Genomic DNA, 68,122 nt, shown 5'->3' with positions numbered 1-68,122 from the left:
TATTTAAGGATGTGAGCGCCTAGAAAGAGGGAGGTAAGATAATAGTTGAGGTTGCAAATAGGTATGGACGGTATAATCCCTTATGGTGGGAAGATACCTATAGTAATAGATCACAGAGGGGCCCAGCCCTTGTAGCCTCATTTAACCTTAATGACTTCCTAAAAAGTCTATCTCCGGGTAGAGTCGCATTGAGGGGTAGACCTTCAAAATATGAATTTGGTGTGGTGGGGGTGGGGGAACACCATACGGTCCACAGCACTTATGCTCACCATGAAACCAAAAATGCTTGCTTCAGGAGACAGTAAATTCTGTTCAGTAGAAGAACCAGATCAGAGGTTCAGTGTTACAGGTCATCAGTGGGCATCAGATATCTGAGTTGACGCTCAACTGAAGATGTGATGTGCTCAGTACAGTGCGTGTTAACAAGTGCCTCCCGCGCCCTTTCCATCCAACCCCAAGCTTAGGTGCCCCCTCCCATTCAGTCGGAAAACACTTTCCAGAAGGCAAGACAGCCCAGCTTGAATTTCAGTTCTTTTTCAGCTTGAGTGGGTCACTTCAGACCCTGTGTTTGGCTTTCTTCACTCTGAGATAAGGGGCTTAGTCCACTGCTGAAGAGGTTTTCCTTCAACCGTTTTGTTTGGCGAAAAAGGGTACCCTTGTGTACTTTTCCTTCCTTAGAAGAAAAGAAGTCGAGAGCCGCCAGATAATGACTGTATTTATTATTTCATTACTACATTGGAAATAAAAACAAACTGTGAGAAGCTGCAGAAGCATGCAACTTCATGAAGATAATGAAGCAATGGAGGCACCCATTGCAGAAGGTTAAACCTGGCTTATCCTGCTGGGGGTGAAAGGGCTACACACACAAGGGTCAACACTGGTGAGATTATTCGCAACATCTGCCATCTGGAATTTACACACCAACGGCAAGTTTGAAAGCACACTTCAGGAAACTTTGGTTCCACCTGACCTTTTAGCCAGGGAATAGAAATGAGAGGACAGCAGAAGATGCCTAAAATCGCTACAAACACAACGGTTTGCAAAAAACAAGCATAAAACCAAGGCTCTCGGGCAATGTTGAAATTTCCTCTTGGGAGGAGATCCCGTTTTACGATGTCTGAGCACACTGTTTCTCCTGCTGGATCGCTGAGGGGAAAAAAAAAACAAAACAAAAAATATATATATCACTAAGAGTATTTTCCTAAGATTTAATTCAGTTTCTTACAAAACAGCTTTAGGTAAGTCATGGAAGGCTGCCATACATGCTTTTAATTGAGAATGCTAAGGCACTAACCACAAATGCTCACAGCGGGGTGCATGTGTGCACGTGTGTGCATGTTTACCACTCGAACATTCATTAGAATCTACTTCAATTGCAGTTTTTTTGGTTTTTGCTTTCATTCGAGAGGCAGATTTGTGTTGTTGACAGTTTTTCGATAGATTATTTGAGACCGAGGAGGAAGTGAAGCATTTTGCTCACGTTTATCTCTGACGATACCATTTGGAAGTTATACACTTTGAGATAATTTTCACTAATTTCGGAACTCTCAAATAACGCACACATGACAGAAAATGCCCCTCAGCTGTTGTGAATATGCTTGGAGTTTCTCCAGCTGTCTGTTACTCTGGAGGGCAAAACTGATCCCTTAAGTCTGGGAGCCTCAAGTGCACCCAAGATCGAAACTCGTTCTGCATCCCTATCTTGTCATCAGATTGGAGAAGGCCCAGACCGCAGAGCTGGCATGGTTCTTTAGGCATGAGATAATGGACTCAAATTTCTAGATGCAGAAAAATGCCAAATAACTAAAAGTAGACAGAAGTAAGGTTTTTCTAGTGCTAAGTCCAATGTTTAAGATTGGTTTCAATGTGTGTTTTAGTAATTTTCCAACAGGGAAGTGGTTTTTACTTCCCCATTACTACTAGGGCCTATCATGTGCGAACCATTTATATAATCCAAAGAAGGAGACAACTCTTTGATAGTTGTCATGGCTGCATAAAATAAAATGGTACTCTAATAATTACTTCCTCGATAGTAAAAATTACTAGAAGATAGGTTTATTCACTGAAGATACCAACTTTCACCATTGTCTGTCTCAGCTAGAAACCCTCCATGACTTACTTTCCTTTGAGGGAAGAGTATTTTTTTCCTCGGTATGAGTTTTCTTCAGTTTTGACTTGTCAAACTTCTCCACCTCCGACAAGTCTGGCTTATCACTCATCTTGACTAAAAGAAAGACCGAAAACAATTTCTTTTAAGAAACTTCCCTGGCAGAACTATCGTCAGACAAAGTAGTAACAGTCATAAATGTTCAAACGTAATAGTCATGTATATTTTACCTACTGATCTTCCACAGGAAAACACCAGCGCATCTTAGAAGAATTCTATTTTCATTACTTTGAAATTCACTTCAATACCCCTATTCTGATAAGCAGAAAATGCCCTTAGATCAGGATACACTAGAAACCAAGACGCTCTAGAAACCCGGAGCCAACATGTCCGACTCTTTTAAAATCACAGCAAAGGTACAATGGAGGTAAGAGAAGCACAGGAACAATTAGGGGTCGAAGAATATAATAAAAACTTGGTTCAACCAGTCAATGATTTTCTAATAGATGACAGCACTATCTAAGAATCTTCGCTGTCTGTTCAATTACCGGGGGGTGGGGGTGGGGTGGCGACGGCATTTTTCTTGGAGGATGGGGAGCAGCACACAAAAAGGGGTGGCCGAAGTTGTACTAATTTCTTTCCATTTTAAATGCCCCCAAACAGTAGATTAAGGTGCTGCAATAAGAGAGGGGAGAGGATTTAATCCGGTCGTAACTGGTTACTCGTCCTATACTAGCCCCTTGTGGCAGCGGTTTGTAAACACTGTAAGAAGGGGCAGCTAATTAGGATCAGACTCACGACTTCAGCAGAATGGGATACGCTAAATACACAGAGTCTTATTTCACCACGTTTTCTCTGTCAAGGGCGAGGCAAGGAGACAAGGCTCAGAAGAGTCTTGCTGTGGACCTGATGAAATGCCTTGCGGCGGCCTCTGAACATTCTAGGTTCGTCCAGAACAAAGAATAAGAGACCCCAGAAACCGGAAGGCGGAGCTCTCCTGCTCATGTCTGTTCCCACCCTGGTGGGGCGAGACACGTCTAGCGACCAGAGTAGAACAGACACGCCCCCAAGCGGCCAGTAGTTTCAAACACGTCCCCTCCATTCAGTTGACCTTACCCTATGACCCTCCCGTGCCAAGCGCTCAGAAGCCAACCTCAAAGCTGGGGAAACCGGGACAAACAAATAACAGGGCCGGGCGCACAGGCCACTTTGACAGGAGCATCTTGCTTTCATTGGAAAATAACTGTCATCCTGGTCGGGCGCCCAGCCGAAGGGCCACGGGAGGGGAGGGAGCGAGGGGCCAGGCCCAGAGGGCCCATTCCGGGCGAGCCCTCAACTCCGCTTCGTCCTCGAAGCCTCCGACCTGCACTTCTTCCGCGGACCGGCCGGCCGCTTTGGGGGTCCGCCCCTCGGGCCTTCCAGGGCCCGACCCCCGGGAGGGCTCGGCATCTCGCACAGGAGGCGCGCCGAGGGCAGACAAAGGCACGAGTCTCGCCCCGCGGCGCTGACGGGAAAAGCCAACCCCAATCCGGGCCCCTAGGGCTCCCGAAGGCGCGACAGCCCCGCCACGGAGTCCCTGCGTGCTCCCGTCCCCATCGTCCTCTGGCCCCAGCGGGACCGCACCACCTCACCTGAGGGCTTGAAGACGCCTGAAGGATGCCCCTGGGGTGGAGAGAGCTGCTCACTGCCTTCGTGGTGTGCGTTCCCGCGCAGAAACCCGCACTTACAAGGCCCGGAGCAGGCCCCGCCCGCCCCCGCCCCCACCCCTATCATTGGCCGAGGTGTCCGGGTGAAAGGACGAGTCGACACCAGTTGATGACCCACCGGAGAGGGCTCGTTTATTAGGCGGCACACAAACATATACATAGGGTTTTTAGGGAAAGCTGATTGGCTTAAGATACAGTCCCTACTTAGCATACCGCATGGGGCTTGGGGGGTGAGCTGATTGGTGTACGATTCGCGCCGGTAGGAAGGAGAATACGGAAGGAAAGGGCAACCAGCGCCATGATGGGGTGTGGCCGAGAAGGACTTATGTGATCAGGGTGTGATCCCTTGGGGCATTTGGGTTCTTACACCGGGCCTCATTTCCCAGCCCCTACCTCCGCTTTAGCCTTGCAGGCCCGTTCCCCCATGTCTTCCCTCTACTTAGGACCTCACCCCAGGAACAGGGGCTTCATGATATCCTAGCCGAACTCACCTTCCCAGACACCATCACGGCCCTCTCTGATTGGCTCAGGGACCGCGGGCTCACATTCCTTGCCTCTCCCACTGCTTTAGGCCCGAGGGTCCTTATTCCTTTCATCCCGAGTACACTCACTCCTCCAAGATAATAGGGGCCTCTACCAGAAGCAGGCACATTTTGCCCAGTTACCTTTGAAGGTCTGGAACTCTGAGATCCAAGCCAGATGAGCTGTAGTCAAGCTCGCACAACTGTTTATAGCCATCGGACCCTAAGTAGGCCATGATGACCAAACAGTGGTATGGAAGCGTTGCTCAGCGCTGCCTGTTATAATCCTTGCCCGGGTCATGGAGGAGGTGAGCGTGGGTGGTTCAGAGTCATTCACTCCCACAGCTGGACGTCTCTACGACAATGAGGCTCTCCTGGGCCAAAGCCACATTTTCAACTTTCTCAGCCACTGAACAAGAGAACAGTCAGTTGATAATAACCACAGGAGAATCTACTAAGGCTATCCGTCTTTATATCTCCAATCCCTAGCACTTTGTTTGGCCCACAAGTGACCCTCGATGTAGACATGTCCGTAGATTAAAGTAACATAATAAATGCGTGATTTAGAGTCAGAAATTAACCCTGATATCTGTGTATAGTCGATTTTCAGTACAGGTTCCAAGACCATTCAGTGGGGGAAAAGAATAATCCCTGTCACAAATGGTGCTGGGACAACTGGATATCCACATGCAAAAGAGTGAACTTGGACTTCTATCTCACACCATGTATAAAAATTCATTCAAAATGGATGACAGATCTAAGGGCTGACACTCAAAAACTCTTAGAAAAATCACATCAAGGTACACCTCCATGACCAGGCCCTGGCAAGCATCACTCTCCTGTCGCAGGAAGAGGCGGACAGCCTGAGTGAGGGCCAGCTCCTCCATGGCCGGTGGAAGAGCGCCTGCTGGAAGCGTGCTACCGCCAGCTGGCAACAGGCCACATAGACAGCCACTCCTGGGCGCAGCCCCGGGACACCTGCCACGGTCCTGTCGCCCTGGTGATACGCAGAGAGCGGCATCTGAGACGGGGCCTGGCCTGACCGCGCTGTTGCTAGGCTACAGCTTGCGTATCCCGGTAGCTAAGGGCGTCTCCCAGCCTCTCCCTCTGAACAAGGCCAAAACTAAACTCTTGACCCCCTGTGACCCCAGGTCCGCCTTTGGGGATTTCTGCATTGTTCCCACCCATCAATCACTCCTCTCTCTGGCAGTCAACGTCCCTGCCCCACTTGAGCCCTTGACTTGAGCTCCCATGCCACCTGAGGCTCCGTCCCCCTCCATAACATAACCCCTTTTGACATTCATCCTACCAGGACACCTCAGTCTTGGCCTTGAGCTCCACCCCAATGAACACCATCGTTCTGGTGACTAGCTCAGGGTCCACGTGGGAGCCTCCTGTGCCCCCGCCCCAGACAGCACCTCCCACACGGGGACACCAACCCCCATTGTCACCACGAGAGTCTGCTCCCCTGTGCCCTCCCTGTTCCCTGACCCTCGCCACTCCCTGCCCGTCCGTCCAACATTGGGTGTCTCACACCCCACTCTGACACAAAATTTATAGAGCAAGCCTGTGGGTACTTTCAAACACTTTAATGACACAAGGCGCCGAAGGCACAAGACAGGCCAGGGCTGTCCCGGCTGGCTGTGACGGAAGGGGCTGGCGCCGGGCTAGCAGGAGTAGACGGAGGATCGGTGGGCTGGTGAGGCCCCCTGGGTGCCAGGCGTCCACAGCTAGGCTGGGGCCACCTGGGAGATGGTTGTAGTCACGAAGAAGCCACTGAGCAGCGCGTTGCTGTGCACGGCCACGTCCAACAGCTCCAAGGTGATGCATCTCCTGCTGCTCCTCCGGGCCTCGTCGCTCGCCAGCTCCAAGACCTTGGCCGTCACGTACTCGACGATGGCACCTAGAAAGACCGGCGCACACGAACTCGGGCACTGGGCGTAGTGGCCCTCCCGCAGGAGGCGCTCCGGGTGGCTCACGGAGAATGTCAGCTCGGCTCGGTGGGCGCGAGAGCGGCGGCACGGCACCTATTGAGACCGGACGACCGTGGACGGCTCGTCCTCCTGCTCGGCATGCCGGGCCTTGGAGACGACCGATCAATCTGCGAGGTCTGGCTCGACTGGATGCCTCTCAAGATGTCGGTACTTGGCCCGTACTCCGTAACCTAGCTACCGCGACCCGGCCCCTCATTGGTCCGGAACAGGCTCGTGGCCGCGCACACTGGTGACGTCACTGCCCTCCAGTTGACCCCGAGGGAGCGGGCCTGGGCCTACAAACGGCCGGCCAGGGCAGGTGCAAGGCACCCGCACGCTCTCGCCCCTGGGCCCTCCCTCTGTGGCAGCGCTAGCCTTCTGTAGGACCCGAGCATCGCAGGCAAGATAAAGAAAGAGGGGTGGGGGACGGGTACGACATGGTGTCAAGTACATTCGTGATGTCGTGGAACAATCACAACCGTCTGCTTCCAAAGCATTTTCACCACCCCGCCAAGAAACCCCTGTACCCGTTAAGCACTCACTCCCCATGCTCGTCGTCCCCCCACCCCCGAGCACACACATACACACGCTCCCAATAAATAGCTCTTGGCAACCACTTATCTGCTTTCTGTCGACAGAGGTTTCCCCCATGTGGAGCTCTCCCTCCCATGAACTCAACGCATGGCCTTCTGTGTCTGGCGGCTTTCACATAGTGTAATGTTTTCCTCATGGTACATCTACGTGGTAGCGTGAATCGGTACTTGCTTCCTTCCTTTTCACAGCTGAATAATAATCCATGGTATGGATGGACGACATTTAGTTTATCTATTTGTCCATTGATGGGCATTTGGGTTGTTTCCCCCTTTTGGCTATTGAGAATAGGGCACCTCTGAACGTTCATGTAGGAATCTTTGTTTGAACACCTGTTTCCATTTTCGAGAGACTACATCTAGTGCTATCCCTCCCTCTTCCAGGTCAGTGCTTCAGGGTCCATTAGCTGTCTCTTCGGTCCCTGCAGATCTTCCAGAGGCCCCACCCAGACCACAGGGCTGCTAAGAATGTTCCCACACACGTCTCCTTGTGTTCAGGCCACTAGGTAGTGTACCCAGCAATGGAACTGCTGCTGTCAGCAGTGTGTGCATCCTGCGCATTAATTAGTATTGCCAGATTGCTCTCCAAGATGGTCAGACCAATTTGTCCTCCTAATACCAGAGTGTGAGTCCCCACTAGTCACCAACATTTGATGCGGTCTGACCTTTTTAATTCTCACTGCTCCGACGGTGTGAAATAGTATGTCACTGTGGTTGTAGTAGGCATTTTCCAGGAGACTTGAGCGAGGTGGCACCTCTCCAATCGTGCTTCTTGTTGTTCTTTGTGATCGTTTGTGCTTGGTCTTCCGTAAAATGCCTGATCAAGGCTTCCTTCTTTTTAATCTTTTTAATCAGCACGTGGGCCATAAAATCCTCTCTCAGTAGCACTCACGCATGCCCCACAAATTTTATTCTCACGCATCAATAAATATTTTTCAGTCCCTGTAATGATTTGTCCTTTGGCCCATTATTTCTTTAGAGTGATTTGTGTCATCCCAAACATTTGGTTTTGACAACATGGTTTGTCATTGATTCTTAAATGTACTGTAGTCAGAGAATGTGATATGTATTTGATACTTCTGGAATCTTGCTTGATGGCCGAGTACATGTTCTATGTGCATAAATATACATCAGGTGGATAAAACACATTCTCTAATTTCCGGGTTCATATTATCGCATTACTCCATTTCGTCAAGCAAGCTTGGTAGGTGCTTTATTTCTAAGTCCTTGTTACGTTTCGGCCACTTGCTTACAGGTGGCTGCAAATGTCTATATTTGGTGGTGACCTTCGCTACTCCTTATTGTCATTCAGTCAAGTGTTGACTTAAATAGTTTGAAGCTACCCTACCCAGTATAGGTCATCTTAAATTTATAATACCTCCCACATGAATTGAACATTTTATCCCAGGGGGACTATCTTTATCCTCAAGAAATCTCCGTTGACTTCAAGTCTATTTTTGCTATATGATATAGCTATGACAGCTTTCTTCAGCAAAGACCTGACTTAACGCTTATTCCACCATTAAAAAAAAAATTGGTGGGTTATTTTCTCTTCTTAATATTTTTTCTCGCTACGTTGGTACTCGTAATGTGTTATTTAAGCAGTAAAGGCACTTCCCGTAGCTTGTCTACGTAGTAAACCACACCACTGGATCCTAGATGTTCACTCAGTAAGTGCCCTTTTTCTTCACGCCCCTCCTGTAGTGAGTAATCAGATGCACTTGATTCCACTTAGGATCTTGAACCTCAAACCCCACTTTTCTTCTCTCTTTCTCAAATTTCATTAATATCGCTAGAGTGAGCAGGACCAAAGCCATGTTGGGACCTAAAACCACATGGGCTGTAAAAGAATGTAAAAGGACACAGTTTTTCCTTGGTAAGCATTTATTGGGGTTCCCTCCTTTCCCACAGTTATGTGATCTGTTGAACTGTGGTTATGGGGCAAGATGACAGTATTTACGTGGATGTAAAGTTGTTTTCCAGTCGGCCTGTGGCTGCAGACTTGCACGTACTTTTCAGACCCTGGGAAACCAAGGAAGACATCAGTAAAGCTATGGTGATTCCACTCTTCCAGCAGGACTCTGAGAAAACAGCAATGGCAAGAGGAGAATCCAGACAGAGTCTTGTTGAGAACAGGGACACAGGTCTGGGGGATGAGGCCATCATCTCCTTGATCCCATAGATGGAGGCCGCTTTCTCCATTCTAGATGGCTAGTGCCACCTCTTCTGTAACAAACCAGGCTGGGGAAGAGGTCCCCACTGCCCAGGGCTGAGAGTTTCATGCTGCTATCCCAGAGGGTCCAGAGGGCAGAGCAATGATTAAAGAGGACTGTTTTCAATCCCTTAAATCTAATGGAATTAGCCCTACTATGGTGCAAACCTGCTTAGGGCCCATAAACTCTAGTTTTCTTCTGATTTCTCACATTTGGAATGGTAATGTCTATTCTATGCCTGTCCCGCTACTGTTTTTGGAAACTGGTAATTTGCTGTCTGTTTTCGCAGGTTCAGGGATAAGGATAAATTCTGCCTCAGCATCAGTCACAACTGGAGTCTCACCCGTAGCAGATATATAAGATTTGTAGATGAGATTTTGGACTTAAAGTTGAACTGCAATGGGTTAAGATTTGGGGGCTGTAGGGAAGGTGTGAATGTATTTTTCATGGAAGTACATTAATTTTTTGGAGGGGCAGAAAGCTTAATATTCTTTATTGAATTGTACCCTCTCAAAATTGTTGTGTTGACCTTGTGACCCCCCAGTACTTCAGGAGGTGACCCTATTTTGGAGATAGTCTCTATAGAGGTAACTGTGTTTAAAGTGAAGTCGTGAGGGTCGGTCCTAACCCAATATGACTGGTGTGCTTATGAAGAGGGGCTATTTGGCATCCAGAACTGTGAGATGATAAATATATATTTTTTAAGTCACCGAGACTCTCGAATTTATTTACGACAGCTTTAGAAACTAATATAATATCTGTAAATCAACATGATTAAAAGCATAAAACCATTCAAACAAAACAACAAACAGCAGTCAAGGACTCAGACCTATTTAATGACACAATTCCCCTCAACTGCAAGTCCAAACATTTCAGGAGGCTTCTAATTGGTTCAGCCTGGGACACCTCATCCAACAGGTCCCTCCCATCATCCCCATTGCACATAGACGCAAAACATGATGTTTTACCTTTCTAAAAAAAAAAAATGTATATATATTTCCACACACATTATATTGCCTGGCAATGAACAGAATTGGTAAAAATCTGAATGAATTAAACTAGTAACTTCAGTTTCTAAAGAAGGTGGATTAGATATTGTTTCTTGACATTTTTGACTCAGTTATTTCTCTCCTGTGTTTCAGTCCTCAAATATATATCCACAGTCACACACACACACACACACACATACATAGTATTTATACACACACACACAAACACACATATACACATACACATATACATATGTGTCTGTATACATGTAAAAATGAATATATATGTGTGTACATACAAATATATACATATACATATATATATATATATATTTATATTTATATATACATTTGTTTTTTTTTTAATTTCTGGCCGGTGCTGGAATCCTCAAACTCATGGAGAATAAATAACGAACTGTAAGCATCCATATGGGGAACATAGTAGGAGCAGGACAAACATCCTGCATCAAACGTTTTTCGGCATTCTCAGTATTATGGAGTACATACAGAAACACAAAGGAGGACCCAACCGATCACAGAAATAACTAAGGAGAAAATTTCAAGAAGCAATACCTATCCCTAGGCTTTCTAGAAACTGAAGTTACTATTTTAACTCGTTCAGTTTTATCCAGTTATGTTCCTCTCCAGTCTATAATCTTTGGGTTTAGAAAGCACAAACCTTCATGACTTGCATTTATGCATAATAGGGATGATGGAAGGTCCAATCAGAGCAGCTCAAGCCCCAGTCTGTTCTCAGTCAGGCAATGAGGAACCTGTAGCCACGGAGTCATAGCCACCGGCTCACCATGGAACCGGGTTTCCCAAGAGAGCCAATCAAAATTTTCCTGGACTCTTCAGCCTTGGAGTTGAGGTGGAAGCAGCTCCTGATGGAATGGGTGTGATTCTTTGCCTGAGGGCTCATTTACTGTGAATTGTGCTGTATGGTTGTTTATTGTCTTTCTTTCTCTTTCTTTCTTTCTTTCTTTCTTTCTTTCTTTCTTTCTTTCTTTCTTTCTTTCTTTCTTTCTTTCTTTCTTTCTTTCTTTCTTTCTTTCTCTCTCTCTCTCTCTGTCTCTCTGTCTCTCTCTCTCTCTCTCTTTCTTTCTTTCTTTCTTTGTAATGGTGACAAGTTCCTTGATGACCTCCATTTCTCTAATTCTTCTTCATTCTGTACTGGTTCCGTATTTGGGGTTCATTTTTCCACAAATACATTTAAGGAATAAATTTTCTCGAACTGTCCGATTTTTGAAAAGCACGTGATTTTAAACTATTTCTTGACTGTCTCTTACCTTTTGGGTGACTTACTGCAAAATTAGACCAATACCTTTTTTCTCTTTCAATCAAGGGCTGTTCTATGTATTCAGCAATGCTAGAATGTAGGGTACTTTTTCGGATCTAAGTATCATTAGGAGTGTGACTACAAACCTGGTAAATGCTGAATTTTCTTATGTAGGTCTAAATACCCCAGTTGTGTTTGATTTCACTCTTTACAAACGGTAGTTTTTTACTCCGTTATCCTGATTCATTGAGGGTTTCGATCAGAACCGGAGGCGGGAGTTGGACCGACACATCTCCACGTCCATGAGCCCTCTGCTGGCCGTGTGACAGCCTTCCTGTGTGGGTTCTCTTGCTGTTAATTTCTGTATGGGACCAGACAGGCAGCTTGCAGGGCTCCAGACGCTCACTGTGATTGGTGGAGGGACCGCCAGCAGGAGGACCGTGCAGTCCCAGCACACTCCGCTAGGCTCACTCACGCGCTCCCTGTGTGCCCTGACACCCAGTCAGAAGTCGAGGTCACGCATGACGTGAGGCAAGGCAGCGACTATAAAAAGGGCTCCCCGCCTGGCAGCAGCGCCATCGTCGGTGCCTCCTAGCTCTTGGGGGTTGCCTGAGGGATGGCGGAGCCTGCCTCTGCCCCGTCTCCGGAGGAAGGTGTCAGCACCCAGGCGCCTGAGAAGGGCGCTCCGACGGCCCTGAAACAGAGGAAGCCCAGGCGCCATCGCCGCCGCAGCCGCCGTCACAGCCGCTGCCGCCGCGGCCGCCGCGGCGAGGACAGTTTCGCCACCTATTTCCCCAGGGTTCTGAAGCTGGTCCACGACGGCCTCAGCCTGTCCCAGCAGGCCGTGAACGTCATGGACTCGTGCATTAGCGACCTCTTCGAGCGCCTCGCCGAAGAGGCCGGCCGCCTGGCCCGTTACAACCAGCGCTGCACCCTCACCTCACAGGACATCCAGGCCGCCGTGCACCTGCTGCTGACCGGGGAGCTCCGCAAGCATGCCGTGACCGAGGGCACCAGGGCTGTGCTCAGGTTCACCATGAGCACATGAGCCGCCTCCTGCCCCCGGGCACGGCCCCCCAAAGGCTCTTTTCAGAGCCGCCTCAGATGACCCGAAAGACCTGTAACCACTTAATTTATCGTGCTATTTGTGGCTTCCTCAAAATCCGAGTAAATTTTCTGTTCTTCTGTTGCTTTTTGTTCTGTGTGGCCTAAAATAATTTTCTAGAGTTTTCCGTGAGTACTGATCTCCTACATATCCTCTAAGGAAAAGTGATTTTAAGAAATCAACACGATTAGGAAATGATGACTGCGCTATGGGTGTTTGTGGTTTCCGTTTGGAAATTCAGAAATCAAGTAGAAACATCAGCAAAGCACCAAAATGACGTTGGGAATTGTAGACAGGGAACAAAATGGGACTGACACAGATGAAATGTCTGTGGGACAAGGGACGACTGGGTTTGAGGACTAGAAGGGAACAGAACGCATGACTACTTTCTTCAGTAGTTGATGGACGAAAATGTGGCACCTCCTGGTGCGGTTTGCAGAGAAAACCAACTGAAGGGAAGAGTCAGCGCTTACGTAATTGACAAACTGTTGATATTCATTACATATAGAAATTATAATTTTGCTATGTTGGATTAAATAAAATATATTATTAAAACTTTAAAATAAATAACACATCCTAAGCATCTATATGCGGAATAGAGTATTAACAGGACGATAACACTCCAGTCAACCTTTTTTTCCGCATTAACTTTATTACTTAGCCCATTAGAAACACACGTGAGGAAACAAAACACAGCATAGAAAAAATTAAATCCAAGAGTTCCACAACAGTACTTATTCCTAGGCTTTCTAGAAACTGAAGTCACTACTTTACTAGTAACTAGCAACTAGTTCCTAGCAGCTAGTTACTACGAACTGGTGACTAGCGCTCCTGGACGTCAAGGGACCTGGCTGCCCATCCCCTACATCCAGTCCTTATTTAAAACCCTCAATGAATCTGGAACAAAAAGTGGAAAAGCCCAGGTTTTCATAGTGAAAACTAACCGATAGGGGATATTTTTAAATATGCAACCTGTGTAAAGTGTAAAATAAATCTATTCAAAACTCTTAGATGCTGAAAAGGAGAGCACATTTTAGAACTGGTGACTACATATTAGAGCTCCTGTGTAAAAAAAAACTTTTTCTAAATGCTTTCAAATTTACTTTTCAATGAAAACTCCTAACAGAGGAAAAGGGAATCGATTATGTGGCAATGTTTTAAAATCAAAAGATTCTGTGGTAATTTAATTCAATCACAGGACTTCCATACACTTGTGCACATATAAATTACAGAAATCGATCCAATTATATGATATACAAACTCGAGCGTTATGTATAATAAAAACAATGAAGGACAGTTATATTAGTGTTGACAATGTGGTTCACAGTAAAGAATGCTGGGAAGCCAGCAGCAAGCCACCTGCCACCTGCCAGAAAACTACCCACTGCAGGGAGAGGAGCAAATGGGAACAAGGAGGTCAAGGGGTACAAATCAGGAATTGGGCCAATGAATACGTCTGGAGATCCAAAGTACAGCAGGACGACTATTGTTAATAATGTTGTGTTTGATTCTGAAACTTTACCAAGACAGTAGATTTTAGATTCTCTTAGCATACAAGGGTAGAAGGTGATGAAGATGGTCATTTGTTTGACTGTAGTAATCTCTTCACTATGTATATGCGTACGAGCCAGAGCCATCGTGTCGTACACTTTAACTATAAGGAAGGAAGAAATAAAAAAAGGAAGACTAATACACATTGGCAGCACGCCCCCTGACCCCTGCCCTCAAACTGCCACGGGCACACCTTCGGAGGGCTCCAGGATTTACGGGCCGACTGGGGTGGCTCTGAAAACAGCCTTCGGGGGCGATGCTCGGGGGCGGGAGGCAGCTCAGGTGCTCATGGGGAACCTGAGCTTGGCCTTGGTGACCTCGGACATGGCGTGCTTGGCGACTGTGCCAGCATTGTGCTAAGCACTTGACGGGGAGTACCTCAACTACTTTTCACCACATCCCCTTGAAGGAAACAGCGTTATCATCTCCATTTCTATGGATGAAGAAACTGAACCACAATAGATTGTCACTTGCCCGAGATCATACCGGTTGAAACTTCCCAAGGCAAGGTTCAAACATATTCCTATGCATTTGAGAGACGAAGGGCAAGATATTTTTCTCAGGTGTGAATATGCGATGGTTACATTCTCGGGCATTCCTAAAACTCACTTGCCTGTGCAGTTTCTTGAGAATTTTAAGTGATGACACTAAATGAGGTTTTTGACCCTTTGCAAAGATGAAGTCGTCGTGACATACGATTTGGCTGATTTTTGTCTTTGGATTAACTTGCAGCATATATATTATGGCTTTCCAGCTTTTTGCCATTTTCTGTTCTTTGCAATTAAGGACATGTCGGCCTATGTACACTGACAGGATACAGGTGTCAAAGCATGGACCAGGTATTTTCAAAAGATGTAGACATGCATAAGAAAATCCACTTAACTCCAGGCTTTTCTTTTTTCCCGTAAATGTAACTGCTACAAGAAGACCTTCGGATGGTTGGTTTTGCAAATAATAAATGGATTCAGGGCTCTGAAACCTCAATCCCGGATGCTTGGGAAAAAAACCTCCCTCTGCTTGGAAAGACAAGTGAACCTAGTCACTCACTACAAGATTAGGCCCATGTGATTTACTTGAGAAATGCAGGGCAAAACTACTTCCAGTGAGCAATCGTTCTTCCCGTCTTATTTCTGTAGGAGCGTTCACTTAGAAACTATGTGACTTCCCCTCCCACCACATACCTCTCACTTGCTCCCACTCAGTTTATCATTTACACTGCCCTGGGAGGAATCAATCCTTTAAAAAAAAAATGACGGTTACCAGGTGCAACTAAAAACTGGGAGTTTTCGTCCCATCCCCAGCTCACCTGACATGCTTTCCTTTAGGCATCTGAAATGGGCCTAATCTTGAGCTGGATTAGTGTGCTAATGCACACGTTACTGAGTCTGTCGTGGACGTACACCATCTTTATCAAGCTGCAAATGGCAAACTGAAAGGAGAGCAAATGGGCTGGATGACAGAATCGGGATCCAGGGACCTGATAATGGCTAAACTTGTGTCCGTCCGTCTAAAGTGCAACCGTTATGGGTCCCCATCTGTGTAACTTGGGTCCAAATGCTCTGAAAAGGTCAGCTGGAGAAGACTTGGACGTATGGGGGCAGGAAAACAACAGCTGACTTCAAATACTGGAGGATGGATTAACCACGCTGTATGGGTCTCCAGCATGCTCTCCTAGGATTATGGCATAGAAGTTACAGGCAGGCAGGGAAGCGTGTAAGCAGCATGTCAGTGTAAGGGACTGAGTGACTCTACTGGGCAATTGCTTCAGGCAGATGGTAAGGTAGTGATGACCAACATGGTGACCTCCAGGGCTCAAATCTTCTGGTTACCCTAAGCTCTGAGATTGTGTCACCTCAACCACACTTTACCTTAGTTGACCCACCTACTGTTTTGCTTGTGGAAATTTGTGCTAGAGCAGAGAAAACACCTTCCACTTTCTGTAACCCCAGTGAGTATTTAAGGATGTGAGCGCCTAGAAAGAGGGAGGTAAGATAATAGTTGAGGTTGCAAATAGGTATGGACGGTATAATCCCTTATGGTGGGAAGATACCTATAGTAATAGATCACAGAGGGGCCCAGCCCTTGTAGCCTCATTTAACCTTAATGACTTCCTAAAAAGTCTATCTCCGGGTAGAGTCGCATTGAGGGGTAGACCTTCAAAATATGAATTTGGTGTGGTGGGGGTGGGGGAACACCATACGGTCCACAGCACTTATGCTCACCATGAAACCAAAAATGCTTGCTTCAGGAGACAGTAAATTCTGTTCAGTAGAAGAACCAGATCAGAGGTTCAGTGTTACAGGTCATCAGTGGGCATCAGATATCTGAGTTGACGCTCAACTGAAGATGTGATGTGCTCAGTACAGTGCGTGTTAACAAGTGCCTCCCGCGCCCTTTCCATCCAACCCCAAGCTTAGGTGCCCCCTCCCATTCAGTCGGAAAACACTTTCCAGAAGGCAAGACAGCCCAGCTTGAATTTCAGTTCTTTTTCAGCTTGAGTGGGTCACTTCAGACCCTGTGTTTGGCTTTCTTCACTCTGAGATAAGGGGCTTAGTCCACTGCTGAAGAGGTTTTCCTTCAACCGTTTTGTTTGGCGAAAAAGGGTACCCTTGTGTACTTTTCCTTCCTTAGAAGAAAAGAAGTCGAGAGCCGCCAGATAATGACTGTATTTATTATTTCATTACTACATTGGAAATAAAAACAAACTGTGAGAAGCTGCAGAAGCATGCAACTTCATGAAGATAATGAAGCAATGGAGGCACCCATTGCAGAAGGTTAAACCTGGCTTATCCTGCTGGGGGTGAAAGGGCTACACACACAAGGGTCAACACTGGTGAGATTATTCGCAACATCTGCCATCTGGAATTTACACACCAACGGCAAGTTTGAAAGCACACTTCAGGAAACTTTGGTTCCACCTGACCTTTTAGCCAGGGAATAGAAATGAGAGGACAGCAGAAGATGCCTAAAATCGCTACAAACACAACGGTTTGCAAAAAACAAGCATAAAACCAAGGCTCTCGGGCAATGTTGAAATTTCCTCTTGGGAGGAGATCCCGTTTTACGATGTCTGAGCACACTGTTTCTCCTGCTGGATCGCTGAGGGGAAAAAAAAAACAAAACAAAAAATATATATATCACTAAGAGTATTTTCCTAAGATTTAATTCAGTTTCTTACAAAACAGCTTTAGGTAAGTCATGGAAGGCTGCCATACATGCTTTTAATTGAGAATGCTAAGGCACTAACCACAAATGCTCACAGCGGGGTGCATGTGTGCACGTGTGTGCATGTTTACCACTCGAACATTCATTAGAATCTACTTCAATTGCAGTTTTTTTGGTTTTTGCTTTCATTCGAGAGGCAGATTTGTGTTGTTGACAGTTTTTCGATAGATTATTTGAGACCGAGGAGGAAGTGAAGCATTTTGCTCACGTTTATCTCTGACGATACCATTTGGAAGTTATACACTTTGAGATAATTTTCACTAATTTCGGAACTCTCAAATAACGCACACATGACAGAAAATGCCCCTCAGCTGTTGTGAATATGCTTGGAGTTTCTCCAGCTGTCTGTTACTCTGGAGGGCAAAACTGATCCCTTAAGTCTGGGAGCCTCAAGTGCACCCAAGATCGAAACTCGTTCTGCATCCCTATCTTGTCATCAGATTGGAGAAGGCCCAGACCGCAGAGCTGGCATGGTTCTTTAGGCATGAGATAATGGACTCAAATTTCTAGATGCAGAAAAATGCCAAATAACTAAAAGTAGACAGAAGTAAGGTTTTTCTAGTGCTAAGTCCAATGTTTAAGATTGGTTTCAATGTGTGTTTTAGTAATTTTCCAACAGGGAAGTGGTTTTTACTTCCCCATTACTACTAGGGCCTATCATGTGCGAACCATTTATATAATCCAAAGAAGGAGACAACTCTTTGATAGTTGTCATGGCTGCATAAAATAAAATGGTACTCTAATAATTACTTCCTCGATAGTAAAAATTACTAGAAGATAGGTTTATTCACTGAAGATACCAACTTTCACCATTGTCTGTCTCAGCTAGAAACCCTCCATGACTTACTTTCCTTTGAGGGAAGAGTATTTTTTTCCTCGGTATGAGTTTTCTTCAGTTTTGACTTGTCAAACTTCTCCACCTCCGACAAGTCTGGCTTATCACTCATCTTGACTAAAAGAAAGACCGAAAACAATTTCTTTTAAGAAACTTCCCTGGCAGAACTATCGTCAGACAAAGTAGTAACAGTCATAAATGTTCAAACGTAATAGTCATGTATATTTTACCTACTGATCTTCCACAGGAAAACACCAGCGCATCTTAGAAGAATTCTATTTTCATTACTTTGAAATTCACTTCAATACCCCTATTCTGATAAGCAGAAAATGCCCTTAGATCAGGATACACTAGAAACCAAGACGCTCTCTAGAGCCAACATGTCCGGAGCCAACATGTCCGACTCTTTTAAAATCACAGCAAAGGTACAATGGAGGTAAGAGAAGCACAGGAACAATTAGGGGTCGAAGAATATAATAAAAACTTGGTTCAACCAGTCAATGATTTTCTAATAGATGACAGCACTATCTAAGAATCTTCGCTGTCTGTTCAATTACCGGGGGGTGGGGGTGGGGTGGCGACGGCATTTTTCTTGGAGGATGGGGAGCAGCACACAAAAAGGGGTGGCCGAAGTTGTACTAATTTCTTTCCATTTTAAATGCCCCCAAACAGTAGATTAAGGTGCTGCAATAAGAGAGGGGAGAGGATTTAATCCGGTCGTAACTGGTTACTCGTCCTATACTAGCCCCTTGTGGCAGCGGTTTGTAAACACTGTAAGAAGGGGCAGCTAATTAGGATCAGACTCACGACTTCAGCAGAATGGGATACGCTAAATACACAGAGTCTTATTTCACCACGTTTTCTCTGTCAAGGGCGAGGCAAGGAGACAAGGCTCAGAAGAGTCTTGCTGTGGACCTGATGAAATGCCTTGCGGCGGCCTCTGAACATTCTAGGTTCGTCCAGAACAAAGAATAAGAGACCCCAGAAACCGGAAGGCGGAGCTCTCCTGCTCATGTCTGTTCCCACCCTGGTGGGGCGAGACACGTCTAGCGACCAGAGTAGAACAGACACGCCCCCAAGCGGCCAGTAGTTTCAAACACGTCCCCTCCATTCAGTTGACCTTACCCTATGACCCTCCCGTGCCAAGCGCTCAGAAGCCAACCTCAAAGCTGGGGAAACCGGGACAAACAAATAACAGGGCCGGGCGCACAGGCCACTTTGACAGGAGCATCTTGCTTTCATTGGAAAATAACTCATCCTGGTCGGGCGCCCAGCCGAAGGGCCACGGGAGGGGAGGGAGCGAGGGGCCAGGCCCAGAGGGCCCATTCCGGGCGAGCCCTCAACTCCGCTTCGTCCTCGAAGCCTCCGACCTGCACTTCTTCCGCGGACCGGCCGGCCGCTTTGGGGGTCCGCCCCTCGGGCCTTCCAGGGCCCGACCCCCGGGAGGGCTCGGCATCTCGCACAGGAGGCGCGCCGAGGGCAGACAAAGGCACGAGTCTCGCCCCGCGGCGCTGACGGGAAAAGCCAACCCCAATCCGGGCCCCTAGGGCTCCCGAAGGCGCGACAGCCCCGCCACGGAGTCCCTGCGTGCTCCCGTCCCCATCGTCCTCTGGCCCCAGCGGGACCGCACCACCTCACCTGAGGGCTTGAAGACGCCTGAAGGATGCCCCTGGGGTGGAGAGAGCTGCTCACTGCCTTCGTGGTGTGCGTTCCCGCGCAGAAACCCGCACTTACAAGGCCCGGAGCAGGCCCCGCCCGCCCCCGCCCCCACCCCTATCATTGGCCGAGGTGTCCGGGTGAAAGGACGAGTCGACACCAGTTGATGACCCACCGGAGAGGGCTCGTTTATTAGGCGGCACACAAACATATACATAGGGTTTTTAGGGAAAGCTGATTGGCTTAAGATACAGTCCCTACTTAGCATACCGCATGGGGCTTGGGGGGTGAGCTGATTGGTGTACGATTCGCGCCGGTAGGAAGGAGAATACGGAAGGAAAGGGCAACCAGCGCCATGATGGGGTGTGGCCGAGAAGGACTTATGTGATCAGGGTGTGATCCCTTGGGGCATTTGGGTTCTTACACCGGGCCTCATTTCCCAGCCCCTACCTCCGCTTTAGCCTTGCAGGCCCGTTCCCCCATGTCTTCCCTCTACTTAGGACCTCACCCCAGGAACAGGGGCTTCATGATATCCTAGCCGAACTCACCTTCCCAGACACCATCACGGCCCTCTCTGATTGGCTCAGGGACCGCGGGCTCACATTCCTTGCCTCTCCCACTGCTTTAGGCCCGAGGGTCCTTATTCCTTTCATCCCGAGTACACTCACTCCTCCAAGATAATAGGGGCCTCTACCAGAAGCAGGCACATTTTGCCCAGTTACCTTTGAAGGTCTGGAACTCTGAGATCCAAGCCAGATGAGCTGTAGTCAAGCTCGCACAACTGTTTATAGCCATCGGACCCTAAGTAGGCCATGATGACCAAACAGTGGTATGGAAGCGTTGCTCAGCGCTGCCTGTTATAATCCTTGCCCGGGTCATGGAGGAGGTGAGCGTGGGTGGTTCAGAGTCATTCACTCCCACAGCTGGACGTCTCTACGACAATGAGGCTCTCCTGGGCCAAAGCCACATTTTCAACTTTCTCAGCCACTGAACAAGAGAACAGTCAGTTGATAATAACCACAGGAGAATCTACTAAGGCTATCCGTCTTTATATCTCCAATCCCTAGCACTTTGTTTGGCCCACAAGTGACCCTCGATGTAGACATGTCCGTAGATTAAAGTAACATAATAAATGCGTGATTTAGAGTCAGAAATTAACCCTGATATCTGTGTATAGTCGATTTTCAGTACAGGTTCCAAGACCATTCAGTGGGGGAAAAGAATAATCCCTGTCACAAATGGTGCTGTGACAACTGGATATCCACATGCAAAAGAGTGAACTTGGACTTCTATCTCACACCATGTATAAAAATTCATTCAAAATGGATGACAGATCTAAGGGCTGACACTCAAAAACTCTTAGAAAAATCACATCAAGGTACACCTCCATGACCAGGCCCTGGCAAGCATCACTCTCCTGTCGCAGGAAGAGGCGGACAGCCTGAGTGAGGGCCAGCTCCTCCATGGCCGGTGGAAGAGCGCCTGCTGGAAGCGTGCTACCGCCAGCTGGCAACAGGCCACATAGACAGCCACTCCTGGGCGCAGCCCCGGGACACCTGCCACGGTCCTGTCGCCCTGGTGATACGCAGAGAGCGGCATCTGAGACGGGGCCTGGCCTGACCGCGCTGTTGCTAGGCTACAGCTTGCGTATCCCGGTAGCTAAGGGCGTCTCCCAGCCTCTCCCTCTGAACAAGGCCAAAACTAAACTCTTGACCCCCTGTGACCCCAGGTCCGCCTTTGGGGATTTCTGCATTGTTCCCACCCATCAATCACTCCTCTCTCTGGCAGTCAACGTCCCTGCCCCACTTGAGCCCTTGACTTGAGCTCCCATGCCACCTGAGGCTCCGTCCCCCTCCATAACATAACCCCTTTTGACATTCATCCTACCAGGACACCTCAGTCTTGGCCTTGAGCTCCACCCCAATGAACACCATCGTTCTGGTGACTAGCTCAGGGTCCACGTGGGAGCCTCCTGTGCCCCCGCCCCAGACAGCACCTCCCACACGGGGACACCAACCCCCATTGTCACCACGAGAGTCTGCTCCCCTGTGCCCTCCCTGTTCCCTGACCCTCGCCACTCCCTGCCCGTCCGTCCAACATTGGGTGTCTCACACCCCACTCTGACACAAAATTTATAGAGCAAGCCTGTGGGTACTTTCAAACACTTTAATGACACAAGGCGCCGAAGGCACAAGACAGGCCAGGGCTGTCCCGGCTGGCTGTGACGGAAGGGGCTGGCGCCGGGCTAGCAGGAGTAGACGGAGGATCGGTGGGCTGGTGAGGCCCCCTGGGTGCCAGGCGTCCACAGCTAGGCTGGGGCCACCTGGGAGATGGTTGTAGTCACGAAGAAGCCACTGAGCAGCGCGTTGCTGTGCACGGCCACGTCCAACAGCTCCAAGGTGATGCATCTCCTGCTGCTCCTCCGGGCCTCGTCGCTCGCCAGCTCCAAGACCTTGGCCGTCACGTACTCGACGATGGCACCTAGAAAGACCGGCGCACACGAACTCGGGCACTGGGCGTAGTGGCCCTCCCGCAGGAGGCGCTCCGGGTGGCTCACGGAGAATGTCAGCTCGGCTCGGTGGGCGCGAGAGCGGCGGCACGGCACCTATTGAGACCGGACGACCGTGGACGGCTCGTCCTCCTGCTCGGCATGCCGGGCCTTGGAGACGACCGATCAATCTGCGAGGTCTGGCTCGACTGGATGCCTCTCAAGATGTCGGTACTTGGCCCGTACTCCGTAACCTAGCTACCGCGACCCGGCCCCTCATTGGTCCGGAACAGGCTCGTGGCCGCGCACACTGGTGACGTCACTGCCCTCCAGTTGACCCCGAGGGAGCGGGCCTGGGCCTACAAACGGCCGGCCAGGGCAGGTGCAAGGCACCCGCACGCTCTCGCCCCTGGGCCCTCCCTCTGTGGCAGCGCTAGCCTTCTGTAGGACCCGAGCATCGCAGGCAAGATAAAGAAAGAGGGGTGGGGGACGGGTACGACATGGTGTCAAGTACATTCGTGATGTCGTGGAACAATCACAACCGTCTGCTTCCAAAGCATTTTCACCACCCCGCCAAGAAACCCCTGTACCCGTTAAGCACTCACTCCCCATGCTCGTCGTCCCCCCACCCCCGAGCACACACATACACACGCTCCCAATAAATAGCTCTTGGCAACCACTTATCTGCTTTCTGTCGACAGAGGTTTCCCCCATGTGGAGCTCTCCCTCCCATGAACTCAACGCATGGCCTTCTGTGTCTGGCGGCTTTCACATAGTGTAATGTTTTCCTCATGGTACATCTACGTGGTAGCGTGAATCGGTACTTGCTTCCTTCCTTTTCACAGCTGAATAATAATCCATGGTATGGATGGACGACATTTAGTTTATCTATTTGTCCATTGATGGGCATTTGGGTTGTTTCCCCCTTTTGGCTATTGAGAATAGGGCACCTCTGAACGTTCATGTAGGAATCTTTGTTTGAACACCTGTTTCCATTTTCGAGAGACTACATCTAGTGCTATCCCTCCCTCTTCCAGGTCAGTGCTTCAGGGTCCATTAGCTGTCTCTTCGGTCCCTGCAGATCTTCCAGAGGCCCCACCCAGACCACAGGGCTGCTAAGAATGTTCCCACACACGTCTCCTTGTGTTCAGGCCACTAGGTAGTGTACCCAGCAATGGAACTGCTGCTGTCAGCAGTGTGTGCATCCTGCGCATTAATTAGTATTGCCAGATTGCTCTCCAAGATGGTCAGACCAATTTGTCCTCCTAATACCAGAGTGTGAGTCCCCACTAGTCACCAACATTTGATGCGGTCTGACCTTTTTAATTCTCACTGCTCCGACGGTGTGAAATAGTATGTCACTGTGGTTGTAGTAGGCATTTTCCAGGAGACTTGAGCGAGGTGGCACCTCTCCAATCGTGCTTCTTGTTGTTCTTTGTGATCGTTTGTGCTTGGTCTTCCGTAAAATGCCTGATCAAGGCTTCCTTCTTTTTAATCTTTTTAATCAGCACGTGGGCCATAAAATCCTCTCTCAGTAGCACTCACGCATGCCCCACAAATTTTATTCTCACGCATCAATAAATATTTTTCAGTCCCTGTAATGATTTGTCCTTTGGCCCATTATTTCTTTAGAGTGATTTGTGTCATCCCAAACATTTGGTTTTGACAACATGGTTTGTCATTGATTCTTAAATGTACTGTAGTCAGAGAATGTGATATGTATTTGATACTTCTGGAATCTTGCTTGATGGCCGAGTACATGTTCTATGTGCATAAATATACATCAGGTGGATAAAACACATTCTCTAATTTCCGGGTTCATATTATCGCATTACTCCATTTCGTCAAGCAAGCTTGGTAGGTGCTTTATTTCTAAGTCCTTGTTACGTTTCGGCCACTTGCTTACAGGTGGCTGCAAATGTCTATATTTGGTGGTGACCTTCGCTACTCCTTATTGTCATTCAGTCAAGTGTTGACTTAAATAGTTTGAAGCTACCCTACCCAGTATAGGTCATCTTAAATTTATAATACCTCCCACATGAATTGAACATTTTATCCCAGGGGGACTATCTTTATCCTCAAGAAATCTCCGTTGACTTCAAGTCTATTTTTGCTATATGATATAGCTATGACAGCTTTCTTCAGCAAAGACCTGACTTAACGCTTATTCCACCATTAAAAAAAAAATTGGTGGGTTATTTTCTCTTCTTAATATTTTTTCTCGCTACGTTGGTACTCGTAATGTGTTATTTAAGCAGTAAAGGCACTTCCCGTAGCTTGTCTACGTAGTAAACCACACCACTGGATCCTAGATGTTCACTCAGTAAGTGCCCTTTTTCTTCACGCCCCTCCTGAAGTGAGTAATCAGATGCACTTGATTCCACTTAGGATCTTGAACCTCAAACCCCACTTTTCTTCTCTCTTTCTCAAATTTCATTAATATCGCTAGAGTGAGCAGGACCAAAGCCATGTTGGGACCTAAAACCACATGGGCTGTAAAAGAATGTAAAAGGACACAGTTTTTCCTTGGTAAGCATTTATTGGGGTTCCCTCCTTTCCCACAGTTATGTGATCTGTTGAACTGTGGTTATGGGGCAAGATGACAGTATTTACGTGGATGTAAAGTTGTTTTCCAGTCGGCCTGTGGCTGCAGACTTGCACGTACTTTTCAGACCCTGGGAAACCAAGGAAGACATCAGTAAAGCTATGGTGATTCCACTCTTCCAGCAGGACTCTGAGAAAACAGCAATGGCAAGAGGAGAATCCAGACAGAGTCTTGTTGAGAACAGGGACACAGGTCTGGGGGATGAGGCCATCATCTCCTTGATCCCATAGATGGAGGCCGCTTTCTCCATTCTAGATGGCTAGTGCCACCTCTTCTGTAACAAACCAGGCTGGGGAAGAGGTCCCCACTGCCCAGGGCTGAGAGTTTCATGCTGCTATCCCAGAGGGTCCAGAGGGCAGAGCAATGATTAAAGAGGACTGTTTTCAATCCCTTAAATCTAATGGAATTAGCCCTACTATGGTGCAAACCTGCTTAGGGCCCATAAACTCTAGTTTTCTTCTGATTTCTCACATTTGGAATGGTAATGTCTATTCTATGCCTGTCCCGCTACTGTTTTTGGAAACTGGTAATTTGCTGTCTGTTTTCGCAGGTTCAGGGATAAGGATAAATTCTGCCTCAGCATCAGTCACAACTGGAGTCTCACCCGTAGCAGATATATAAGATTTGTAGATGAGATTTTGGACTTAAAGTTGAACTGCAATGGGTTAAGATTTGGGGGCTGTAGGGAAGGTGTGAATGTATTTTTCATGGAAGTACATTAATTTTTTGGAGGGGCAGAAAGCTTAATATTCTTTATTGAATTGTACCCTCTCAAAATTGTTGTGTTGACCTTGTGACCCCCCAGTACTTCAGGAGGTGACCCTATTTTGGAGATAGTCTCTATAGAGGTAACTGTGTTTAAAGTGAAGTCGTGAGGGTCGGTCCTAACCCAATATGACTGGTGTGCTTATGAAGAGGGGCTATTTGGCATCCAGAACTGTGAGATGATAAATATATATTTTTTAAGTCACCGAGACTCTCGAATTTATTTACGACAGCTTTAGAAACTAATATAATATCTGTAAATCAACATGATTAAAAGCATAAAACCATTCAAACAAAACAACAAACAGCAGTCAAGGACTCAGACCTATTTAATGACACAATTCCCCTCAACTGCAAGTCCAAACATTTCAGGAGGCTTCTAATTGGTTCAGCCTGGGACACCTCATCCAACAGGTCCCTCCCATCATCCCCATTGCACATAGACGCAAAACATGATGTTTTACCTTTCTAAAAAAAAAAAATGTATATATATTTCCACACACATTATATTGCCTGGCAATGAACAGAATTGGTAAAAATCTGAATGAATTAAACTAGTAACTTCAGTTTCTAAAGAAGGTGGATTAGATATTGTTTCTTGACATTTTTGACTCAGTTATTTCTCTCCTGTGTTTCAGTCCTCAAATATATATCCACAGTCACACACACACACACACACACATACATAGTATTTATACACACACACACAAACACACATATACACATACACATATACATATGTGTCTGTATACATGTAAAAATGAATATATATGTGTGTACATACAAATATATACATATACATATATATATATATATATATATATATATATATTTATATTTATATATACATTTGTTTTTTTTTTAATTTCTGGCCGGTGCTGGAATCCTCAAACTCATGGAGAATAAATAACGAACTGTAAGCATCCATATGGGGAACATAGTAGGAGCAGGACAAACATCCTGCATCAAACGTTTTTCGGCATTCTCAGTATTATGGAGTACATACAGAAACACAAAGGAGGACCCAACCGATCACAGAAATAACTAAGGAGAAAATTTCAAGAAGCAATACCTATCCCTAGGCTTTCTAGAAACTGAAGTTACTATTTTAACTCGTTCAGTTTTATCCAGTTATGTTCCTCTCCAGTCTATAATCTTTGGGTTTAGAAAGCACAAACCTTCATGACTTGCATTTATGCATAATAGGGATGATGGAAGGTCCAATCAGAGCAGCTCAAGCCCCAGTCTGTTCTCAGTCAGGCAATGAGGAACCTGTAGCCACGGAGTCATAGCCACCGGCTCACCATGGAACCGGGTTTCCCAAGAGAGCCAATCAAAATTTTCCTGGACTCTTCAGCCTTGGAGTTGAGGTGGAAGCAGCTCCTGATGGAATGGGTGTGATTCTTTGCCTGAGGGCTCATTTACTGTGAATTGTGCTGTATGGTTGTTTATTGTCTTTCTTTCTCTTTCTTTCTTTCTTTCTTTCTTTCTTTCTTTCTTTCTTTCTTTCTTTCTTTCTTTCTTTCTTTCTTTCTTTCTTTCTTTCTTTCTTTCTTTCTTTCTCTCTCTCTCTCTCTGTCTCTCTGTCTCTCTCTCTCTCTCTCTTTCTTTCTTTCTTTCTTTGTAATGGTGACAAGTTCCTTGATGACCTCCATTTCTCTAATTCTTCTTCATTCTGTACTGGTTCCGTATTTGGGGTTCATTTTTCCACAAATACATTTAAGGAATAAATTTTCTCGAACTGTCCGATTTTTGAAAAGCACGTGATTTTAAACTATTTCTTGACTGTCTCTTACCTTTTGGGTGACTTACTGCAAAATTAGACCAATACCTTTTTTCTCTTTCAATCAAGGGCTGTTCTATGTATTCAGCAGTGCTAGAATGTAGGGTACTTTTTCGGATCTAAGTATCATTAGGAGTGTGACTACAAACCTGGTAAATGCTGAATTTTCTTATGTAGGTCTAAATACCCCAGTTGTGTTTGATTTCACTCTTTACAAACGGTAGTTTTTTACTCCGTTATCCTGATTCATTGAGGGTTTCGATCAGAACCGGAGGCGGGAGTTGGACCGACACATCTCCACGTCCATGAGCCCTCTGCTGGCCGTGTCACAGCCTTCCTGTGTGGGTTCTCTTGCTGTTAATTTCTGTATGGGACCAGACAGGCAGCTTGCAGGGCTCCAGACGCTCACTGTGATTGGTGGAGGGACCGCCAGCAGGAGGACCGTGCAGTCCCAGCACACTCCGCTAGGCTCACTCACGCGCTCCCTGTGTGCCCTGACACCCAGTCAGAAGTCGAGGTCACGCATGACGTGAGGCAAGGCAGCGACTATAAAAAGGGCTCCCCGCCTGGCAGCAGCGCCATCGTCGGTGCCTCCTAGCTCTTGGGGGTTGCCTGAGGGATGGCGGAGCCTGCCTCTGCCCCGTCTCCGGAGGAAGGTGTCAGCACCCAGGCGCCTGAGAAGGGCGCTCCGACGGCCCTGAAACAGAGGAAGCCCAGGCGCCATCGCCGCCGCAGCCGCCGTCACACCCGCTGCCGCCGCGGCCGCCGCGGCGAGGACAGTTTCGCCACCTATTTCCCCAGGGTTCTGAAGCTGGTCCACGACGGCCTCAGCCTGTCCCAGCAGGCCGTGAACGTCATGGACTCGTGCATTAGCGACCTCTTCGAGCGCCTCGCCGAAGAGGCCGGCCGCCTGGCCCGTTACAACCAGCGCTGCACCCTCACCTCACAGGACATCCAGGCCGCCGTGCACCTGCTGCTGACCGGGGAGCTCCGCAAGCATGCCGTGACCGAGGGCACCAGGGCTGTGCTCAGGTTCACCATGAGCACATGAGCCGCCTCCTGCCCCCGGGCACGGCCCCCCAAAGGCTCTTTTCAGAGCCGCCTCAGATGACCCAAAAGACCTGTAACCACTTAATTTATCGTGCTATTTGTGGCTTCCTCAAAATCCGAGTAAATTTTCTGTTCTTCTGTTGCTTTTTGTTCTGTGTGGCCTAAAATAATTTTCTAGAGTTTTCCGTGAGTACTGATCTCCTACATATCCTCTAAGGAAAAGTGATTTTAAGAAATCAACACGATTAGGAAATGATGACTGCACTATGGGTGTTTGTGGTTTCCGTTTGGAAATTCAGAAATCAAGTAGAAACATCAGCAAAGCACCAAAATGACGTTGGGAATTGTAGACAGGGAACAAAATGGGACTGACACAGATGAAATGTCTGTGGGACAAGGGACGACTGGGTTTGAGGACTAGAAGGGAACAGAACGCATGACTACTTTCTTCAGTAGTTGATGGACGAAAATGTGGCACCTCCTGGTGCGGTTTGCAGAGAAAACCAACTGAAGGGAAGAGTCAGCGCTTACGTAATTGACAAACTGTTGATATTCATTACATATAGAAATTATAATTTTGCTATGTTGGATTAAATAAAATATATTATTAAAACTTTAAAATAAATAACACATCCTAAGCATCTATATGCGGAATAGAGTATTAACAGGACGATAACACTCCAGTCAACCTTTTTTTCCGCATTAACTTTATTACTTAGCCCATTAGAAACACACGTGAGGAAACAAAACACAGCATAGAAAAAATTAAATCCAAGAGTTCCACAACAGTACTTATTCCTAGGCTTTCTAGAAACTGAAGTCACTACTTTACTAGTAACTAGCAACTAGTTCCTAGCAGCTAGTTACTACGAACTGGTGACTAGCGCTCCTGGACGTCAAGGGACCTGGCTGCCCATCCCCTACATCCAGTCCTTATTTAAAACCCTCAATGAATCTGGAACAAAAAGTGGAAAAGCCCAGGTTTTCATAGTGAAAACTAACCGATAGGGGATATTTTTAAATATGCAACCTGTGTAAAGTGTAAAATAAATCTATGCAAAACTCTTAGATGCTGAAAAGGAGAGCACATTTTAGAACTGGTGACTACATATTAGAGCTCCTGTGTAAAAAAAAAAACTTTTTCTAAATGCTTTCAAATTTACTTTTCAATGAAAACTCCTAACAGAGGAAAAGGGAATCGATTATGTGGCAATGTTTTAAAATCAAAAGATTCTGTGGTAATTTAATTCAATCACAGGACTTCCATACACTTGTGCACATATAAATTACAGAAATCGATCCAATTATATGATATACAAACTCGAGCGTTATGTATAATAAAAACAATGAAGGACAGTTATATTAGTGTTGACAATGTGGTTCACAGTAAAGAATGCTGGGAAGCCAGCAGCAAGCCACCTGCCACCTGCCAGAAAACTACCCACTGCAGGGAGAGGAGCAAATGGGAACAAGGAGGTCAAGGGGTACAAATCAGGAATTGGGCCAATGAATACGTCTGGAGATCCAAAGTACAGCAGGACGACTATTGTTAATAATGTTGTGTTTGATTCTGAAACTTTACCAAGACAGTAGATTTTAGATTCTCTTAGCATACAAGGGTAGAAGGTGATGAAGATGGTCATTTGTTTGACTGTAGTAATCTCTTCACTATGTATATGCGTACGAGCCAGAGCCATCGTGTCGTACACTTTAACTATAAGGAAGGAAGAAATAAAAAAAGGAAGACTAATACACATTGGCAGCACGCCCCCTGACCCCTGCCCTCAAACTGCCACGGGCACACCTTCGGAGGGCTCCAGGATTTACGGGCCGACTGGGGTGGCTCTGAAAACAGCCTTCGGGGGCGATGCTCGGGGGCGGGAGGCAGCTCAGGTGCTCATGGGGAACCTGAGCTTGGCCTTGGTGACCTCGGACATGGCGTGCTTGGCGACTGTGCCAGCATTGTGCTAAGCACTTGACGGGGAGTACCTCAACTACTTTTCACCACATCCCCTTGAAGGAAACAGTGTTATCATCTCCATTTCTATGGATGAAGAAACTGAACCACAATAGATTGTCACTTGCCCGAGATCATACCGGTTGAAACTTCCCAAGGCAAGGTTCAAACATATTCCTATGCATTTGAGAGACGAAGGGCAAGATATTTTTCTCAGGTGTGAATATGCGATGGTTACATTCTAGGGCATTCCTAAAACTCACTTGCCTGTGCAGTTTCTTGAGAATTTTAAGTGATGACACTAAATGAGGTTTTTGACCCTTTGCAAAGATGAAGTCGTCGTGACATACGATTTGGCTGATTTTTGTCTTTGGATTAACTTGCAGCATATATATTATGGCTTTCCAGCTTTTTGCCATTTTCTGTTCTTTGCAATTAAGGACATGTCGGCCTATGTACACTGACAGGATACAGGTGTCAAAGCATGGACCAGGTATTTTCAAAAGATGTAGACATGCATAAGAAAATCCACTTAACTCCAGGCTTTTCTTTTTTCCCGTAAATGTAACTGCTACAAGAAGACCTTCGGATGGTTGGTTTTGCAAATAATAAATGGATTCAGGGCTCTGAAACCTCAATCCCGGATGCTTGGGAAAAAAACCTCCCTCTGCTTGGAAAGACAAGTGAACCTAGTCACTCACTACAAGATTAGGCCCATGTGATTTACTTGAGAAATGCAGGGCAAAACTACTTCCAGTGAGCAATCGTTCTTCCCGTCTTATTTCTGTAGGAGCGTTCACTTAGAAACTATGTGACTTCCCCTCCCACCACATACCTCTCACTTGCTCCCACTCAGTTTATCATTTACACTGCCCTGGGAGGAATCAATCCTTTAAAAAAAAAATGACGGTTACCAGGTGCAACTAAAAACTGGGAGTTTTCGTCCCATCCCCAGCTCACCTGACATGCTTTCCTTTAGGCATCTGAAATGGGCCTAATCTTGAGCTGGATTAGTGTGCTAATGCACACGTTACTGAGTCTGTCGTGGACGTACAGCATCTTTATCAAGCTGCAAATGGCAAACTGAAAGGAGAGCAAATGGGCTGGATGACAGAATCGGGATCCAGGGACCTGATAATGGCTAAACTTGTGTCCGTCCGTCTAAAGTGCAACCGTTATGGGTCCCCATCTGTGTAACTTGGGTCCAAATGCTCTGAAAAGGTCAGCTGGAGAAGACTTGGACGTATGGGGGCAGGAAAACAACAGCTGACTTCAAATACTGGAGGATGGATTAACCACGCTGTATGGGTCTCCAGCATGCTCTCCTAGGATTATGGCATAGAAGTTACAGGCAGGCAGGGAAGCGTGTAAGCAGCATGTCAGTGTAAGGGACTGAGTGACTCTACTGGGCAATTGCTTCAGGCAGATGGTAAGGTAGTGATGACCAACATGGTGACCTCCAGGGCTCAAATCTTCTGGTTACCCTAAGCTCTGAGATTGTGTCACCTCAACCACACTTTACCTTAGTTGACCCACCTACTGTTTTGCTTGTGGAAATTTGTGCTAGAGCAGAGAAAACACCTTCCACTTTCTGTAACCCCAGTGAGTATTTAAGGATGTGAGCGCCTAGAAAGAGGGAGGTAAGATAATAGTTGAGGTTGCAAATAGGTATGGACGGTATAATCCCTTATGGTGGGAAGATACCTATAGTAATAGATCACAGAGGGGCCCAGCCCTTGTAGCCTCATTTAACCTTAATGACTTCCTAAAAAGTCTATCTCCGGGTAGAGTCGCATTGAGGGGTAGACCTTCAAAATATGAATTTGGTGTGGTGGGGGTGGGGGAACACCATACGGTCCACAGCACTTATGCTCACCATGAAACCAAAAATGCTTGCTTCAGGAGACAGTAAATTCTGTTCAGTAGAAGAACCAGATCAGAGGTTCAGTGTTACAGGTCATCAGTGGGCATCAGATATCTGAGTTGACGCTCAACTGAAGATGTGATGTGCTCAGTACAGTGCGTGTTAACAAGTGCCTCCCGCGCCCTTTCCATCCAACCCCAAGCTTAGGTGCCCCCTCCCATTCAGTCGGAAAACACTTTCCAGAAGGCAAGACAGCCCAGCTTGAATTTCAGTTCTTTTTCAGCTTGAGTGGGTCACTTCAGACCCTGTGTTTGGCTTTCTTCACTCTGAGATAAGGGGCTTAGTCCACTGCTGAAGAGGTTTTCCTTCAACCGTTTTGTTTGGCGAAAAAGGGTACCCTTGTGTACTTTTCCTTCCTTAGAAGAAAAGAAGTCGAGAGCCGCCAGATAATGACTGTATTTATTATTTCATTACTACATTGGAAATAAAAACAAACTGTGAGAAGCTGCAGAAGCATGCAACTTCATGAAGATAATGAAGCAATGGAGGCACCCATTGCAGAAGGTTAAACCTGGCTTATCCTGCTGGGGGTGAAAGGGCTACACACACAAGGGTCAACACTGGTGAGATTATTCGCAACATCTGCCATCTGGAATTTACACACCAACGGCAAGTTTGAAAGCACACTTCAGGAAACTTTGGTTCCACCTGACCTTTTAGCCAGGGAATAGAAATGAGAGGACAGCAGAAGATGCCTAAAATCGCTACAAACACAACGGTTTGCAAAAAACAAGCATAAAACCAAGGCTCTCGGGCAATGTTGAAATTTCCTCTTGGGAGGAGATCCCGTTTTACGATGTCTGAGCACACTGTTTCTCCTGCTGGATCGCTGAGGGGAAAAAAAAAACAAAACAAAAAATATATATATCACTAAGAGTATTTTCCTAAGATTTAATTCAGTTTCTTACAAAACAGCTTTAGGTAAGTCATGGAAGGCTGCCATACATGCTTTTAATTGAGAATGCTAAGGCACTAACCACAAATGCTCACAGCGGGGTGCATGTGTGCACGTGTGTGCATGTTTACCACTCGAACATTCATTAGAATCTACTTCAATTGCAGTTTTTTTGGTTTTTGCTTTCATTCGAGAGGCAGATTTGTGTTGTTGACAGTTTTTCGATAGATTATTTGAGACCGAGGAGGAAGTGAAGCATTTTGCTCACGTTTATCTCTGACGATACCATTTGGAAGTTATACACTTTGAGATAATTTTCACTAATTTCGGAACTCTCAAATAACGCACACATGACAGAAAATGCCCCTCAGCTGTTGTGAATATGCTTGGAGTTTCTCCAGCTGTCTGTTACTCTGGAGGGCAAAACTGATCCCTTAAGTCTGGGAGCCTCAAGTGCACCCAAGATCGAAACTCGTTCTGCATCCCTATCTTGTCATCAGATTGGAGAAGGCCCAGACCGCAGAGCTGGCATGGTTCTTTAGGCATGAGATAATGGACTCAAATTTCTAGATGCAGAAAAATGCCAAATAACTAAAAGTAGACAGAAGTAAGGTTTTTCTAGTGCTAAGTCCAATGTTTAAGATTGGTTTCAATGTGTGTTTTAGTAATTTTCCAACAGGGAAGTGGTTTTTACTTCCCCATTACTACTAGGGCCTATCATGTGCGAACCATTTATATAATCCAAAGAAGGAGACAACTCTTTGATAGTTGTCATGGCTGCATAAAATAAAATGGTACTCTAATAATTACTTCCTCGATAGTAAAAATTACTAGAAGATAGGTTTATTCACTGAAGATACCAACTTTCACCATTGTCTGTCTCAGCTAGAAACCCTCCATGACTTACTTTCCTTTGAGGGAAGAGTATTTTTTTCCTCGGTATGAGTTTTCTTCAGTTTTGACTTGTCAAACTTCTCCACCTCCGACAAGTCTGGCTTATCACTCATCTTGACTAAAAGAAAGACCGAAAACAATTTCTTTTAAGAAACTTCCCTGGCAGAACTATCGTCAGACAAAGTAGTAACAGTCATAAATGTTCAAACGTAATAGTCATGTATATTTTACCTACTGATCTTCCACAGGAAAACACCAGCGCATCTTAGAAGAATTCTATTTTCATTACTTTGAAATTCACTTCAATACCCCTATTCTGATAAGCAGAAAATGCCCTTAGATCAGGATACACTAGAAACCAAGACGCTCTAGAAACCCGGAGCCAACATGTCCGACTCTTTTAAAATCACAGCAAAGGTACAATGGAGGTAAGAGAAGCACAGGAACAATTAGGGGTCGAAGAATATAATAAAAACTTGGTTCAACCAGTCAATGATTTTCTAATAGATCACAGCACTATCTAAGAATCTTCGCTGTCTGTTCAATTACCGGGGGGTGGGGGGGGTGGGGTGGCGACGGCATTTTTCTTGGAGGATGGGTAGCAGCACACAAAAAGGGGTGGCCGAAGTTGTACTAATTTCTTTCCATTTTAAATGCCCCCAAACAGTAGATTAAGGTGCTGCAATAAGAGAGGGGAGAGGATTTAATCCGGTCGTAACTGGTTACTCGTCCTATACTAGCCCCTTGTGGCAGCGGTTTGTAAACACTGTAAGAAGGGGCAGCTAATTAGGATCAGACTCACGACTTCAGCAGAATGGGATACGCTAAATACACAGAGTCTTATTTCACCACGTTTTCTCTGTCAAGGGCGAGGCAAGGAGACAAGGCTCAGAAGAGTCTTGCTGTGGACCTGATGAAATGCCTTGCGGCGGCCTCTGAACATTCTAGGTTCGTCCAGAACAAAGAATAAGAGACCCCAGAAACCGGAAGGCGGAGCTCTCCTGCTCATGTCTGTTCCCACCCTGGTGGGGCGAGACACGTCTAGCGACCAGAGTAGAACAGACACGCCCCCAAGCGGCCAGTAGTTTCAAACACGTCCCCTCCATTCAGTTGACCTTACCCTATGACCCTCCCATGCCAAGCGCTCAGAAGCCAACCTCAAAGCTGGGGAAACCGGGACAAACAAATAACAGGGCCGGGCGCACAGGCCACTTTGACAGGAGCATCTTGCTTTCATTGGAAAATAACTGTCATCCTGGTCGGGCGCCCAGCCGAAGGGCCACGGGAGGGGAGGGAGCGAGGGGCCAGGCCCAGAGGGCCCATTCCGGGCGAGCCCTCAACTCCGCTTCGTCCTCGAAGCCTCCGACCTGCACTTCTTCCGCGGACCGGCCGGCCGCTTTGGGGGTCCGCCCCTCGGGCCTTCCAGGGCCCGACCCCCGGGAGGGCTCGGCATCTCGCACAGGAGGCGCGCCGAGGGCAGACAAAGGCACGAGTCTCGCCCCGCGGCGCTGACGGGAAAAGCCAACCCCAATCCGGGCCCCTAGGGCTCCCGAAGGCGCGACAGCCCCGCCACGGAGTCCCTGCGTGCTCCCGTCCCCATCGTCCTCTGGCCCCAGCGGGACCGCACCACCTCACCTGAGGGCTTGAAGACGCCTGAAGGATGCCCCTGGGGTGGAGAGAGCTGCTCACTGCCTTCGTGGTGTGCGTTCCCGCGCAGAAACCCGCACTTACAAGGCCCGGAGCAGGCCCCGCCCGCCCCCGCCCCCACCCCTATCATTGGCCGAGGTGTCCGGGTGAAAGGACGAGTCGACACCAGTTGATGACCCACCGGAGAGGGCTCGTTTATTAGGCGGCACACAAACATATACATAGGGTTTTTAGGGAAAGCTGATTGGCTTAAGATACAGTCCCTACTTAGCATACCGCATGGGGCTTGGGGGGTGAGCTGATTGGTGTACGATTCGCGCCGGTAGGAAGGAGAATACGGAAGGAAAGGGCAACCAGCGCCATGATGGGGTGTGGCCGAGAAGGACTTATGTGATCAGGGTGTGATCCCTTGGGGCATTTGGGTTCTTACACCGGGCCTCATTTCCCAGCCCCTACCTCCGCTTTAGCCTTGCAGGCCCGTTCCCCCATGTCTTCCCTCTACTTAGGACCTCACCCCAGGAACAGGGGCTTCATGATATCCTAGCCGAACTCACCTTCCCAGACACCATCACGGCCCTCTCTGATTGGCTCAGGGACCGCGGGCTCACATTCCTTGCCTCTCCCACTGCTTTAGGCCCGAGGGTCCTTATTCCTTTCATCCCGAGTACACTCACTCCTCCAAGATAATAGGGGCCTCTACCAGAAGCAGGCACATTTTGCCCAGTTACCTTTGAAGGTCTGGAACTCTGAGATCCAAGCCAGATGAGCTGTAGTCAAGCTCGCACAACTGTTTATAGCCATCGGACCCTAAGTAGGCCATGATGACCAAACAGTGGTATGGAAGCGTTGCTCAGCGCTGCCTGTTCTAATCCTTGCCCGGGTCATGGAGGAGGTGAGCGTGGGTGGTTCAGAGTCATTCACTCCCACAGCTGGACGTCTCTACGACAATGAGGCTCTCCTGGGCCAAAGCCACATTTTCAACTTTCTCAGCCACTGAACAAGAGAACAGTCAGTTGATAATAACCACAGGAGAATCTACTAAGGCTATCCGTCTTTATATCTCCAATCCCTAGCACTTTGTTTGGCCCACAAGTGACCCTCGATGTAGACATGTCCGTAGATTAAAGTAACATAATAAATGCGTGATTTAGAGTCAGAAATTAACCCTGATATCTGTGTATAGTCGATTTTCAGTACAGGTTCCAAGACCATTCAGTGGGGGAAAAGAATAATCCCTGTCACAAATGGTGCTGTGACAACTGGATATCCACATGCAAAAGAGTGAACTTGGACTTCTATCTCACACCATGTATAAAAATTCATTCAAAATGGATGACAGATCTAAGGGCTGACACTCAAAAACTCTTAGAAAAATCACATCAAGGTACACCTCCATGACCAGGCCCTGGCAAGCATCACTCTCCTGTCGCAGGAAGAGGCGGACAGCCTGAGTGAGGGCCAGCTCCTCCATGGCCGGTGGAAGAGCGCCTGCTGGAAGCGTGCTACCGCCAGCTGGCAACAGGCCACATAGACAGCCACTCCTGGGCGCAGCCCCGGGACACCTGCCACGGTCCTGTCGCCCTGGTGATACGCAGAGAGCGGCATCTGAGACGGGGCCTGGCCTGACCGCGCTGTTGCTAGGCTACAGCTTGCGTATCCCGGTAGCTAAGGGCGTCTCCCAGCCTCTCCCTCTGAACAAGGCCAAAACTAAACTCTTGACCCCCTGTGACCCCAGGTCCGCCTTTGGGGATTTCTGCATTGTTCCCACCCATCAATCACTCCTCTCTCTGGCAGTCAACGTCCCTGCCCCACTTGAGCCCTTGACTTGAGCTCCCATGCCACCTGAGGCTCCGTCCCCCTCCATAACATAACCCCTTTTGACATTCATCCTACCAGGACACCTCAGTCTTGGCCTTGAGCTCCACCCCAATGAACACCATCGTTCTGGTGACTAGCTCAGGGTCCACGTGGGAGCCTCCTGTGCCCCCGCCCCAGACAGCACCTCCCACACGGGGACACCAACCCCCATTGTCACCACGAGAGTCTGCTCCCCTGTGCCCTCCCTGTTCCCTGACCCTCGCCACTCCCTGCCCGTCCGTCCAACATTGGGTGTCTCACACCCCACTCTGACACAAAATTTATAGAGCAAGCCTGTGGGTACTTTCAAACACTTTAATGACACAAGGCGCCGAAGGCACAAGACAGGCCAGGGCTGTCCCGGCTGGCTGTGACGGAAGGGGCTGGCGCCGGGCTAGCAGGAGTAGACGGAGGATCGGTGGGCTGGTGAGGCCCCCTGGGTGCCAGGCGTCCACAGCTAGGCTGGGGCCACCTGGGAGATGGTTGTAGTCACGAAGAAGCCACTGAGCAGCGCGTTGCTGTGCACGGCCACGTCCAACAGCTCCAAGGTGATGCATCTCCTGCTGCTCCTCCGGGCCTCGTCGCTCGCCAGCTCCAAGACCTTGGCCGTCACGTACTCGACGATGGCACCTAGAAAGACCGGCGCACACGAACTCGGGCACTGGGCGTAGTGGCCCTCCCGCAGGAGGCGCTCCGGGTGGCTCACGGAGAATGTCAGCTCGGCTCGGTGGGCGCGAGAGCGGCGGCACGGCACCTATTGAGACCGGACGACCGTGGACGGCTCGTCCTCCTGCTCGGCATGCCGGGCCTTGGAGACGACCGATCAATCTGCGAGGTCTGGCTCGACTGGATGCCTCTCAAGATGTCGGTACTTGGCCCGTACTCCGTAACCTAGCTACCGCGACCCGGCCCCTCATTGGTCCGGAACAGGCTCGTGGCCGCGCACACTGGTGACGTCACTGCCCTCCAGTTGACCCCGAGGGAGCGGGCCTGGGCCTACAAACGGCCGGCCAGGGCAGGTGCAAGGCACCCGCACGCTCTCGCCCCTGGGCCCTCCCTCTGTGGCAGCGCTAGCCTTCTGTAGGACCCGAGCATCGCAGGCAAGATAAAGAAAGAGGGGTGGGGGACGGGTACGACATGGTGTCAAGTACATTCGTGATGTCGTGGAACAATCACAACCGTCTGCTTCCAAAGCATTTTCACCACCCCGCCAAGAAACCCCTGTACCCGTTAAGCACTCACTCCCCATGCTCGTCGTCCCCCCACCCCCGAGCACACACATACACACGCTCCCAATAAATAGCTCTTGGCAACCACTTATCTGCTTTCTGTCGACAGAGGTTTCCCCCATGTGGAGCTCTCCCTCCCATGAACTCAACGCATGGCCTTCTGTGTCTGGCGGCTTTCACATAGTGTAATGTTTTCCTCATGGTACATCTACGTGGTAGCGTGAATCGGTACTTGCTTCCTTCCTTTTCACAGCTGAATAATAATCCATGGTATGGATGGACGACATTTAGTTTATCTATTTGTCCATTGATGGGCATTTGGGTTGTTTCCCCCTTTTGGCTATTGAGAATAGGGCACCTCTGAACGTTCATGTAGTTATCTTTGTTTGAACACCTGTTTCCATTTTCGAGAGACTACATCTAGTGCTATCCCTCCCTCTTCCAGGTCAGTGCTTCAGGGTCCATTAGCTGTCTCTTCGGTCCCTGCAGATCTTCCAGAGGCCCCACCCAGACCACAGGGCTGCTAAGAATGTCCCCACACACGTCTCCTTGTGTTCAGGCCACTAGGTAGTGTACCCAGCAATGGAACTGCTGCTGTCAGCAGTGTGTGCATCCTGCGCATTAATTAGTATTGCCAGATTGCTCTCCAAGATGGTCAGACCAATTTGTCCTCCTAATACCAGAGTGTGAGTCCCCACTAGTCACCAACATTTGATGCGGTCTGACCTTTTTAATTCTCACTGGTCCGACGGTGTGAAATAGTATGTCACTGTGGTTGTAGTAGGCATTTTCCAGGAGACTTGAGCGAGGTGGCACCTCTTCAATCGTGCTTCTTGTTGTTCTTTGTGATCGTTTGTGCTTGGTCTTCCGTAAAATGCCTGATCAAGGCTTCCTTCTTTTTAATCTTTTTAATCAGCACGTGGGCCATAAAATCCTCTCTCAGTAGCACTCACGCATGCCCCACAAATTTTATTCTCACGCATCAATAAATATTTTTCAGTCCCTGTAATGATTTGTCCTTTGGCCCATTATTTCTTTAGAGTGATTTGTGTCATCCCAAACATTTGGTTTTGACAACATGGTTTGTCATTGATTCTTAAATGTACTGTAGTCAGAGAATGTGATATGTATTTGATACTTCTGGAATCTTGCTTGATGGCCGAGTACATGTTCTATGTGCATAAATATACATCAGGTGGATAAAACACATTCTCTAATTTCCGGGTTCATATTATCGCATTACTCCATTTCGTCAAGCAAGCTTGGTAGGTGCTTTATTTCTAAGTCCTTGTTACGTTTCGGCCACTTGCTTACAGGTGGCTGCAAATGTCTATATTTGGTGGTGACCTTCGCTACTCCTTATTGTCATTCAGTCAAGTGTTGACTTAAATAGTTTGAAGCTACCCTACCCAGTATAGGTCATCTTAAATTTATAATACCTCCCACATGAATTGAACATTTTATCCCAGGGGGACTATCTTTATCCTCAAGAAATCTCCGTTGACTTCAAGTCTATTTTTGCTATATGATATAGCTATGACAGCTTTCTTCAGCAAAGACCTGACTTAACGCTTATTCCACCATTAAAAAAAAAATTGGTGGGTTATTTTCTCTTCTTAATATTTTTTCTCGCTACGTTGGTACTCGTAATGTGTTATTTAAGCAGTAAAGGCACTTCCCGTAGCTTGTCTACGTAGTAAACCACACCACTGGATCCTAGATGTTCACTCAGTAAGTGCCCTTTTTCTTCACGCCCCTCCTGAAGTGAGTAATCAGATGCACTTGATTCCACTTAGGATCTTGAACCTCAAACCCCACTTTTCTTCTCTCTTTCTCAAATTTCATTAATATCGCTAGAGTGAGCAGGACCAAAGCCATGTTGGGACCTAAAACCACATGGGCTGTAAAAGAATGTAAAAGGACACAGTTTTTCCTTGGTAAGCATTTATTGGGGTTCCCTCCTTTCCCACAGTTATGTGATCTGTTGAACTGTGGTTATGGGGCAAGATGACAGTATTTACGTGGATGTAAAGTTGTTTTCCAGTCGGCCTGTGGCTGCAGACTTGCACGTACTTTTCAGACCCTGGGAAACCAAGGAAGACATCAGTAAAGCTATGGTGATTCCACTCTTCCAGCAGGACTCTGAGAAAACAGCAATGGCAAGAGGAGAATCCAGACAGAGTCTTGTTGAGAACAGGGACACAGGTCTGGGGGATGAGGCCATCATCTCCTTGATCCCATAGATGGAGGCCGCTTTCTCCATTCTAGATGGCTAGTGCCACCTCTTCTGTAACAAACCAGGCTGGGGAAGAGGTCCCCACTGCCCAGGGCTGAGAGTTTCATGCTGCTATCCCAGAGGGTCCAGAGGGCAGAGCAATGATTAAAGAGGACTGTTTTCAATCCCTTAAATCTAATGGAATTAGCCCTACTATGGTGCAAACCTGCTTAGGGCCCATAAACTCTAGTTTTCTTCTGATTTCTCACATTTGGAATGGTAATGTCTATTCTATGCCTGTCCCGCTACTGTTTTTGGAAACTGGTAATTTGCTGTCTGTTTTCGCAGGTTCAGGGATAAGGATAAATTCTGCCTCAGCATCAGTCACAACTGGAGTCTCACCCGTAGCAGATATATAAGATTTGTAGATGAGATTTTGGACTTAAAGTTGAACTGCAATGGGTTAAGATTTGGGGGCTGTAGGGAAGGTGTGAATGTATTTTTCATGGAAGTACATTAATTTTTTGGAGGGGCAGAAAGCTTAATATTCTTTATTGAATTGTACCCTCTCAAAATTGTTGTGTTGACCTTGTGACCCCCCAGTACTTCAGGAGTTGACCCTATTTTGGAGATAGTCTCTATAGAGGTAACTGTGTTTAAAGTGAAGTCGTGAGGGTCGGTCCTAACCCAATATGACTGGTGTGCTTATGAAGAGGGGCTATTTGGCATCCAGAACTGTGAGATGATAAATATATATTTTTTAAGTCACCGAGACTCTCGAATTTATTTACGACAGCTTTAGAAACTAATATAATATCTGTAAATCAACATGATTAAAAGCATAAAACCATTCAAACAAAACAACAAACAGCAGTCAAGGACTCAGACCTATTTAATGACACAATTCCCCTCAACTGCAAGTCCAAACATTTCAGGAGGCTTCTAATTGGTTCAGCCTGGGACACCTCATCCAACAGGTCCCTCCCATCATCCCCATTGCACATAGACGCAAAACATGATGTTTTACCTTTCTAAAAAAAAAAAATGTATATATATTTCCACACACATTATATTGCCTGGCAATGAACAGAATTGGTAAAAATCTGAATGAATTAAACTAGTAACTTCAGTTTCTAAAGAAGGTGGATTAGATATTGTTTCTTGACATTTTTGACTCAGTTATTTCTCTCCTGTGTTTCAGTCCTCAAATATATATCCACAGTCACACACACACACACACACACATACATAGTATTTATACACACACACACAAACACACATATACACATACACATATACATATGTGTCTGTATACATGTAAAAATGAATATATATGTGTGTACATACAAATATATACATATACATATATATATATATATATATATTTATATTTATATATACATTTGTTTTTTTTTTAATTTCTGGCCGGTGCTGGAATCCTCAAACTCATGGAGAATAAATAACGAACTGTAAGCATCCATATGGGGAACATAGTAGGAGCAGGACAAACATCCTGCATCAAACGTTTTTCGGCATTCTCAGTATTATGGAGTACATACAGAAACACAAAGGAGGACCCAACCGATCACAGAAATAACTAAGGAGAAAATTTCAAGAAGCAATACCTATCCCTAGGCTTTCTAGAAACTGAAGTTACTATTTTAACTCGTTCAGTTTTATCCAGTTATGTTCCTCTCCAGTCTATAATCTTTGGGTTTAGAAAGCACAAACCTTCATGACTTGCATTTATGCATAATAGGGATGATGGAAGGTCCAATCAGAGCAGCTCAAGCCCCAGTCTGTTCTCAGTCAGGCAATGAGGAACCTGTAGCCACGGAGTCATAGCCACCGGCTCACCATGGAACCGGGTTTCCCAAGAGAGCCAATCAAAATTTTCCTGGACTCTTCAGCCTTGGAGTTGAGGTGGAAGCAGCTCCTGATGGAATGGGTGTGATTCTTTGCCTGAGGGCTCATTTACTGTGAATTGTGCTGTATGGTTGTTTATTGTCTTTCTTTCTCTTTCTTTCTTTCTTTCTTTCTTTCTTTCTTTCTTTCTTTCTTTCTTTCTTTCTTTCTTTCTTTCTTTCTTTCTTTCTTTCTTTCTTTCTTTCTTTCTCTCTCTCTCTCTCTCTCTGTCTCTCTGTCTCTCTCTCTCTCTCTCTTTCTTTCTTTCTTTCTTTGTAATGGTGACAAGTTCCTTGATGACCTCCATTTCTCTAATTCTTCTTCATTCTGTACTGGTTCCGTATTTGGGGTTCATTTTTCCACAAATACATTTAAGGAATAAATTTTCTCGAACTGTCCGATTTTTGAAAAGCACGTGATTTTAAACTATTTCTTGACTGTCTCTTACCTTTTGGGTGACTTACTGCAAAATTAGACCAATACCTTTTTTCTCTTTCAATCAAGGGCTGTTCTATGTATTCAGCAATGCTAGAATGTAGGGTACTTTTTCGGATCTAAGTATCATTAGGAGTGTGACTACAAACCTGGTAAATGCTGAATTTTCTTATGTAGGTCTAAATACCCCAGTTGTGTTTGATTTCACTCTTTACAAACGGTAGTTTTTTACTCCGTTATCCTGATTCATTGAGGGTTTCGATCAGAACCGGAGGCGGGAGTTGGACCGACACATCTCCACGTCCATGAGCCCTCTGCTGGCCGTGTCACAGCCTTCCTGTGTGGGTTCTCTTGCTGTTAATTTCTGTATGGGACCAGACAGGCAGCTTGCAGGGCTCCAGACGCTCACTGTGATTGGTGGAGGGACCGCCAGCAGGAGGACCGTGCAGTCCCAGCACACTCCGCTAGGCTCACTCACGCGCTCCCTGTGTGCCCTGACACCCAGTCAGAAGTCGAGGTCACGCATGACGTGAGGCAAGGCAGCGACTATAAAAAGGGCTCCCCGCCTGGCAGCAGCGCCATCGTCGGTGCCTCCTAGCTCTTGGGGGTTGCCTGAGGGATGGCGGAGCCTGCCTCTGCCCCGTCTCCGGAGGAAGGTGTCAGCACCCAGGCGCCTGAGAAGGGCGCTCCGACGGCCCTGAAACAGAGGAAGCCCAGGCGCCATCGCCGCCGCAGCCGCCGTCACACCCGCTGCAGCCGCGGCCGCCGCGGCGAGGACAGTTTCGCCACCTATTTCCCCAGGGTTCTGAAGCTGGTCCACGACGGCCTCAGCCTGTCCCAGCAGGCCGTGAACGTCATGGACTCGTGCATTTAGCGACCTCTTCGAGCGCCTCGCCGAAGAGGCCGGCCGCCTGGCCCGTTACAACCAGCGCTGCACCCTCACCTCACAGGACATCCAGGCCGCCGTGCACCTGCTGCTGACCGGGGAGCTCCGCAAGCATGCCGTGACCGAGGGCACCAGGGCTGTGCTCAGGTTCACCATGAGCACATGAGCCGCCTCCTGCCCCCGGGCACGGCCCCCCAAAGGCTCTTTTCAGAGCCGCCTCAGATGACCCAAAAGACCTGTAACCACTTAATTTATCGTGCTATTTGTGGCTTCCTCAAAATCCGAGTAAATTTTCTGTTCTTCTGTTGCTTTTTGTTCTGTGTGGCCTAAAATAATTTTCTAGAGTTTTCCGTGAGTACTGATCTCCTACATATCCTCTAAGGAAAAGTGATTTTAAGAAATCAACACGATTAGGAAATGATGACTGCACTATGGGTGTTTGTGGTTTCCGTTTGGAAATTCAGAAATCAAGTAGAAACATCAGCAAAGCACCAAAATGACGTTGGGAATTGTAGACAGGGAACAAAATGGGACTGACACAGATGAAATGTCTGTGGGACAAGGGACGACTGGGTTTGAGGACTAGAAGGGAACAGAACGCATGACTACTTTCTTCAGTAGTTGATGGACGAAAATGTGGCACCTCCTGGTGCGGTTTGCAGAGAAAACCAACTGAAGGGAAGAGTCAGCGCTTACGTAATTGACAAACTGTTGATATTCATTACATATAGAAATTATAATTTTGCTATGTTGGATTAAATAAAATATATTATTAAAACTTTAAAATAAATAACACATCCTAAGCATCTATATGCGGAATAGAGTATTAACAGGACGATAACACTCCAGTCAACCTTTTTTTCCGCATTAACTTTATTACTTAGCCCATTAGAAACACACGTGAGGAAACAAAACACAGCATAGAAAAAATTAAATCCAAGAGTTCCACAACAGTACTTATTCCTAGGCTTTCTAGAAACTGAAGTCACTACTTTACTAGTAACTAGCAACTAGTTCCTAGCAGCTAGTTACTACGAACTGGTGACTAGCGCTCCTGGACGTCAAGGGACCTGGCTGCCCATCCCCTACATCCAGTCCTTATTTAAAACCCTCAATGAATCTGGAACAAAAAGTGGAAAAGCCCAGGTTTTCATAGTGAAAACTAACCGATAGGGGATATTTTTAAATATGCAACCTGTGTAAAGTGTAAAATAAATCTATTCAAAACTCTTAGATGCTGAAAAGGAGAGCACATTTTAGAACTGGTGACTACATATTAGAGCTCCTGTGTAAAAAAAAACTTTTTCTAAATGCTTTCAAATTTACTTTTCAATGAAAACTCCTAACAGAGGAAAAGGGAATCGATTATGTGGCAATGTTTTAAAATCAAAAGATTCTGTGGTAATTTAATTCAATCACAGGACTTCCATACACTTGTGCACATATAAATTACAGAAATCGATCCAATTATATGATATACAAACTCGAGCGTTATGTATAATAAAAACAATGAAGGACAGTTATATTAGTGTTGACAATGTGGTTCACAGTAAAGAATGCTGGGAAGCCAGCAGCAAGCCACCTGCCACCTGCCAGAAAACTACCCACTGCAGGGAGAGGAGCAAATGGGAACAAGGAGGTCAAGGGGTACAAATCAGGAATTGGGCCAATGAATACGTCTGGAGATCCAAAGTACAGCAGGACGACTATTGTTAATAATGTTGTGTTTGATTCTGAAACTTTACCAAGACAGTAGATTTTAGATTCTCTTAGCATACAAGGGTAGAAGGTGATGAAGATGGTCATTTGTTTGACTGTAGTAATCTCTTCACTATGTATATGCGTACGAGCCAGAGCCATCGTGTCGTACACTTTAACTATAAGGAAGAAAGAAATAAAAAAAGGAAGACTAATACACATTGGCAGCACGCCCCCTGACCCCTGCCCTCAAACTGCCACGGGCACACCTTCGGAGGGCTCCAGGATTTACGGGCCGACTGGGGTGGCTCTGAAAACAGCCTTCGGGGGCGATGCTCGGGGGCGGGAGGCAGCTCAGGTGCTCATGGGGAACCTGAGCTTGGCCTTGGTGACCTCGGACATGGCGTGCTTGGCGACTGTGCCAGCATTGTGCTAAGCACTTGACGGGGAGTACCTCAACTACTTTTCACCACATCCCCTTGAAGGAAACAGCGTTATCATCTCCATTTCTATGGATGAAGAAACTGAACCACAATAGATTGTCACTTGCCCGAGATCATACCGGTTGAAACTTCCCAAGGCAAGGATCAAACATATTCCTATGCATTTGAGAGACGAAGGGCAAGATATTTTTCTCAGGTGTGAATATGCGATGGTTACATTCTAGGGCATTCCTAAAACTCACTTGCCTGTGCAGTTTCTTGAGAATTTTAAGTGATGACACTAAATGAGGTTTTTGACCCTTTGCAAAGATGAAGTCGTCGTGACATACGATTTGGCTGATTTTTGTCTTTGGATTAACTTGCAGCATATATATTATGGCTTTCCAGCTTTTTGCCATTTTCTGTTCTTTGCAATTAAGGACATGTCGGCCTATGTACACTGACAGGATACAGGTGTCAAAGCATGGACCAGGTATTTTCAAAAGATGTAGACATGCATAAGAAAATCCACTTAACTCCAGGCTTTTCTTTTTTCCCGTAAATGTAACTGCTACAAGAAGACCTTCGGATGGTTGGTTTTGCAAATAATAAATGGATTCAGGGCTCTGAAACCTCAATCCCGGATGCTTGGGAAAAAAACCTCCCTCTGCTTGGAAAGACAAGTGAACCTAGTCACTCACTACAAGATTAGGCCCATGTGATTTACTTGAGAAATGCAGGGCAAAACTACTTCCAGTGAGCAATCGTTCTTCCCGTCTTATTTCTGTAGGAGCGTTCACTTAGAAACTATGTGACTTCCCCTCCCACCACATACCTCTCACTTGCTCCCACTCAGTTTATCATTTACACTGCCCTGGGAGGAATCAATCCTTTAAAAAAAAAATGACGGTTACCAGGTGCAACTAAAAACTGGGAGTTTTCGTCCCATCCCCAGCTCACCTGACATGCTTTCCTTTAGGCATCTGAAATGGGCCTAATCTTGAGCTGGATTAGTGTGCTAATGCACACGTTACTGAGTCTGTCGTGGACGTACAGCATCTTTATCAAGCTGCAAATGGCAAACTGAAAGGAGAGCAAATGGGCTGGATGACAGAATCGGGATCCAGGGACCTGATAATGGCTAAACTTGTGTCCGTCCGTCTAAAGTGCAACCGTTATGGGTCCCCATCTGTGTAACTTGGGTCCAAATGCTCTGAAAAGGTCAGCTGGAGAAGACTTGGACGTATGGGGGCAGGAAAACAACAGCTGACTTCAAATACTGGAGGATGGATTAACCACGCTGTATGGGTCTCCAGCATGCTCTCCTAGGATTATGGCATAGAAGTTACAGGCAGGCAGGGAAGCGTGTAAGCAGCATGTCAGTGTAAGGGACTGAGTGACTCTACTGGGCAATTGCTTCAGGCAGATGGTAAGGTAGTGATGACCAACATGGTGACCTCCAGGGCTCAAATCTTCTGGTTACCCTAAGCTCTGAGATTGTGTCACCTCAACCACACTTTACCTTAGTTGACCCACCTGCTGTTTTTCTTGTGGAAATTTGTGCTAGAGCAGAGAAAACACCTTCCACTTTCTGTAACCCCAGTGAGTATTTAAGGATGTGAGCCCCTAGAAAGAGGGAGGTAAGATAATAGTTGAGGTTGCAAATAGGTATGGACGGTATAATCCCTTATGGTGGGAAGATACCTATAGTAATAGATCACAGAGGGGCCCAGCCCTTGTAGCCTCATTTAACCTTAATGACTTCCTAAAAAGTCTATCTCCAGGTAGAGTCGCATTGAGGGGTAGACCTTCAAAATATGAATTTGGTGTGGTGGGGGTGGGGGAACACCATACGGTCCACAGCACTTATGCTCACCATGAAACCAAAAATGCTTGCTTCAGGAGACAGTAAATTCTGTTCAGTAGAAGAACCAGATCAGAGGTTCAGTGTTACAGGTCATCAGTGGGCATCAGATATCTGAGTTGACGCTCAACTGAAGATGTGATGTGCTCAGTACAGTGCGTGTTAACAAGTGCCTCCCGCGCCCTTTCCATCCAACCCCAAGCTTAGGTGCCCCCTCCCATTCAGTCGGAAAACACTTTCCAGAAGGCAAGACAGCCCAGCTTGAATTTCAGTTCTTATTCAGCTTGAGTGGGTCACTTCAGACCCTGTGTTTGTCTTTCTTCACTCTGAGATAAGGGGCTTAGTCCACTGCTGAAGAGGTTTTCCTTCAACCGTTTTGTTTGGCGAAAAAGGGTACCCTTGTGTACTTTTCCTTCCTTAGAAGAAATGAAGTCGAGAGCCGCCAGATAATGACTGTATTTATTATTTCATTACTACATTGGAAATAAAAACAAACTGTGAGAAGTTGCAGAAGCATGCAACTTCATGAAGATAATGAAGCAATGGAGGCACCCATTGCAGAAGGTTAAACCTGGCTTATCCTGCTGGGGGTGAAAGGGCTACACACACAAGGGTCAACACTGGTGAGATTATTCGCAACATCTGCCATCTGGAATTTACACACCAACGGCAAGTTTGAAAGCACACTTCAGGAAACTTTGGTTCCACCTGACCTTTTAGCCAGGGAATAGAAATGAGAGGACAGCAGAAGATGCCTAAAATCGCTACAAACACAACGGTTTGCAAAAAACAAGCATAAAACCAAGGCTCTCGGGCAATGTTGAAATTTCCTCTTGGGAGGAGATCCCGTTTTACGATGTCTGAGCACACTGTTTCTCCTGCTGGATCGCTGAGGGGAAAAAAAAAACAAAACAAAAAATATATATATCACTAAGAGTATTTTCCTAAGATTTAATTCAGTTTCTTACAAAACAGCTTTAGGTAAGTCATGGAAGGCTGCCATACATGCTTTTAATTGAGAATGCTAAGGCACTAACCACAAATGCTCACAGCGGGGTGCATGTGTGCACGTGTGTGCATGTTTACCACTCGAACATTCATTAGAATCTACTTCAATTGCAGTTTTTTTGGTTTTTGCTTTCATTCGAGAGGCAGATTTGTGTTGTTGACAGTTTTTCGATAGATTATTTGAGACCGAGGAGGAAGTGAAGCATTTTGCTCACGTTTATCTCTGACGATACCATTTGGAAGTTATACACTTTGAGATAATTTTCACTAATTTCGGAACTCTCAAATAACGCACACATGACAGAAAATGCCCCTCAGCTGTTGTGAATATGCTTGGAGTTTCTCCAGCTGTCTGTTACTCTGGAGGGCAAAACTGATCCCTTAAGTCTGGGAGCCTCAAGTGCACCCAAGATCGAAACTCGTTCTGCATCCCTATCTTGTCACCAGATTGGAGAAGGCCCAGACCGCAGAGCTGGCATGGTTCTTTAGGCATGAGATAATGGACTCAAATTTCTAGATGCAGAAAAATGCCAAATAACTAAAAGTAGACAGAAGTAAGGTTTTTCTAGTGCTAAGTCCAATGTTTAAGATTGGTTTCAATGTGTGTTTTAGTAATTTTCCAACAGGGAAGTGGTTTTTACTTCCCCATTACTACTAGGGCCTATCATGTGCGAACCATTTATATAATCCAAAGAAGGAGACAACTCTTTGATAGTTGTCATGGCTGCATAAAATAAAATGGTACTCTAATAATTACTTCCTCGATAGTAAAAATTACTAGAAGATAGGTTTATTCACTGAAGATACCAACTTTCACCATTGTCTGTCTCAGCTAGAAACCCTCCATGACTTACTTTCCTTTGAGGGAAGAGTATTTTTTTCCTCGGTATGAGTTTTCTTCAGTTTTGACTTGTCAAACTTCTCCACCTCCGACAAGTCTGGCTTATCACTCATCTTGACTAAAAGAAAGACCGAAAACAATTTCTTTTAAGAAACTTCCCTGGCAGAACTATCGTCAGACAAAGTAGTAACAGTCATAAATGTTCAAACGTAATAGTCATGTATATTTTACATACTGATCTTCCACAGGAAAACACCAGCGCATCTTAGAAGAATTCTATTTTCATTACTTTGAAATTCACTTCAATACCCCTATTCTGATAAGCAGAAAATGCCCTTAGATCAGGATACACTAGAAACCAAGACGCTCTAGAAACCCGGAGCCAACATGTCCGACTCTTTTAAAATCACAGCAAAGGTACAATGGAGGTAAGAGAAGCACAGGAACAATTAGGGGTCGAAGAATATAATAAAAACTTGGTTCAACCAGTCAATGATTTTCTAATAGATGACAGCACTATCTAAGAATCTTCGCTGTCTGTTCAATTACCGGGGGGTGGGGGGGGTGGGGTGGCGACGGCATTTTTCTTGGAGGATGGGGAGCAGCACACAAAAAGGGGTGGCCAAAGTTGTACTAATTTCTTTCCATTTTAAATGCCCCCAAACAGTAGATTAAGGTGCTGCAATAAGAGAGGGGAGAGGATTTAATCCGGTCGTAACTGGTTACTCGTCTTATACTAGCCCCTTGTGGCAGCGGTTTGTAAACGCTGTAAGAAGGGACAGCTAATTAGGATCAGACTCACGACTTCGGCAGAATGGGATACGCTAAATACACAGAGTCTTATTTCACCACGTTTTCTCTGTCAAGGGCGAGGCAAGGAGACAAGGCTCAGAAGAGTCTTGCTGTGGACCTGATGAAATGCCTTGCGGCGGCCTCTGAACATTCTAGGTTTGTCCAAAACAAAGAATAAGAGACCCCAGAATCCGGAAGGCGGAGCTCTCCTGCTCATGTCTGTTCCCACCCTGGTGGGGCGAGACACGTCTAGCGACCAGAGTAGAACAGAGACGCCCCCAAGCGGCCAGTAGTTTCAAACACGTCCCCTCCATTCAGTTGACCTTATCCTATGACCCTCCCGTGCCAAGCGCTCTGAAGCCAACCTCAAATCTGGGGAAACCGGGACAAACAAATAACAGGGCCGGGCGCACAGGCCACTTTGACAGGAGCATCTTGCTTTCATTTGAAAATAACTGTCATCCTGGTCGGGCGCCCAGCCGAAGGGCCACGGGAGGGGAGGGAGCGAGGGGCCAGGCCCAGAGGGCCCATTCCTGGCGAGCCCTCAACTCCGCTTCGTCCTCGAAGCCTCCGACCTGCACTTCTTCCGCGGACCGGCCGGCCGCTTTGGGGGTCCGCCCCTCGGGCCTTCCAGGGCCCGACCCCCGGGAGGGCTCGGCATCTCACGCAGGCGGCTCGCCGAGGGAAGACAAAGGCACGAGTCTCGCCCCGGGGCGCCGACGGGAAAAGCCAACCGCAATCCGGGCCCCTAGGGCTCCCGAAGGCGCGACAGCCCCGCCACGCAGTCCCTGCGCACTCCCGTCCCCATCGTCCTCTGGCCCCAGCGGGACCGCACCACCTCACCTGAGGGCTTGAAGACGCCTGAAGGATGCCCCTGGGGTGGAGAGAGCTGCTCACTGCCTTCGTGGTGTGCGTTCCCGCGCAGAAACCCGCACTTACAAGGCCCGGAGCAGGCCCCGCCCGCCCCCGCCCCCACCCCTATCATTGGCCGAGGTGTCCGGGTGAAAGGACGAGTCGACACCAGTTGATGACCCACCGGAGAGGGCTCGTTTATTAGGCGGCACACAAACATATACATAGGGTTTTTAGGGAAAGCTGATTGGCTTAAGATACAGTCCCTACTTAGCATACCGCATGGGGCTTGGGGGGTGAGCTGATTGGTGTACGATTCGCGCCGGTAGGAAGGAGAATACGGAAGGAAAGGGCAACCAGCGCCATGATGGGGTGTGGCCGAGAAGGACTTATGTGATCAGGGTGTGATCCCTTGGGGCATTTGGGTTCTTACACCGGGCCTCATTTCCCAGCCCCTACCTCCGCTTTAGCCTTGCAGGCCCGTTCCCCCATGTCTTCCCTCTACTTAGGACCTCACCCCAGGAACAGGGGCTTCATGATGTCCTAGCCGACCTCACCTTCCCAGACCCCATCACGGCCCTCTCTGATTGGCTCAGGGACCGCGGGCTCACATTCCTTGCCTCTCCCACTGCTTTAGGCCCGAGGGTCCTTATTCCTTTCATCCCGAGTACACTCACTCCTCCAAGATAATAGGGGCCTCTACCAGAAGCAGGCACATTTTGCCCAGTTACCTTTGAAGGTCTGGAACTCTGAGATCCAAGCCAGATGAGCTGTAGTCAAGCTCGCACAACTGTTTATAGCCATCGGACCCTAAGTAGGCCATGATGACCAAACAGTGGTATGGAAGCGTTGCTCAGCGCTGTCTGTTCTAATCCTTGCCCGGGTCATGGAGGAGGTGAGCGTGGGTGGTTCAGAGTCATTCACTCCCACAGCTGGACGTCTCTACGACAATGAGGCTCTCCTGGGCCAAAGCCACATTTTCAACTTTCTCAGCCACTGAACAAGAGAACAGTCAGTTGATAATAACCACAGGAGAATCTACTAAGGCTATCCGTCTTTATATCTCCAATCCCTAGCACTTTGTTTGGCCCACAAGTGACCCTCGATGTAGACATGTCCGTAGATTAAAGTAACATAATAAATGCGTGATTTAGAGTCAGAAATTAACCCTGATATCTGTGTATAGTCGATTTTCAGTACAGGTTCCAAGACCATTCAGTGGGGGAAAAGAATAATCCCTGTCACAAATGGTGCTGTGACAACTGGATATCCACATGCAAAAGAGTGAACTTGGACTTCTATCTCACACCATGTATAAAAATTCATTCAAAATGGATGACAGATCTAAGGGCTGACACTCAAAAACTCTTAGAAAAATCACATCAAGGTACACCTCCATGACCAGGCCCTGGCAAGCATCACTCTCCTGTCGCAGGAAGAGGCGGACAGCCTGAGTGAGGGCCAGCTCCTCCATGGCCGGTGGAAGAGCGCCTGCTGGAAGCGTGCTACCGCCAGCTGGCAACAGGCCACATAGACAGCCACTCCTGGGCGCAGCCCCGGGACACCTGCCACGGTCCTGTCGCCCTGGTGATACGCAGAGAGCGGCATCTGAGGCGGGGCCTGGCCTGACCGCGCTGTTGCTAGGCTACAGCTTGCGTATCCCGGTAGCTAAGGGCGTCTCCCAGCCTCTCCCTCTGAACAAGGCCAAAACTAAACTCTTGACCCCCTGTGACCCTAGTTCCGCCTTTGGGGATTTCTGCATTGTTCCCACCCATCAATCACTCCTCTCTCTGGCAGTCAACGTCCCTGCCCCACTTGAGCCCTTGACTTGAGCTCCCATGCCACCTGAGGCTCCGTCCCCCTCCATAACATAACCCCTTTTGACATTCATCCTACCAGGACACCTCAGTCTTGGCCTTGAGCTCCACCCCAATGAACACCATCGTTCCGGTGACTAGCTCAGGGTCCACGTGGGAGCCTCCTGTGCCCCCGCCCCAGACAGCACCTCCCACACGGGGACACCAACCCCCATTGTCACCACGAGAGTCTGCTCCCCTGTGCCCTCCCTGTTCCCTGACCCTCGCCACTCCCTGCCCGTCCGTCCAACATTGGGTGTCTCACACCCCACTCTGACACAAAATTTATAGAGCAAGCCTGTGGGTACTTTCAAACACTTTAATGACACAAGGCGCCGAAGGCACAAGACAGGCCAGGGCTGTCCCGGCTGGCTGTGACGGAAGGGGCTGGCGCCGGGCTAGCAGGAGTAGACGGAGGATCGGTGGGCTGGTGAGGCCCCCTGGGTGCCAGGCGTCCACAGCTAGGCTGGGGCCACCTGGGAGATGGTTGTAGTCACGAAGAAGCCACTGAGCAGCGCGTTGCTGTGCACGGCCACGTCCAACAGCTCCAAGGTGATGCATCTCCTGCTGCTCCTCCGGGCCTCGTCGCTCGCCAGCTCCAAGACCTTGGCCGTCACGTACTCGACGATGGCACCTAGAAAGACCGGCGCACACGAACTCGGGCACTGGGCGTAGTGGCCCTCCCGCAGGAGGCGCTCCGGGTGGCTCACGGAGAATGTCAGCTCGGCTCGGTGGGCGCGAGAGCGGCGGCACGGCACCTATTGAGACCGGACGACCGTGGACGGCTCGTCCTCCTGCTCGGCATGCCGGGCCTTGGAGACGACCGATCAATCTGCGAGGTCTGGCTCGACTGGATGCCTCTCAAGATGTCGGTACTTGGCCCGTACTCCGTAACCTAGCTACCGCGACCCGGCCCCTCATTGGTCCGGAACAGGCTCGTGGCCGCGCACACTGGTGACGTCACTGCCCTCCAGTTGACCCCGAGGGAGCGGGCCTGGGCCTACAAACGGCCGGCCAGGGCAGGTGCAAGGCACCCGCACGCTCTCGCCCCTGGGCCCTCCCTCTGTGGCAGCGCTCGCCTTCTGTAGGACCCGAGCATCGCAGGCAAGATAAAGAAAGAGGGGTGGGGGACGGGTACGACATGGTGTCAAGTACATTCGTGATGTCGTGGAACAATCACAACCGTCTGCTTCCAAAGCATTTTCACCACCCCGCCAAGAAACCCCTGTACCCGTTAAGCACTCACTCCCCATGCTCGTCGTACCCCCACCCCCGAGCACACACATACACACGCTCCCAATAAATAGCTCTTGGCAACCACTTGCTTTCTGTCGACAGAGGTTTCCCCCATGTGGAGCTCTCCCTCCCATGGAACCCAACGCATGGCCTTCTGTGTCTGGCGGCTTTCACATAGTGTAATGTTTTCCTCATGGTACATCTACGTGGTAGCGTGAATCGGTACTTGCTTCCTTCCTTTTCACAGCTGAATAATAATCCATGGTATGGATGGACGACATTTAGTTTATCTATTTGTCCATTGATGGGCATTTGGGTTGTTTCCCCCTTTTGGCTATTGAGAATAGGGCACCTCTGAACGTTCATGTAGTTATCTTTGTTTGAACACCTGTTTCCATTTTCGAGAGACTACATCTAGTGCTATCCCTCCCTCTTCCAGGTCAGTGCTTCAGGGTCCATTAGCTGTCTCTTCGGTCCCTGCAGATCTTCCAGAGGCCCCACCCAGACCACAGGGCTGCTAAGAATGTCCCCACACACGTCTCCTTGTGTTCAGGCCACTAGGTAGTGTACCCAGCAATGGAACTGCTGCTGTCAGCAGTGTGTGCATCCTGCGCATTAATTAGTATTGCCAGATTGCTCTCCAAGATGGTCAGACCAATTTGTCCTCCTAATACCAGAGTGTGAGTCCCCACTAGTCACCAACATTTGATGCGGTCTGACCTTTTTAATTCTCACTGGTCCGACGGTGTGAAATAGTATGTCACTGTGGTTGTAGTAGGCATTTTCCAGGAGACTTGAGCGAGGTGGCACCTCTTCAATCGTGCTTCTTGTTGTTCTTTGTGATCGTTTGTGCTTGGTCTTCCGTAAAATGCCTGATCAAGGCTTCCTTCTTTTTAATCTTTTTAATCAGCACGTGGGCCATAAAATCCTCTCTCAGTAGCACTCACGCATGCCCCACAAATTTTATTCTCACGCATCAATAAATATTTTTCAGTCCCTGTAATGATTTGTCCTTTGGCCCATTATTTCTTTAGAGTGATTTGTGTCATCCCAAACATTTGGTTTTGACAACATGGTTTGTCATTGATTCTTAAATGTACTGTAGTCAGAGAATGTGATATGTATTTGATACTTCTGGAATCTTGCTTGATGGCCGAGTACATGTTCTATGTGTATAAATATACATCAGGTGGATAAAACACATTCTCTAATTTCCGGGTTCATATTATCGCATTACTCCATTTCGTCAAGCAAGCTTGGTAGGTGCTTTATTTCTAAGTCCTTGTTACGTTTCGGCCACTTGCTTACAGGTGGCTGCAAATGTCTATATTTGGTGGTGACCTTCGCTACTCCTTATTGTCATTCAGTCAAGTGTTGACTTAAATAGTTTGAAGCTACCCTACCCAGTATAGGTCATCTTAAATTTATAATACCTCCCACATGAATTGAACATTTTATCCCAGGGGGACTATCTTTATCCTCAAGAAATCTCCGTTGACTTCAAGTCTATTTTTGCAATATGATATAGCTATGACAGCTTTCTTCAGCAAAGACCTGACTTAACGCTTATTCCACCATTAAAAAAAAAATTGGTGGGTTATTTTCTCTTCTTAATATTTTTTCTAGCTACGTTGGTACTCGTAATGTGTTATTTAAGCAGTAAAGGCACTTCCCGTAGCTTGTCTACGTAGTAAACCACACCACTGGATCCTAGATGTTCACTCAGTAAGTGCCCGTTTTCCTCACGTCCCTCCTGAAGTGAGTAATCAGATGCACTTGATTCCACTTAGGATCTTGTACCTCAAACCCCACTTTTCTTCTCTCTTTCTCAAATTTCATTAATATCGCTAGAGTGAGCAGGACCAAAGCCATGTTGGGACCTAAAACCACATGGGCTGTAAAAGAATGTAAAAGGACACAGTTTTTCCTTGGTAAGCATTTATCGGGGTTCCCTCCTTTCCCACAGTTATGTGATCTGTTGAACCGTGGTTATGGGGCAAGATGACAGTATTTACGTGGATGTAAAGTTGTTTTCCAGTCGGCCTGTGGCTGCAGACTTGCACGTACTTTTCAGACCCTGGGAAACCAAGGAAGACATCAGTAAAGCTATGGTGATTCCACTCTTCCAGCAGGACTCTGAGAAAACAGCAATGGCAAGAGGAGAATCCAGACAGAGTCTTGTTGAGAACAGGGACACAGGTCTGGGGGATGAGGCCATGATCTCCTTGATCCCATAGATGGAGGCCACTTTCTCCATTCTAGATGGCTAGTGCCACCTCTTCTGTAACAAACCAGGCTGGGGAAGAGGTCCCCACTGCCCAGGGCTGAGAGTTTCATGCTGCTATCCCAGAGGGTCCAGAGGGCAGAGCAATGATTAAAGAGGACTGTTTTCAATCCCTTAAATCTAATGGAATTAGCCCTACTATGGTGCAAACCTGCTTAGGGCCCATAAACTCTAGTTTTCTTCTGATTTCCCACATTTGGAATGGTAATGTCTATTCTATGCCTGTCCCGCTACTGTTTTTGGAAACTGGTAATTTGCTGTCTGTTTTCGCAGGTTCAGGGATAAGGATAAATTCTGCCTCAGCATCAGTCACAACTGGAGTCTCACCCGTAGCAGATATATAAGATTTGTAGATGAGATTTTGGACTTAAAGTTGAACTGCAATGGGTTAAGATTTGGGGGCTGTAGGGAAGGTGTGAATGTATTTTTCATGGAAGTACATTAATTTTTTGGAGGGGCAGAAAGCTTAGTATTCTTTATTGAATTGTACCCTCTCAAAATTCTTGTGTTGACCTTGTGACCCCCCAGTACTTCAGGAGGTGACCCTATTTTGGAGATAGTCTCTATAGAGGTAACTGTGTTTAAAGTGAAGTCGTGAGGGTCGGTCCTAACCCAATATGACTGGTGTGCTTATGAAGAGGGGCTATTTGGCATCCAGAACTGTGAGATGATAAATATATATTTTTTAAGTCACCGAGACTCTCGAATTTATTTACGACAGCTTTAGAAACTAATATAATATCTGTAAATCAACATGATTAAAAGCATAAAACCATTCAAACAAAACAACAAACAGCAGTCAAGGACTCAGACCTATTTAATGACACAATTCCCCTCAACTGCAAGTCCAAACATTTCAGGAGGCTTCTAATTGGTTCAGCCTGGGACACCTCATCCAACAGGTCCCTCCCATCATCCCCATTGCACATAGACGCAAAACATGATGTTTTACCTTTCTAAAAAAAAAAAAATGTATATATATTTCCACACACATTATATTGCCTGGCAATGAACAGAATTGGTAAAAATCTGAATGAATTAAACTAGTAACTTCAGTTTCTAAAGAAGGTGGATTAGATATTGTTTCTTGACATTTTTGACTCAGTTATTTCTCTCCTGTGTTTCAGTCCTCAAATATATATCCACAGTCACACACACACACACACACACATACATAGTATTTATACACACACACACAAACACACATATACACATACACATATACATATGTGTCTGTATACATGTAAAAATGAATATATATGTGTGTACATACAAATATATACATATACATATATATATATATATATTTATATTTATATATACATTTGTTTTGTTTTAAATTTCTGGCCGGTGCTGGAATCCTCAAACTCATGGAGAATAAATAACGAACTGTAAGCATCCATATGGGGAACATAGTAGGAGCAGGACAAACATCCTGCATCAAACGTTTTTCGGCATTCTCAGTATTATGGAGTACATACAGAAACACAAAGGAGGACCCAACCGATCACAGAAATAACTAAGGAGAAAATTTCAAGAAGCAATACCTATCCCTAGGCTTTCTAGAAACTGAAGTTACTATTTTAACTCGTTCAGTTTTATCCAGTTATGTTCCTCTCCAGTCTATAATCTTTGGGTTTAGAAAGCACAAACCTTCATGACTTGCATTTATGCATAATAGGGATGATGGAAGGTCCAATCAGAGCAGCTCAAGCCCCAGTCTGTTCTCAGTCAGGCAATGAGGAACCTGTAGCCACGGAGTCATAGCCACCGGCTCACCATGGAACCGGGTTTCCCAAGAGAGCCAATCAAAATTTTCCTGGACTCTTCAGCCTTGGAGTTGAGGTGGAAGCAGCTCCTGATGGAATGGGTGTGATTCTTTGCCTGAGGGCTCATTTACTGTGAATTATACTGTATGGTTGTTTATTGTCTTTTCTTTCTTTCTTTCTTTCTTTCTTTCTTTCTTTCTTTCTTTCTTTCTTTCTTTCTTTCTTTCTTTCTTTCTTTCTTTCTTTCTTTCTTTCTTTCTTTCTTTCTTTCTTTCTTTCTTTCTTTCTTTCTTTCTTTCTTTCTTTTCTTTCTTTCTTTCTGTGACAAGTTCCTTGATGACCTCCATTTCTCTAATTCTTCTTCATTCTGTACTGGTTCCGTATTTGGGGTTCATTTTTCCACAAATACATTTAAGGAATAAATTTTCTCGAACTGTCCGATTTTTGAAAAGCACGTGATTTTAAACTATTTCTTGACTGTCTCTTACCTTTTGGGTGACTTACTGCAAAATTAGACCAATACCTTTTTTCTCTTTCAATCAAGGGCTGTTCTATGTATTCAGCAATGCTAGAATGTAGGGTACTTTTTCGGATCTAAGTATCATTAGGAGTGTGACTACAAACCTGGTAAATGCTGAATTTTCTTATGTAGGTCTAAATACCCCAGTTGTGTTTGATTTCACTCTTTACAAACGGTAGTTTTTTACTCCGTTATCCTGATTCATTGAGGGTTTCGATCAGAACCGGAGGCGGGAGGTGGACCGACACATCTCCACGTCCAGGAGCCCTCTGCTGGCCGTGCCACAGCCTTCCTGTGTGGGTTCTCTTGCTGTGAATTTCTGTATGGGACCAGACAGGCAGCTTGCAGGGCTCCAGACGCTCACTGTGATTGGTGGAGGGACCGCCAGCAGGAGGACCGTGCAGTCCCAGCGCACTCCGCTAGGCTCACTCACGCGCTCCCTGTGTGCCCTGACACCCAGTCAGAAGTCGAGGTCACGCATGACGTGAGGCAAGGCAGCGACTATAAAAAGGGCTCCCCGCCTGGCAGCAGCGCCATCGTCGGTGCCTCCTAGCTCTTGGGGGTTGCCTGAGGGATGGCGGAGCCTGCCTCTGCCCCGTCTCCGGAGGAAGGTGTCAGCACCCAGGCGCCTGAGAAGGGCGCTCCGACGGCCCTGAAACAGAAGAAGCCCAGGCGCCATCGCCGCCGCAGCCGCCGTCACACCCGCTGCCGCCGCGGCCGCCGCGGCGAGGACAGTTTCGCCACCTATTTCCCCAGGGTTCTGAAGCTGGTCCACGACGGCCTCAGCCTGTCCCAGCAGGCCGTGAACGTCATGGACTCGTGCATTAGCGACCTCTTCGAGCGCCTCGCCGAAGAGGCCGGCCGCCTGGCCCGTTACAACCAGCGCTGCACCCTCACCTCACAGGACATCCAGGCCGCCGTGCACCTGCTGCTGACCGGGGAGCTCCGCAAGCATGCCGTGACCGAGGGCACCAGGGCTGTGCTCAGGTTCACCATGAGCACATGAGCCGCCTCCTGCCCCCGGGCACGGCCCCCCAAAGGCTCTTTTCAGAGCCGCCTCAGATGACCCGAAAGACCTGTAACCACTTAATTTATCGTGCTATTTGTGGCTTCCTCAAAATCCGAGTAAATTTTCTGTTCTTCTGTTGCTTTTTGTTCTGTGTGGCCTAAAATAATTTTCTAGAGTTTTCCGTGAGTACTGATCTCCTACATATCCTCTAAGGAAAAGTGATTTTAAGAAATCAACACGATTAGGAAATGATGACTGCGCTATGGGTGTTTGTGGTTTCCGTTTGGAAATTCAGAAATCAAGTAGAAACATCAGCAAAGCACCAAAATGACGTTGGGAATTGTAGACAGGGAACAAAATGGGACTGACACAGATGAAATGTCTGTGGGACAAGGGACGACTGGGTTTGAGGACTAGAAGGGAACAGAACGCATGACTACTTTCTTCAGTAGTTGATGGACGAAAATGTGGCACCTCCTGGTGCGGTTTGCAGAGAAAACCAACTGAAGGGAAGAGTCAGCGCTTACGTAATTGACAAACTGTTGATATTCATTACATATAGAAATTATAATTTTGCTATGTTGGATTAAATAAAATATATTATTAAAACTTTAAAATAAATAACACATCCTAAGCATCTATATGCGGAATAGAGTATTAACAGGACGATAACACTCCAGTCAACCTTTTTTTCCGCATTAACTTTATTACTTAGCCCATTAGAAACACACGTGAGGAAACAAAACACAGCATAGAAAAAATTAAATCCAAGAGTTCCACAACAGTACTTATTCCTAGGCTTTCTAGAAACTGAAGTCACTACTTTACTAGTAACTAGCAACTAGTTCCTAGCAGCTAGTTACTACGAACTGGTGACTAGCGCTCCTGGACGTCAAGGGACCTGGCTGCCCATCCCCTACATCCAGTCCTTATTTAAAACCCTCAATGAATCTGGAACAAAAAGTGGAAAAGCCCAGGTTTTCATAGTGAAAACTAACCGATAGGGGATATTTTTAAATATGCAACCTGTGTAAAGTGTAAAATAAATCTATGCAAAACTCTTAGATGCTGAAAAGGAGAGCACATTTTAGAACTGGTGACTACATATTAGAGCTCCTGTGTAAAAAAAAAAACTTTTTCTAAATGCTTTCAAATTTACTTTTCAATGAAAACTCCTAACAGAGGAAAAGGGAATCGATTATGTGGCAATGTTTTAAAATCAAAAGATTCTGTGGTAATTTAATTCAATCACAGGACTTCCATACACTTGTGCACATATAAATTACAGAAATCGATCCAATTATATGATATACAAACTCGAGCGTTATGTATAATAAAAACAATGAAGGACAGTTATATTAGTGTTGACAATGTGGTTCACAGTAAAGAATGCTGGGAAGCCAGCAGCAAGCCACCTGCCACCTGCCAGAAAACTACCCACTGCAGGGAGAGGAGCAAATGGGAACAAGGAGGTCAAGGGGTACAAATCAGGAATTGGGCCAATGAATACGTCTGGAGATCCAAAGTACAGCAGGACGACTATTGTTAATAATGTTGTGTTTGATTCTGAAACTTTACCAAGACAGTAGATTTTAGATTCTCTTAGCATACAAGGGTAGAAGGTGATGAAGATGGTCATTTGTTTGACTGTAGTAATCTCTTCACTATGTATATGCGTACGAGCCAGAGCCATCGTGTCGTACACTTTAACTATAAGGAAGGAAGAAATAAAAAAAGGAAGACTAATACACATTGGCAGCACGCCCCCTGACCCCTGCCCTCAAACTGCCACGGGCACACCTTCGGAGGGCTCCAGGATTTACGGGCCGACTGGGGTGGCTCTGAAAACAGCCTTCGGGGGCGATGCTCGGGGGCGGGAGGCAGCTCAGGTGCTCATGGGGAACCTGAGCTTGGCCTTGGTGACCTCGGACATGGCGTGCTTGGCGACTGTGCCAGCATTGTGCTAAGCACTTGACGGGGAGTACCTCAACTACTTTTCACCACATCCCCTTGAAGGAAACAGTGTTATCATCTCCATTTCTATGGATGAAGAAACTGAACCACAATAGATTGTCACTTGCCCGAGATCATACCGGTTGAAACTTCCCAAGGCAAGGTTCAAACATATTCCTATGCATTTGAGAGACGAAGGGCAAGATATTTTTCTCAGGTGTGAATATGCGATGGTTACATTCTAGGGCATTCCTAAAACTCACTTGCCTGTGCAGTTTCTTGAGAATTTTAAGTGATGACACTAAATGAGGTTTTTGACCCTTTGCAAAGATGAAGTCGTCGTGACATACGATTTGGCTGATTTTTGTCTTTGGATTAACTTGCAGCATATATATTATGGCTTTCCAGCTTTTTGCCATTTTCTGTTCTTTGCAATTAAGGACATGTCGGCCTATGTACACTGACAGGATACAGGTGTCAAAGCATGGACCAGGTATTTTCAAAAGATGTAGACATGCATAAGAAAATCCACTTAACTCCAGGCTTTTCTTTTTTCCCGTAAATGTAACTGCTACAAGAAGACCTTCGGATGGTTGGTTTTGCAAATAATAAATGGATTCAGGGCTCTGAAACCTCAATCCCGGATGCTTGGGAAAAAAACCTCCCTCTGCTTGGAAAGACAAGTGAACCTAGTCACTCACTACAAGATTAGGCCCATGTGATTTACTTGAGAAATGCAGGGCAAAACTACTTCCAGTGAGCAATCGTTCTTCCCGTCTTATTTCTGTAGGAGCGTTCACTTAGAAACTATGTGACTTCCCCTCCCACCACATACCTCTCACTTGCTCCCACTCAGTTTATCATTTACACTGCCCTGGGAGGAATCAATCCTTTAAAAAAAAAATGACGGTTACCAGGTGCAACTAAAAACTGGGAGTTTTCGTCCCATCCCCAGCTCACCTGACATGCTTTCCTTTAGGCATCTGAAATGGGCCTAATCTTGAGCTGGATTAGTGTGCTAATGCACACGTTACTGAGTCTGTCGTGGACGTACAGCATCTTTATCAAGCTGCAAATGGCAAACTGAAAGGAGAGCAAATGGGCTGGATGACAGAATCGGGATCCAGGGACCTGATAATGGCTAAACTTGTGTCCGTCCATCTAAAGTGCAACCGTTATGGGTCCCCATCTGTGTAACTTGGGTCCAAATGCTCTGAAAAGGTCAGCTGGAGGAGACTTGGACGTATGGGGGCAGGAAAACAACAGCTGACTTCAAATACTGGAGGATGGATTAACCACGCTGTATGGGTCTCCAGCATGCTCTCCTAGGATTATGGCATAGAAGTTACAGGCAGGCAGGGAAGCGTGTAAGCAGCATGTCAGTGTAAGGGACTGAGTGACTCTACTGGGCAATTGCTTCAGGCAGATGGTAAGGTAGTGATGACCAACATGGTGACCTCCAGGGCTCAAATCTTCTGGTTACCCTAAGCTCTGAGATTGTGTCACCTCAACCACACTTTACCTTAGTTGACCCACCTACTGTTTTGCTTGTGGAAATTTGTGCTAGAGCAGAGAAAACACCTTCCACTTTCTGTAACCCCAGTGAGTATTTAAGGATGTGAGCCCCTAGAAAGAGGGAGGTAAGATAATAGTTGAGGTTGCAAATAGGTATGGACGGTATAATCCCTTATGGTGGGAAGATACCTATAGTAATAGATCACAGAGGGGCCCAGCCCTTGTAGCCTCATTTAACCTTAATGACTTCCTAAAAAGTCTATCTCCGGGTAGAGTCGCATTGAGGGGTAGACCTTCAAAATATGAATTTGGTGTGGTGGGGGTGGGGGAACACCATATGGTCCACAGCACTTATGCTCACCATGAAACCAAAAATGCTTGCTTCAGGAGACAGTAAATTCTGTTCAGTAGAAGAACCAGATCAGAGGTTCAGTGTTACAGGTCATCAGTGGGCATCAGATATCTGAGTTGACGCTCAACTGAAGATGTGATGTGCTCAGTACAGTGCGTGTTAACAAGTGCCTCCCGCGCCCTTTCCATCCAACCCCAAGCTTAGGTGCCCCCTCCCATTCAGTCGGAAAACACTTTCCAGAAGGCAAGACAGCCCAGCTTGAATTTCAGTTCTTATTCAGCTTGAGTGGGTCACTTCAGACCCTGTGTTTGTCTTTCTTCACTCTGAGATAAGGGGCTTAGTCCACTGCTGAAGAGGTTTTCCTTCAACCGTTTTGTTTGGCGAAAAAGGGTACCCTTGTGTACTTTTCCTTCCTTAGAAGAAATGAAGTCGAGAGCCGCCAGATAATGACTGTTTATTATTTCATTACTACATTGGAAATAAAAACAAACTGTGAGAAGTTGCAGAAGCATGCAACTTCATGAAGATAATGAAGCAATGGAGGCACCCATTGCAGAAGGTTAAACCTGGCTTATCCTGCTGGGGGTGAAAGGGCTACACACACAAGGGTCAACACTGGTGAGATTATTCGCAACATCTGCCATCTGGAATTTACACACCAACGGCAAGTTTGAAAGCACACTTCAGGAAACTTTGGTTCCACCTGACCTTTTAGCCAGGGAATAGAAATGAGAGGACAGCAGAAGATGCCTAAAATCGCTACAAACACAACGGTTTGCAAAAAACAAGCATAAAACCAAGGCTCTCGGGCAATGTTGAAATTTCCTCTTGGGAGGAGATCCCGTTTTACGATGTCTGAGCACACTGTTTCTCCTGCTGGATCGCTGAGGGGAAAAAAAAAAACAAAACAAAAAATATATATATCACTAAGAGTATTTTCCTAAGATTTAATTCAGTTTCTTACAAAACAGCTTTAGGTAAGTCATGGAAGGCTGCCATACATGCTTTTAATTGAGAATGCTAAGGCACTAACCACAAATGCTCACAGCGGGGTGCATGTGTGCACGTGTGTGCATGTTTACCACTCGAACATTCATTAGAATCTACTTCAATTGCAGTTTTTTTGGTTTTTGCTTTCATTCGAGAGGCAGATTTGTGTTGTTGACAGTTTTTCGATAGATTATTTGAGACCGAGGAGGAAGTGAAGCATTTTGCTCACGTTTATCTCTGACGATACCATTTGGAAGTTATACACTTTGAGATAATTTTCACTAATTTCGGAACTCTCAAATAACGCACACATGACAGAAAATGCCCCTCAGCTGTTGTGAATATGCTTGGAGTTTCTCCAGCTGTCTGTTACTCTGGAGGGCAAAACTGATCCCTTAAGTCTGGGAGCCTCAAGTGCACCCAAGATCGAAACTCGTTCTGCATCCCTATCTTGTCATCAGATTGGAGAAGGCCCAGACCGCAGAGCTGGCATGGTTCTTTAGGCATGAGATAATGGACTCAAATTTCTAGATGCAGAAAAATGCCAAATAACTAAAAGTAGACAGAAGTAAGGTTTTTCTAGTGCTAAGTCCAATGTTTAAGATTGGTTTCAATGTGTGTTTTAGTAATTTTCCAACAGGGAAGTGGTTTTTACTTCCCCATTACTACTAGGGCCTATCATGTGCGAACCATTTATATAATCCAAAGAAGGAGACAACTCTTTGATAGTTGTCATGGCTGCATAAAATAAAATGGTACTCTAATAATTACTTCCTCGATAGTAAAAATTACTAGAAGATAGGTTTATTCACTGAAGATACCAACTTTCACCATTGTCTGTCTCAGCTAGAAACCCTCCATGACTTACTTTCCTTTGAGGGAAGAGTATTTTTTTCCTCGGTATGAGTTTTCTTCAGTTTTGACTTGTCAAACTTCTCCACCTCCGACAAGTCTGGCTTATCACTCATCTTGACTAAAAGAAAGACCGAAAACAATTTCTTTTAAGAAACTTCCCTGGCAGAACTATCGTCAGACAAAGTAGTAACAGTCATAAATGTTCAAACGTAATAGTCATGTATATTTTACCTACTGATCTTCCACAGGAAAACACCAGCGCATCTTAGAAGAATTCTATTTTCATTACTTTGAAATTCACTTCAATACCCCTATTCTGATAAGCAGAAAATGCCCTTAGATCAGGATACACTAGAAACCAAGACGCTCTAGAAACCCGGAGCCAACATGTCCGACTCTTTTAAAATCACAGCAAAGGTACAATGGAGGTAAGAGAAGCACAGGAACAATTAGGGGTCGAAGAATATAATAAAAACTTGGTTCAACCAGTCAATGATTTTCTAATAGATCACAGCACTATCTAAGAATCTTCGCTGTCTGTTCAATTACCGGGGGGTGGGGGGGGGGTGGGGTGGCGACGGCATTTTTCTTGGAGGATGGGGAGCAGCACACAAAAAGGGGTGGCCAAAGTTGTACTAATTTCTTTCCATTTTAAATGCCCCCAAACAGTAGATTAAGGTGCTGCAATAAGAGAGGGGAGAGGATTTAATCCGGTCGTAACTGGTTACTCGTCTTATACTAGCCCCTTGTGGCAGCGGTTTGTAAACACTGTAAGAAGGGGCAGCTAATTAGGATCAGACTCACGACTTCAGCAGAATGGGATACGCTAAATACACAGAGTCTTATTTCACCACGTTTTCTCTGTCAAGGGCGAGGCAAGGAGACAAGGCTCAGAAGAGTCTTGCTGTGGACCTGATGAAATGCCTTGCGGCGGCCTCTGAACATTCTAGGTTTGTCCAGAACAAAGAATAAGAGACCCCAGAAACCGGAAGGCGGAGCTCTCCTGCTCATGTCTGTTCCCACCCTGGTGGGGCGAGACACGTCTAGCGACCAGAGTAGAACAGAGACGCCCCCAAGCGGCCAGTAGTTTCAAACACGTCCCCTCCATTCAGTTGACCTTACCCTATGACCCTCCCGTGCCAAGCGCTCAGAAGCCAACCTCAAAGCTGGGGAAACCGGGACAAACAAATAACAGGGCCGGGCGCACAGGCCACTTTGACAGGAGCATCTTGCTTTCATTGGAAAATAACTGTCATCCTGGTCGGGCGCCCAGCCGAAGGGCCACGGGAGGGGAGGGAGCGAGGGGCCAGGCCCAGAGGGCCCATTCCGGGCGAGCCCTCAACTCCGCTTCGTCCTCGAAGCCTCCGACCTGCACTTCTTCCGCGGACCGGCCGGCCGCTTTGGGGGTCCGCCCCTTGGGCCTTCCAGGGCCCGACCCCCGGGAGGGCTCGGCATCTCGCACAGGAGGCGCGCCGAGGGCAGACAAAGGCACGAGTCTCGCCCCGTGGCGCTGACGGGAAAAGCCAACTCCCAATCCGGGCCCCTAGGGCTCCCGAAGGCGCGACAGCCCCGCCACGGAGTCCCTGCGTGCTCCCGTCCCCATCGTCCTCTGGCCCCAGCGGGACCGCACCACCTCACCTGAGGGCTTGAAGACGCCTGAAGGATGCCCCTGGGGTGGAGAGAGCTGCTCACTGCCTTCGTGGTGTGCGTTCCCGCGCAGAAACCCGCACTTACAAGGCCCGGAGCAGGCCCCGCCCGCCCCCGCCCCCACCCCTATCATTGGCCGAGGTGTCCGGGTGAAAGGACGAGTCGACACCAGTTGATGACCCACCGGAGAGGGCTCGTTTATTAGGCGGCACACAAACATATACATAGGGTTTTTAGGGAAAGCTGATTGGCTTAAGATACAGTCCCTACTTAGCATACCGCATGGGGCTTGGGGGGTGAGCTGATTGGTGTACGATTCGCGCCGGTAGGAAGGAGAATACGGAAGGAAAGGGCAACCAGCGCCATGATGGGGT

At 47.0% G+C, this 68,122-nt stretch overlaps 12 protein-coding genes and 1 pseudogene across 12 annotated transcripts; 4 read left to right on the top strand and 9 right to left on the bottom strand.

Moving 5' to 3' along the window:
* Positions 1–1,108: 1,108 nt before the first annotated feature.
* On the bottom strand, positions 1,109–2,219 carry LOC134367528 (thymosin beta-15A). Its single transcript, XM_063084269.1, has 2 exons — positions 2,120–2,219; positions 1,109–1,146 (listed from the first exon to the last, which is right to left on the bottom strand). Exons 1-2 carry the CDS (start codon positions 2,217–2,219, stop codon positions 1,109–1,111), a joined length of 138 nt encoding a protein of 45 aa, XP_062940339.1.
* Positions 2,220–6,064: 3,845 nt separating this feature from the next.
* Positions 6,065–6,524, bottom strand: LOC134368235 (histone H2A-Bbd type 2/3-like). The gene is made up of 2 exons (XM_063084779.1): positions 6,480–6,524; positions 6,065–6,361 (listed from the first exon to the last, which is right to left on the bottom strand). The coding sequence occupies exons 1-2, from the start codon at positions 6,522–6,524 to the stop codon at positions 6,065–6,067; spliced, it is 342 nt and encodes a 113-aa protein (XP_062940849.1).
* Positions 6,525–11,994: 5,470 nt separating this feature from the next.
* LOC134368234 (histone H2B type 1-B-like) lies at positions 11,995–12,426 on the top strand. The gene has a single exon (XM_063084778.1). It carries the CDS (start codon positions 11,995–11,997, stop codon positions 12,424–12,426), a length of 432 nt encoding a protein of 143 aa, XP_062940848.1.
* A 4,669-nt stretch (positions 12,427–17,095) lies between these two features.
* LOC134367529 (thymosin beta-15A) lies at positions 17,096–18,206 on the bottom strand. Its single transcript, XM_063084270.1, has 2 exons — positions 18,107–18,206; positions 17,096–17,133 (listed from the first exon to the last, which is right to left on the bottom strand). The coding sequence occupies exons 1-2, from the start codon at positions 18,204–18,206 to the stop codon at positions 17,096–17,098; spliced, it is 138 nt and encodes a 45-aa protein (XP_062940340.1).
* A 3,852-nt stretch (positions 18,207–22,058) lies between these two features.
* Positions 22,059–22,518, bottom strand: LOC134368233 (histone H2A-Bbd type 2/3-like). The gene is made up of 2 exons (XM_063084777.1): positions 22,474–22,518; positions 22,059–22,355 (listed from the first exon to the last, which is right to left on the bottom strand). The coding sequence occupies exons 1-2, from the start codon at positions 22,516–22,518 to the stop codon at positions 22,059–22,061; spliced, it is 342 nt and encodes a 113-aa protein (XP_062940847.1).
* Positions 22,519–28,010: 5,492 nt separating this feature from the next.
* LOC134368232 (late histone H2B.L4-like) lies at positions 28,011–28,442 on the top strand. The gene has a single exon (XM_063084776.1). The coding sequence runs from the start codon at positions 28,011–28,013 to the stop codon at positions 28,440–28,442; it is 432 nt and encodes a 143-aa protein (XP_062940846.1).
* Positions 28,443–33,113: 4,671 nt separating this feature from the next.
* On the bottom strand, positions 33,114–34,224 carry LOC134367530 (thymosin beta-15A). The gene is made up of 2 exons (XM_063084271.1): positions 34,125–34,224; positions 33,114–33,151 (listed from the first exon to the last, which is right to left on the bottom strand). Exons 1-2 carry the CDS (start codon positions 34,222–34,224, stop codon positions 33,114–33,116), a joined length of 138 nt encoding a protein of 45 aa, XP_062940341.1.
* Positions 34,225–38,072: 3,848 nt separating this feature from the next.
* On the bottom strand, positions 38,073–38,532 carry LOC134368231 (histone H2A-Bbd type 2/3-like). Its single transcript, XM_063084775.1, has 2 exons — positions 38,488–38,532; positions 38,073–38,369 (listed from the first exon to the last, which is right to left on the bottom strand). Exons 1-2 carry the CDS (start codon positions 38,530–38,532, stop codon positions 38,073–38,075), a joined length of 342 nt encoding a protein of 113 aa, XP_062940845.1.
* Positions 38,533–44,018: 5,486 nt separating this feature from the next.
* LOC134368230 (histone H2B-like) lies at positions 44,019–44,451 on the top strand (annotated as a pseudogene).
* A 4,669-nt stretch (positions 44,452–49,120) lies between these two features.
* LOC134367504 (thymosin beta-15A) lies at positions 49,121–50,231 on the bottom strand. The gene is made up of 2 exons (XM_063084249.1): positions 50,132–50,231; positions 49,121–49,158 (listed from the first exon to the last, which is right to left on the bottom strand). The coding sequence occupies exons 1-2, from the start codon at positions 50,229–50,231 to the stop codon at positions 49,121–49,123; spliced, it is 138 nt and encodes a 45-aa protein (XP_062940319.1).
* Positions 50,232–54,079: 3,848 nt separating this feature from the next.
* On the bottom strand, positions 54,080–54,539 carry LOC134368229 (histone H2A-Bbd type 2/3-like). Its single transcript, XM_063084774.1, has 2 exons — positions 54,495–54,539; positions 54,080–54,376 (listed from the first exon to the last, which is right to left on the bottom strand). The coding sequence occupies exons 1-2, from the start codon at positions 54,537–54,539 to the stop codon at positions 54,080–54,082; spliced, it is 342 nt and encodes a 113-aa protein (XP_062940844.1).
* A 5,462-nt stretch (positions 54,540–60,001) lies between these two features.
* LOC134368228 (histone H2B-like) lies at positions 60,002–60,433 on the top strand. The gene has a single exon (XM_063084772.1). It carries the CDS (start codon positions 60,002–60,004, stop codon positions 60,431–60,433), a length of 432 nt encoding a protein of 143 aa, XP_062940842.1.
* A 4,669-nt stretch (positions 60,434–65,102) lies between these two features.
* Positions 65,103–66,214, bottom strand: LOC134367505 (thymosin beta-15A). The gene is made up of 2 exons (XM_063084250.1): positions 66,115–66,214; positions 65,103–65,140 (listed from the first exon to the last, which is right to left on the bottom strand). The coding sequence occupies exons 1-2, from the start codon at positions 66,212–66,214 to the stop codon at positions 65,103–65,105; spliced, it is 138 nt and encodes a 45-aa protein (XP_062940320.1).
* Between the last annotated feature and the right edge of the window lie 1,908 nt (positions 66,215–68,122).

Source organism: Cynocephalus volans, chromosome X (genome assembly GCF_027409185.1).
Source record: "Cynocephalus volans isolate mCynVol1 chromosome X, mCynVol1.pri, whole genome shotgun sequence".
In the NCBI taxonomy this organism is placed as follows: Eukaryota; Metazoa; Chordata; class Mammalia; order Dermoptera; family Cynocephalidae; genus Cynocephalus; species Cynocephalus volans.
This window is presented reverse-complemented; position numbering and strand designations above follow the sequence as displayed.

Excerpts from the sequence above, each read along its gene's own strand:
- LOC134367528 (XM_063084269.1), bottom strand. The coding sequence starts at position 2,219 with ATGAGTGATAAGCCAGACTTGTCGGAGGTGGAGAAGTTTGACAAGTCA. Across the intron at positions 1,147-2,119 it reads TACTCTTCCCTCAAAGGAAA|CGATCCAGCAGGAGAAACAG; the intron begins GTAAGTCATGGA and ends TTTTCCCCTCAG.
- LOC134368235 (XM_063084779.1), bottom strand. The coding sequence starts at position 6,524 with ATGAGGGGCCGGGTCGCGGTAGCTAGGTTACGGAGTACGGGCCAA. Across the intron at positions 6,362-6,479 it reads GGTTACGGAGTACGGGCCAA|GTGCCGTGCCGCCGCTCTCG; the intron begins GTACCGACATCT and ends CGGTCTCAATAG.
- LOC134368234 (XM_063084778.1), top strand. The coding sequence starts at position 11,995 with ATGGCGGAGCCTGCCTCTGCCCCGTCTCCGGAGGAAGGTGTCAGCACC.
- LOC134367529 (XM_063084270.1), bottom strand. The coding sequence starts at position 18,206 with ATGAGTGATAAGCCAGACTTGTCGGAGGTGGAGAAGTTTGACAAGTCA. Across the intron at positions 17,134-18,106 it reads TACTCTTCCCTCAAAGGAAA|CGATCCAGCAGGAGAAACAG; the intron begins GTAAGTCATGGA and ends TTTTCCCCTCAG.
- LOC134368233 (XM_063084777.1), bottom strand. The coding sequence starts at position 22,518 with ATGAGGGGCCGGGTCGCGGTAGCTAGGTTACGGAGTACGGGCCAA. Across the intron at positions 22,356-22,473 it reads GGTTACGGAGTACGGGCCAA|GTGCCGTGCCGCCGCTCTCG; the intron begins GTACCGACATCT and ends CGGTCTCAATAG.
- LOC134368232 (XM_063084776.1), top strand. The coding sequence starts at position 28,011 with ATGGCGGAGCCTGCCTCTGCCCCGTCTCCGGAGGAAGGTGTCAGCACC.
- LOC134367530 (XM_063084271.1), bottom strand. The coding sequence starts at position 34,224 with ATGAGTGATAAGCCAGACTTGTCGGAGGTGGAGAAGTTTGACAAGTCA. Across the intron at positions 33,152-34,124 it reads TACTCTTCCCTCAAAGGAAA|CGATCCAGCAGGAGAAACAG; the intron begins GTAAGTCATGGA and ends TTTTCCCCTCAG.
- LOC134368231 (XM_063084775.1), bottom strand. The coding sequence starts at position 38,532 with ATGAGGGGCCGGGTCGCGGTAGCTAGGTTACGGAGTACGGGCCAA. Across the intron at positions 38,370-38,487 it reads GGTTACGGAGTACGGGCCAA|GTGCCGTGCCGCCGCTCTCG; the intron begins GTACCGACATCT and ends CGGTCTCAATAG.
- LOC134367504 (XM_063084249.1), bottom strand. The coding sequence starts at position 50,231 with ATGAGTGATAAGCCAGACTTGTCGGAGGTGGAGAAGTTTGACAAGTCA. Across the intron at positions 49,159-50,131 it reads TACTCTTCCCTCAAAGGAAA|CGATCCAGCAGGAGAAACAG; the intron begins GTAAGTCATGGA and ends TTTTCCCCTCAG.
- LOC134368229 (XM_063084774.1), bottom strand. The coding sequence starts at position 54,539 with ATGAGGGGCCGGGTCGCGGTAGCTAGGTTACGGAGTACGGGCCAA. Across the intron at positions 54,377-54,494 it reads GGTTACGGAGTACGGGCCAA|GTGCCGTGCCGCCGCTCTCG; the intron begins GTACCGACATCT and ends CGGTCTCAATAG.
- LOC134368228 (XM_063084772.1), top strand. The coding sequence starts at position 60,002 with ATGGCGGAGCCTGCCTCTGCCCCGTCTCCGGAGGAAGGTGTCAGCACC.
- LOC134367505 (XM_063084250.1), bottom strand. The coding sequence starts at position 66,214 with ATGAGTGATAAGCCAGACTTGTCGGAGGTGGAGAAGTTTGACAAGTCA. Across the intron at positions 65,141-66,114 it reads TACTCTTCCCTCAAAGGAAA|CGATCCAGCAGGAGAAACAG; the intron begins GTAAGTCATGGA and ends TTTTCCCCTCAG.